We start from the raw sequence: 72,089 nt of genomic DNA, 5'->3' as shown, positions 1-72,089 counted from the left end.
AAGCCAGAAAAATACGGATTACACACGGACCAGCAGTGTGACTTGCGAGAAATACGCAGTTCTGTTAGAGAGAAAAGCCGGCAATTCAGTGCGGTGTACAGTAAAATCACACTGACAGCTTACAAGAGAATAGGTATAATAAATGTGTACACATAGAATAGGTACAGTGGGGCAAAAAAGTATTTAGTCAGTCAGCAATAGTGCAAGTTCCACCACTTAAAAAGATGAGAGGCGTCTGTAATTTACATCATAGGTAGACCTCAACTATGGGAGACAAACTGAGAAAAAAAAATCCAGAAAATCACATTGTCTGTTTTTTTAACATTTTATTTGCATATTATGGTGGAAAATAAGTATTTGGTCAGAAACAAAATTTCATCTCAATACTTTGTAATATATCCTTTGTTGGCAATGACAGAGGTCAAACGTTTTCTGTAAGTCTTCACAAGGTTGCCACACACTGTTGTTGGTATGTTGGCCCATTCCTCCATGCAGATCTCCTCTAGACCAGTAATGTTTTTGGCTTTTTGCTTGGCAACACGGACTTTCAACTCCCTCCAAAGGTTTTCTATAGGGTTGAGATCTGGAGACTGGCTAGGCCACTCCAGGACCTTGATATGCTTCTTACGAAGCCACTCCTTCGTTGCCCTGGCGGTGTGCTTTGGATCATTGTCATGTTGAAAGACCCAGTCACGTTTCATCTTCAATGCCCTTGCTGATGGAAGGAGGTTTGCACTCAAAATCTCACGATACATGGCCCCATTCATTCTTTCATGTACCCGGATCAGTCGTCCTGGCCCCTTTGCAGAGAAACAGCCCCAAAGCATGATGTTTCCACCACCATGCTTTACAGTAGGTATGGTGTTTGATGGATGCAACTCAGTATTCTTTTTCCTCCAAACACGACAAGTTGTGTTTCTACCAAACAGTTCCAGTTTGGTTTCATCAGACCATAGGACATTCTCCCAAAACTCCCCTGGATCATCCAAATGCTCTCTAGCAAACTTCAGATGGGCCCGGACATGTACTGGCTTAAGCAGTGGGACACGTCTGGCACTGCAGGATCTGAGTCCATGGTGGCGTAGTGTGTTACTTATGGTAGGCCTTGTTACATTGGTCCCAGCTCTCTGCAGTTCACTCACTAGGTCCCCCCGCGTGGTTCTGGGATTTTTGCTCACTGCTCTTGTGATCATTCTGACCCCACGAGGTGGGATTTTGCGTGGAGCCCCAGATCGAGGGAGATTATCAGTGGTCTTGTATGTCTTCCATTTTCTAATTATTGCTCCCACTGTTGATTTCTTCACTCCAAGCTGGTTGGCTATTGCAGATTCAGTCTTCCCAGCCTGGTGCAGGGCTACAATTTTGTTTCTGGTGTCCTTTGACAGCTCTTTGGTCTTCACCATAGTGGAGTTTGGAGTCAGACTGTTTGAGGGTGTGCACAGGTGTCTTTTTATACTGATAACAAGTTTAAACAGGTGCCATTACTACAGGTAATGAGTGGAGGAAAGAGGAGACTCTTAAAGAAGAAGTTACAGGTCTGTGAGAGCCAGAAATCTTGATTGTTTGTTTCTGACCAAATACTTATTTTCCACCATAATATGCAAATAAAATGTTAAAAAAACAGACAATGTGATTTTCTGGATTTTTTTTTCTCAGTTTGTCTCCCATAGTTGAGGTCTACCTATGATGTAAATTACAGACGCCTCTCATCTTTTTAAGTGGTGGAACTTGCACTATTTCTGACTGACTAAATACTTTTTTGCCCCACTGTATATATATATATATATATATATATATGTGTATATATATATATGTCAGTGAGACACATATATGTATATATATTATTACTTCATACAGCGCTAGATAGCTTTAAAGCCGGTAATTCAATTGCCGGCTTTTGCTATCTCCTTCCTAAACCCGACATGATATGAGACATGGTTTACATACAGTAAACCATCTCATATCCCCATTTTTTTTGCATATTCCACACTAATAATGTTAGTAGTGTGTATATGCAAAATTTGGCCATTCTAGCTATTAAATTAAAGGGTTAAATGGCGGAAAAAATTGGCATAGGCTCCCACGCAATTTTCTCCGCCAGAGTAATAAAGTCAGTGACTGAGAGCAGATATTAATAGCCCGGAGAGGGTCCATGGTTATTGGCCCCCCCCCTGGCTAAAAACATCTGCCCCCAGCCACCCCAGAAAAGGCACATCTGGAAGATGCGCCTATTTTGGCACTTGGCCACTCTCTTCCCATTCCCGTGTAGCGGTGGGATATGGGGTAATGAAGGGTTAATGCCACCTTGCTATTGTAAGGTGACATTAACCCCTTTCTGCCATTGGACGTAATATTCCGTCCATGTGGGGTGGGCCTTAATTCCCAAGGACGGAATATTATGTTCAGCGCGATCGGCCGCGCTCACGGGGGGAGCGCCGCCGATCGCGGCCGGGTGTCAGCTGCTTATCGCAGCTGACATCCGGCACTATGTGCCAGGAGCGGTCACGGACCGCCCCCGGCACATTAACCCCCGGCACACCGCGATCAAAGATGATCGCGATGTGCCGGCGGTGCAGGGAAGCATCGCGCAGGGAGGGGGCTCCCTGCGGGCTTCCCTGAGACCCCCGCAGCAACGCGATGTGATCGCGTTGCTCCGGGGGTCTCCTACCTCCCTCCCTGCAGTAAGTCCCGGATCCAAGATGGCCGCGGATCCGGGTCCTGCAGGGAGGGAGGTGGCTTACCAAGTGCCTGCTCAGAGCAGGCACTTGGTAACGCTGCACTGCTCTCAGACAGATCGGTGATCTGTCAGAGTGCTGTGCAAACTGGCAGATCACCGATCTGTATTGTCCCCCCCTGGGACAAAGTAAAAAAGTAAAAAAAAAAATTTCCAAGTGTGTAAAGAAAAAAAAAAAAAAATCCTAAATAATGAAAAAAAAAAAAAAAATATTATTCCCATAAATACATTTCTTTATCTAAATAAAAAAAAAAACACAATAAAAGTACACATATTTAGTATCGTCGCGTCCGTCACGACCCGACCTATAAAACTGGCCCACTAGTTAACCCCTTCAGTAAACACCGTAAGAAAAAAAAAAAAAAACGAGGCAAAAAACAACGCTTTATTATCATACCGCCGAACAAAAAGTGGAATAACACGCGATCAAAAAGACAGATATAAATAACCATGGTACCGCTGAAAGCGTCATCTTGTCCCGCAAAAAATGAGCCGCTATACAGCAATATCAGCAAAAAAATAAAAAAGTTATAGTCTTCAGAATAAAGCGATGCAAAAATAATTATTTTTTCTATAAAATAGTTTTTATCGTATAAAAGCGCCAAAACATAAAAAAATGATATAATTGAGGTGTCGCTGTAATCGTACTGAACCGACGAATAAAACTGCTATATCAATTTTACCAAACGCGGAACGGTATAAACGCCTCCCCCAAAAGAAATTCATGAATAGCTGGTTTTTGGTCATTCTGCCTCACAAAAATCGGAATAAAAAGCGATCAAAAAATGTCACGTGCCCGACAATGTTACCAATAAAAACGTCAACTCGTCCCGCAAAAAACAAGACCTCACATCACTCTGTGGACTCAAATATGGAAAAATTATAGCTCTCAAAATGTGGTAATGCAAAAAATATTTTTTGCAATAAAAAGCGTCTTTCAGTGTGTGACGGCTGCCAATCATAAAAATCCGCTAAAAAACCCGCTATAAAAGTAAATGAAAAAAATGTATTTATTTCCATTTTCCCATTAGGGCTAGGGTTAGGGCTAGGGCTAGGGTTAGGGCTAGGGTTAGGGCTAGGGTTAGGGTTAGGGCTAGGGTTAGGGCTAGGGTTAGGGCTAGGGTTAGGGCTAGGGTTAGGGCTAGGGCTAGGGTTAGGGCTAGGGTTAGGGCTAGGGCTAGGGTTAGGGCTAGGATTAGGGCTAGGGCTAGGGTTAGGACTAGGGCTAGGGTTGGGACTAGGGTTAGGGCTAGGGCTAGGGTTGGGGCTAGGGTTAGGGCTAGGGTTAGGGTTAGGGTTAAGGCTACAGTTAGGGTTGGGGCTAAAGTTAGGGTTAGGGTTTGGATTACATTTATGGTTGGGAATAGGGTTGGGATTAGGGTTAGGGGTGTGTCTGGGTTAGAGGTGTGGTTAGGGTTACCGTTGGGATTAGGGTTAGGGGTGTGTTTGGATTAGGGTTTCAGTTATAATTGGGGGGTTTCCACTGTTTAGGCACATCAGGGGGATCTCCAAACGCGACATGGCGACCGATCTCAATTCCATCCAATTCTGCATTGAAAAAGTAAAACAGTGCTCCTTCCCTTCCGAGCTCTCCCGTGTGCCCAAACAGGAGTTTACCCCAACATATGGGGTATCAGCGTACTCAGGACAAATTGGGCAACAACTTTTCGGGTCCAATTTTTCCTGTTACCCTTGGAAAAATACAAAACTGGGGGCTAAAAAATAATTTTTGTGGGAAAAAAAGAGATTTTTTATTTTCACGGCTCTGCGTTATAAACTGTAGTGAAACACTTGGGGGCTCAAAGTTCTCACAACACATCTAGATAAGTTCGTGGGGGGGTCTAGTTTCCAATACGGGGTCACTTGTGGGGGGTTTCTACTGTTTAGGTATATTAGGGGCTCTGCAAACGCAATGTGACGCCTGCAGACCATTCCATCCAAGTCTGCATTCCAAATGGCGCTCCTTCCCTTCCGAGGTCTCCCATGCGCCCAAACGCTGGTTCCCCCCCACATATGGGGTATCAGCGCACTCAGGACAAATTGGACAACAACTTTTGGGGTCCAATTTCTCCTTTTACCCTCGAGAAAATACAAAACTGGGGGCTAAAAAATAATTTTGAGGGGAAATTTTTTTTTTTATTTTCACGGCTCTGCGTTATAAACTGTAGTGAAATACTTGGGGGCGCAAAGTTCTCACAACACATCTAGATAAGTTCCTTTGGGGGGTCTAGTTTCCAATATGGGGTCACTTGTGGGGGGTTTCTACTGTTTAGGTACATTAGGGGCTCTGCAAACACAATGTGACGCCTGCAGACCATTCCATCTAAGTCTGTATTCCAAATGGCGCTCCTTCCCTTCCGAGCCCTCCCATGCGCCCAAACGCTGGTTCTCCCCCACATATAGGGTATCAGCGCACTCAGGACAAATTGCACAACAACTTTTGGGGTCCAATTTCTCCTGTTACCCTCAGGAAAATACAAAACTGGGGGCTAAAATATTATTTTTGTGGGAAAAAATTTTTGTTTTATATTTACGGCTCTGCATTATAAACTTCTGTGAAGCTCTTATTGGGTCAAAGTGCTCACCACACAACTAGATAAGTTCCTTAGGGGGTCTACTTTTCAAAATGGTGTCACTTGTGGGGGGTTTCAATGTTTAGGTACATCAGTGGCTCTCCAAACGCAACATGGCGTCCCATCTCAATTCCTGTCAATTTTGCATTGAGAGGTCAAACGGCGCTCCTTCCCTTCCGAGCTCTCCCATGCGCCCAAACAATGGTTTACCCCCACATATGGAGTATCAGAGTACTCAGGACAAATTGTGCCACAACTTTTGTGGTCCAATTTCTTCTCTTACCGTTGGGAAAATAAAAAAGTGGGGGCGAAAAGATAATTTTTGTGAAAAAAAAAAGATTTTTTATTTTTACGGTTCTGCATTATAAACTTCTGTGAAGCACTTGGTGGGTCAAAGTGCTCACCACACCTCTAGATAAGTTCCTTAGGGGGTCTACTTTCCAAAATGGTGTCACTTGTGGGGGGTTTCAATGTTTAGGCACATCAGTGGCTCTCCAAACGCAACATGGCGTCCCATCTCAATTCCAGTCAATTTTGCATTGAAAAGTCAAATGGCGCTCCTTCCCTTCCGAGCTCTGCCATGCGCCCAAACTGTGGTTAACCCCCAAATATGGGGTATCAGCGTACTCAGGACAAATTGTACAACAACGTTTGGGGTCCATTTTCTTCTGTAACCCTTGGTAAAATAAAACAAATTGGAGCTGAAGTAAATTTTTTGTGAAAAAAAGTTAAATGTTAATTTTTATTTAAACATTCCAAATATTCCTGTGAAGCACCTGAAGGGTTAATAAACTTCTTGAATGTGGTTTTGAGAACCTTGAGGGGTGCAGTTTTTAGAATGGTGTCACACTTGGGTATTTTCTATCATATAGACCCCTCAAAATGACTTCAAATGAGATGTGGTCCCTAAAATAAAATGGTGTTGTAAAAATGAGAAATTGCTGGTCAACTTTTAACCCTTATAACTCCCTAACAAAAAAAATTTTGGTTCCAAAATTGTGCTGATGTAAAGTAGACATGTGGGAAATGTTACTTATTAAGTATTTTGTGTGACATATCTCTGTGATTTAATTGCATAAAAATTCAAAGTTGGAAAATTGCGAAATTTTCAAAATTTTCGCCAAATTTCCGTTTTTTTCACAAATAAACGCAGGTAATTTCAAATAAATTTTACCACTATCATGAAGTACAATATGTCACGAGAAAACAATGTCAGAATCACCGGGATCCGTTGAAGCGTTCCAGAGTTATAACCTCATAAAGGGACAGTGGTCAGAATTGTAAAAATTGGCCCGGTCCATAACGTGCAAACCACCCTTGGGGGTAAAGGGGTTAAGCCAAATTAATAATGGAGAGGCGTCAATTATGACACTTATCCATTACTAATCCAATACTAGTAAAGGGTTAAAAAAAACACACATTATTAAAAATTATTTTAATGAAATAAAAACAAAGGTTGTTGTAATAATTTATTATATGCTCAATCCTTCTGAAGACCCTCGCTCTGTAACAAAGTAAAAATAATAAACCAACAATATACATACCTTCCGAAGATCTGTAAGGTCCCACGATGTAAATCCATCTGAAGGGGTTAAAATATTTTGCAGCCAGGAGCTCTGCTAATGCAGCGTTGTTCCTGGCAGCAAAACCCCGGGGAATGAAGGTAAAGTAGGTCAATGACCTATATTTACCTTCATTTGCGGTGAGGCGCCCTCTGCTGGCTGTTCCTGGAGCGTGGGAACTTTCCTAGAAAGCTCCCAGGCTCGAGTTCATATGAGGACAACCAGCAGAGGGCGCCCTCATATGAACTCGAGCCTGGAAGCTATCATATAGACCCCTCAAAATGACTTCAAATGAGATGTGGTCCCTAAAAAAATGGTGTTGTAAAAATGAGAAATTGCTGGTCAACTTTTAACCCTTATAACTCCCTAACAAGAAAAAAAAATTGGTTCCAATATTGTGCTGATGTGAAGTAGATATGTGGGAAATGTTACTTATTAAGTATTTTGTGTGACATATCTCTGTGATTTAATTGCATAAAAATTCAAATTTGGAAAATTGCGAAATTTTCAAAATTTTCGCCAAATTTCCATTTTTTTTTCACAAATAAGCGCAGGTAATATCAAAGAAATTTTACGACTATCATGAAGTACAATATGTCATGAGAAATCATTGTCAGAATCACTGGGATCCTTTGAAGCGTTCCAGAGTTATAACCTCATAAAGGGACAGTGGTCAGAATTGTAAAAATTGGCGCGGTCATTAACGTGCAAACCACTCTTGGGGGTATAGGGCTTAATGATCAGGTTAATCCTTTTTATATTGATGGATCAGATGCTTGTGAAGACAGTGATACCAAGTATGTGTATGTTTGATTTTTTTATTTTATTTTGAATGGGGTAAAAGAAGGGTGATTTGGACTTTAACATTTTTTTAAAACTTTGTTTTTCTTTTCTACTTTTGGCAATAGTCTCCATGGGAGACTAGAAGCTGCCATAACTCTATCGGTTCTGCCACAAACAGGCGATGCTCAGATCACCTGTATGTACTACCTATATGTAGTAGAATTACACACTTGCTATGTGCGCTGACCACCAGGTGATAACCATAGAGGTCTCCAGGTGACCTCTGCTTGTCATGCCGACCCATCCGCGACCTGCGGTCATGTGACATGGGCGCTGATGGGAGGAGGTAATGACGTTTTTCCTGCACATGTATGTTAAATACAGTTGTGACCTAAAGTATTGACACCCTGCAATTCTGTCAGATAATACTCAGTTTCTTCCTGAAAATGATTGCAAACACAAATTCTTTATTATTATCTTAATTTAATCTGTCTTAAATGAAAAAACACAAAAAGAATTGTCCTAAAGCCAAATTGGATATAATTCCATAACCAACATAAAAAGGGGGTGGACAAAAGTATTGGCACTGTTCGAAAAATCATGTGATGCTTCTCTAATTTATGTAATTAACAGCACCTGTAACTTACCTGTGGCACCTAACAGGTGTTGGCAATAACTAAATTACACTTGCAGCCAGTTGACATGCATTAAAGTTGACTCAACCTCTGTTCTTTGTCCATGTGTGTACCACATTGAGCATGGAGAAAAGAAAGAAGACCAAAGAACTGTCGAGGACTTGAGGAACCAAATTGTGAGGAAGCATGAGCAATCTCAAGGCTACAAGTCATCTCCAAAGACCTGAATGTTCCTGTGTCTACCGTGCGCAGTGTCATCAAGAAGTTTAAAGGGAACAATCTTCAGCCATGGAGGCGGGATTTTGGGGTTTTTGATTCACCCTTTCCTTACCCGCTGGCTGCAATATTGGGTTGAAGTTCATGCTGTGTCCTCCATAGTACACGCCTGTGCAAGGCAATATTGCCTTGTGCAGGCATGTACTACGGAGGACAGAGAATGAACTTCAATCCAATATTGCAGCCAGCATGCAGCCAGCGGGTAAGGAAACCTCAAAAACCCCAAAACCCCGCCTCCATGGCTGAAGATTGTTCCCTCCAAATTCAGGTGACAGTGTCCCTTTAAAGCCCATGGCACTGTGGCTAACCTCCCTATATGTGCACGGAAAAGAAAAATTGACAAGAGATTTCAACGCAAGATTGTGCGGATGTTGGATAAAGAACCTCGAATAACATCCAAACAAGTTCAAGCTGCCCTGCAGTCCGAGGGTACAACAGTGTGAACCCGTACTATCCGTCAGCATCTGAATGAAAAGGGACTGTATGGTAGGAGACCCAAGAAGACCCCACTTCTTACCCCGAGACATAAAAAAGCCAGGCTGGAGTTTGCCAAAACATACCTGAAAAAGCCTAAAACATTTTGGAAGAATGTTTTCTGGTCAGATGAGACAAAAGTAGAGCTTTTTGGGCAAAGGCATCAGCATAGAGTTTACAGGAGAAAAAAAGAGGCATTCAAAGAAAAGAACACGGTCCCTACAGTCAAACATGGCGGAGGTTCCCTGATGTTTTGGGGTTGCTTTGCTGCCTCTGCACTGGACTGCTTGACCGTGTGCATGGCATTATGAAGGCTGAAGACTACAAATTTTGCAGCATAATGTAGGGCCCAGTTTGAGAAAGCTGGGTCTCCCTCAGACGTCATGGGTCTTCCAGCAGGACAATGACCCAAAACACACTTCAAAAAGCACTAGAAAATGGTTTGAGAGAAAGCACTGGAGACTTCTATGGTGGCCAGCAATAAGTCCAGGCCTGAATCCTATAGAACACCTGTGGAGAGATCTAAAAATGGCAGTTTGGAGAAGGCACCCTTCAAATATCAGGGACCTGGAGCAGTTTACCAAAGTAGAATGGTCTAAAATTCCAGCAGAGTATTGTAAGAAACTCATTGATGGTTACCGGAAGCGGTTGGTCACAGTTATTTTGGCTAAAGGCTGTGCAACCAAGTATTAGGCTGAGGGTGCCAATACTTTTGTCTGGCCCATTTTTGGAGTTTTGTGTGAAATGATCAATGCTTTGCTTTTTGCTTCATTCTCTTTTGTGTTTTTTCATTTAAGACAAATTAAATGAAGATAATAATACTAAAGAATTTGTGATTACAATCATTTTCAGGAAGAAACTGAGTAGTATCTGACAGAATTGCAGGGGTGTCAATACTTTTGGCCACAACTGTACCTTTGTCAGAGTTTAACAGCAGCATTTAACATGTTAACATCCAGTAAAAGAAAAAAATCGGCACTGCTGAAACCCAGAGTCTAAACCTCCACCGCTTAATGTCGCTGCTATTGCAAACTGCCTAAACAAACAAGACCCTCGTGTGCAAAGATCCAGAAATAATGTAAAATCCAATACAAGAAAAAATAGGAATGCACTCACCGGTCTGTTGAAGCAAAAAAAATTTTTTTTTTAATTGGGACATGTGCAGGAAACAACAGGGAGAACGTGGAAAAAAAGGGACGACGATCGTTTTGCTCTGGTGCGCTCATTAGGACCCGTAGAAGCGCAGCAGCGCTAAACGATCGTCGTCCCTTTTTTTCCACCTTCTCCCTGTTGTTTCCCGCACATGTCTCAATAAAGAAAATTTTTTTTGCTTCAACAGACCGGTGAGTGCATTCCTATTTTTTCTTGTATTGCATTTAACATGTTAACAGTCACGGGTGGATCGCGATTCTACCCCCGGCAGTTAGGGGGAAATGTCAGCTGATCAGTTCTGCTGTCATGTGCCAGAAAAGTTGCTTGCTCACCGCCGGAGCCCGCTCCAAATGGGGGGGAGGCGTCCAATGACGGACTATGTCCGTCATTGGATGTTATGAGGTTAAGGATCAAAAAGGTTCCCACCACAGTTTACAATGACAAATTTGTTACTGAATGGATCACTATGTTGTCTTATTGTTCAGTTCAGCTGATGCATTTAATTATCAAGCATGAAAACTGAACTATCTAAAATTCAAGCTGACTTGAATGAATAAGAATTTGTCTCTGAAATCCACAATCCTTGACGTTTATGATAATTTCCATAAGGATCTTAAGTCTGAAATACTCTTTAAAGGATCCCCCCCAAAAAAAATTCAACAGAGATGTATTTGACTATTCTAATAATCAAGTCTATGAATGGGGAAGGTGGAAGAGATAATTTGCATCACCAAAATCTATCCTGAAAAAACGCGCTTGCACTTTAACGCTTTTCAAAAAAATCAGGTCACATTTTTATTATCAGGTTTGGAATTATCGGACGTCTCTGATTATTCTCAGGATAATATGAAGAATACTAATAATCAGACAAAATCTGCTACCAACAGGTAACAATCTAATTACTACAGGAAACCAACAACAACCTTTCAAAAAAACACACCAGCAGGGGCGGAAGAAAACACCAGAAACATGGCTACCTTTTTCAAGAGTCAATACAAATATCCACATGCACAACATTGTAGCCACATAGTAATCAGGAATACTCAATGCCACAACAAATGTTATATGGAAGTAACGGATTCCGTACAAAATTAGAATATCATAAAAATAAAAAATGTACAATAGAGAAGTACAAAAATAAATGTTTATTAACCCCCAAGGGTGGTTTGCACGTTAATGACTGGGCCAATTTTTACAATTTTGACCACTGTCCCTTTATGAGGTTATAACTCTGGAATGCTTCAACGGATCCTGATTAGTGTTGAGCGATACCTTCCGATATCGGAAAGTATCGGTATCGGTTTGGATCGGCCGATATTCAAAAAATATCGGATATCGCCGATACCGATACCCGATCCCAATGCAAGTCAATGGGACCAAAATATCGGAATTAAAATAAACCCTTTTCTTTCCTTGTAGGTTCATTCTACATGAAGGAAAACAACTAAGAATAATGTAGGATGTATGGGGGAGGTGGCGGAGACATTAAAGGCAATGAGGATTAGTCCAATCAAATAGAATAGCATGATTTTTTTTTTTTTTAAAGACGTTCGGATTGAAAAAGATATTGACTATGTAAATTTTTTTTATTTTGTCAGATATTGATGTTTCACTATTCCACGACCTTCCCCTTCTTTTTTTTCCTTTTCCCACACTTTCATCTTCATCATCATCAGCATCTTTGACATCAACTTCTTCACCTTATTCATCTTCTTCTTCATCTTCTACCTATATTTTTTTTTTATTACATTCTTCATATTCATTTTCTTCAACTATTATTATTCTTCCTATTCTACATATTCTTTTTATTCCACTGTTATTATTCTTCCTATTCTACTTCTTCATCATATTCTCATTTGTGACAGGCATTCCCGTAGTTGTTATCTATAAAAGTTGGAAGATTACACCTTCCATTCTGCCAGTCACAAAAGTTACATTTGTCCGCGTTCAGTTTGGCCTGCAGCATCAGGCTTTATCCAGGGGCACCACGAGGAGGAACGGACTCACCCCCATACACTGCTTAGTCTTCTTCTGCATATAATTTAGATAATATCTTTTGCTCTGATATTAAGTCTTATGCTTAATGTTCTTCTGCTCTTTGTTCTGCAGCCTCTTGTTCTTCTGCTTCTCGGTCTTCCATGTTGTCGTCTCCAGGGTCGTCGTCTCCAGTGTCGTCATCTCCGCCGTCGTCGTCTCAGCCGTCGTCGTCTCCGCCGTCGTCGTCTCCGCCGTCGACGTCGTCGTCATCGGGGTGGTCTTCCGGGTCGTCGTCATCGGGGTGGTCTTCCGGGTCGTCGACGTTAGGGTCTTCAACTTGGAAATGTAGCAGAAGGTACAAGAAGGCTGAGAAAATGCCAAGAACCAGCTGATGGAACTGGAACTCGGATGGCTACCCGAAGGTTCAAGAGCCTATGGAACTACCGAGGACCAGCTGACGTTACTGGAACCCGGTTACTAAGCAGGAGGTACCCGTGCTAAAAAGCACTACCAAGGACCGCCTGACGTTGGCGGAACTCGGATACCCAGAAGGAGGCACCTAAGCCAAAGGCTCTGCCCGGAACCAGCTGACGTTACTGGAACCAGGATGGGGAGCAGAAGGTACAAGAGCAAAAGACACTGCCGAGAACCAGCTGACGGTACTGGAACCCGGATGGGTAGCCGAAGGTCCAAGAGCCAATGGAACTACTGAGGACCAGCTGACGTTACTGGAACCCGGTTACTAAGCAGGAGGTACCCGTGCCTGAAAGCACTACCAAGGACCACCTGACGTTGGTGGAACTTGGATACCCAGAAGGAGGCACCTAAGCCAAAGGCTCTGCCCGGAACCAGCTGACGGTACTGGAACCAGGATGGGGAGCAGAAGGTACAAGAGCAAAAGACACTGCCGAGAACCAGCTGACGGTGCTGGAACCAGGTGGTGGACCCGAAGGCCCACAGGAGAGGAGAGAACAGCTAGGCCGCGAGGCAGCCGCAGTTACCGAACCCCAACAGTCCTACAGGGGGAGCTGGGCCTACTGGCACTACAGAACCAGCCTTGACTACCAGTTCACGCAGCCCACATAGGAAGCTCCTAAACTGGAGGCACCCTGGAGTTGGCTAACTCGACCGCACCACGACGGGGCAAGCATAGGCGTCTCAGTGAAGTTGACACAACCCGGAAACAGCTGACGGTGCTGAAACCAGGCTTGGCACGAGGGAGTACCTGTGACAAGAACACTGCCGAGAACCAGCTGGCGGTGCTGGAACCCGGATGCGTTGCCCCAGTGTGCAAGAGCCAATGGCACGACCGAGGACCAGCTGACGGTGCTGGAACCCGGTTACTAAGCTGTAGGTGCCCGCGCTTAAAAGCACTACCAAGGACCGCCTGGTGTTGGCGGAACTCGGATACCCAGGAGGAGGCACCTAAGCCAAAGGCTCGGCCCGGAACCAGCTGACGGTGCTGGAACCAGGTGGTGGACCCCAAGGCCCACAGGAGAGGAGAGAACAGCTAGGTCGCGAGGCAGCCGCAGTTACCGAACCCCAACAGTCCTACAGGGGGAGCTGGGCCTACTGGCACTACAGAACCAGCCTTGACTACCAGTTCACGCAGCCCACATAGGAAGCTCCTAAACTGGAGGCACCCTGGAGTTGGCTAACCCGACCGCACCACGACGAGGCAAGCATAGGTGTCTCAGTGAGCTTGACACAACCCGGAAACAGCTGACGGTGCTGAAACCAGGCTTGGCACGAGGGAGTACCTGTGACAAGAACACTGCCGAGAACCAGCTGGCGGTGCTGGAACCCGGATGCGTTGCAACAGTGTGCAAGAGCCAATGGCACGACCGAGGACTAGCTGACGGTGCTGGAACCCGGTTACTAAGCTGTAGGTGCCCGCGCTTAAAAGCACTACCAAGGACCGCCTGGCGTTGGCGGAACTCGGATACCCAGGAGGAGGCACCTAAGCCAAAGGCTCGGCCCGGAACCAGCTGACGGTGCTGGAACCAGGTGGTGGACCCCAAGGCCCACAGGAGAGGAGAGAACAGCTAGGCCGCGAGGCAGCCGCAGTTACCGAACCCCAACAGTCCTACAGGGGGAGCTGGGCCTACTGGCACTACAGAACCAGCCTTGACTACCAGTTCACGCAGCCCACATAGGAAGCTCCTAAACTGGAGGCACCCTGGAGTTGGCTAACCCGACCGCACCACGACGAGGCAAGCATAGGTGTCTCAGTGAGCTTGACACAACCCGGAAACAGCTGACGGTGCTGAAACCAGGTTTGGCACGAGGGAGTACCTGTGACAAAAACACTGCCGAGAACCAGCTGGCGGTGCTGGAACCCGGATGCGTTGCCCCAGTGTGCAAGAGCCAATGGCACGACCGAGGACTAGCTGACGGTGCTGGAACCCGGTTACTAAGCTGTAGGTGCCCGCGCTTAAAAGCACTACCAAGGACCGCCTGGCGTTGGCGGAACTCGGATACCCAGGAGGAGGCACCTAAGCCAAAGGCTCGGCCCGGAACCAGCTGACGGTGCTGGAACCAGGTGGTGGACCCCAAGGCCCACAGGAGAGGAGAGAACAGCTAGGCCGCGAGGCAGCCGCAGTTACCGAACCCCAACAGTCCTACAGGGGGAGCTGGGCCTACTGGCACTACAGAACCAGCCTTGACTACCAGTTCACGCAGCCCACATAGGAAGCTCCTAAACTGGAGGCACCCTGGAGTTGGCTAACCCGACCGCACCACGACGAGGCAAGCATAGGTGTCTCAGTGAGCTTGACACAACCCGGAAACAGCTGACGGTGCTGAAACCAGGTTTGGCACGAGGGAGTACCTGTGACAAGAACACTGCCGAGAACCAGCTGGCGGTGCTGGAACCCGGATGCGTTGCCCCAGTGTGCAAGAGCCAATGGCACGACCGAGGACTAGCTGACGGTGCTGGAACCCGGTTACTAAGCTGTAGGTGCCCGCGCTTAAAAGCACTACCAAGGACCGCCTGGCGTTGGCGGAACTCGGATACCCAGGAGGAGGCACCTAAGCCAAAGGCTCGGCCCGGAACCAGCTGACGGTGCTGGAACCAGGTGGTGGACCCCAAGGCCCACAGGAGAGGAGAGAACAGCTAGGCCGCGAGGCAGCCGCAGTTACCGAACCCCAACAGTCCTACAGGGGGAGCTGGGCCTACTGGCACTACAGAACCAGCCTTGACTACCAGTTCACGCAGCCCACATAGGAAGCTCCTAAACTGGAGGCACCCTGGAGTTGGCTAAGCCGACCGCACCACGACGAGGCAAGCATAGGTGTCTCAGTGAGCTTGACACAACCCGGAAACAGCTGACGGTGCTGAAACCAGGCTTGGCACGAGGGAGTACCTGTGACAAGAACACTGCCGAGAACCAGCTGGCGGTGCTGGAACCCGGATGCGTTGCCCCAGTGTGCAAGAGCCAATGGCACGACCGAGGACCAGCTGACGGTGCTGGAACCCGGTTACTAAGCTGTAGGTGCCCGCGCTTAAAAGCACTACCAAGGACCGCCTGGCGTTGGCGGAACTCGGATACCCAGGAGGAGGCACCTAAGCCAAAGGCTCGGCCCGGAACCAGCTGACGGTGCTGGAACCAGGTGGTGGACCCCAAGGCCCACAGGAGAGGAGAGAACAGCTAGGCCGCGAGGCAGCCGCAGTTACCGAACCCCAACAGTCCTACAGGGGGAGCTGGGCCTACTGGCACTACAGAACCAGCCTTGACTACCAGTTCACGCAGCCCACATAGGAAGCTCCTAAACTGGAGGCACCCTGGAGTTGGCTAACCCGACCGCACCACGACGAGGCAAGCATAGGTGTCTCAGTGAGCTTGACACAACCCGGAAACAGCTGACGGTGCTGAAACCAGGCTTGGCACGAGGGAGTACCTGTGACAAGAACACTGCCGAGAACCAGCTGGCGGTGCTGGAACCCGGATGCGTTGCCCCAGTGTGCAAGAGCCAATGGCACGACCGAGGATCAGCTGACGGTGCTGGAACCCGGTTACTAAGCTGTAGGTGCCCGCGCTTAAAAGCACTACCAAGGACCGCCTGGCGTTGGCGGAACTCGGATACCCAGGAGGAGGCACCTAAGCCAAAGGCTCGGCCCGGAACCAGCTGACGGTGCTGGAACCAGGTGGTGGACCCGAAGGTCCACAGGAGAGGAGAGAACAGCTAGGCCGCGAGGCAGCCGCAGTTACCGAACCCCAACAGTCCTACAGGGGGAGCTGGGCCTACTGGCACTACAGAACCAGCCTTGACTACCAGTTCACGCAGCCCACATAGGAAGCTCCTAAACTGGAGGCACCCTGGAGTTGGCTAACTCGACCGCACCACGACGGGGCAAGCATAGGCGTCTCAGTGAAGTTGACACAACCCGGAAACAGCTGACGGTGCTGAAACCAGGCTTGGCACGAGGGAGTACCTGTGACAAGAACACTGCCGAGAACCAGCTGGCGGTGCTGGAACCCAGATGCGTTGCCTTGCCTATTAAAGATTGTCTTCCTAGAGCCCCAACTAGCGGTGTTGGAGCAAAGGGTAAGCAGGGGGAGATGAGTGTAGGCCGAAGCCTGCACTGGAGGCAGCTTTGTGTCTGCGTTGCGTTTGCAGGACACTTTGCCGGCTACACACTGGGGGAACAGCTGGCGTTGCTGAACCCCACTAACACAATGGCGTGTGTTTTTCTCTGTGCAGCTAGCACTTGCGGGCAAAAACTAGCGATGTTAGAGCCCGTGTTGAAGCAGGAGGAGGAGGAGAGGAGCAGAGTGTAGGCCGAAGCCTAGTTGAACCAATTTCAAAGGAAACCTTTAACCCCCCCTCAGGTGTTACAAAGTACAAGAGACACACCTTGTGCAGTATTAATGCTGCACAAGTGAAAGTTGCTCTATTAATTTGTCTACTTGCACACGCTGAATGAAAGACATACACAATTTACCCCATTCTACAGTCAAACTGTAGTGGATGCGTGACTTGGTTTTTTGATGAGACGCAGCACAGGTGTCCAAAATAACGCCTTGGTGCTTGGCGCAGCTTCCTGAGCGTTGTTATTTGCTGTACAGGAGTCTGCGCTCTTGTGTTATCCCTTGGCAATGCCCTGTTAGCGCTGCCCATCTTATGACATCATTTCATGTTGGCCGGTGCGGTTAACGATGGCCATAAATCCCAGACCCACAGTGTCTTTTCATAAAGTCACACTGCGGTGCTGGGATTCGTGGCCTTGAGCAGTAAATATTTTGGCCGCTCACACACGTCCTTACACCTGCTTCAGACTGGGCGGCCTCTGCTGATCCCTTCTCGCATGCCGCGGCCATGAGGCTGCACAGTCTGAAGAAGGCGGAAGGAGATGAGTTAAGACAGGCGAAGATATGCACTGCTCGTGCCCATCAATCACACCCTCGCAGTCAAAATAATTAAGACAACGAGGAGCATTTTATTCAGGCAGGGCGGACGAACAGGCGCAAGTAGCCAACCAATGATGTCAGAAGACGGGAAGCGCTACCAAGGGGGGTGCTGCGTATCATTAGAAAGGAAAGTCACACCTCAGGGACAGTGGAATGGTCTCAAAGAGACACATTTTGTACGTGTTGAGTTCCACGTGGGCAAGGAGAAAACATCAGCCACCTTGTACAAATGCAGCAGTACTGCTGTACAAGGTGGCTGTTATACATAGAAACACCTGGGGGTGGGGGCCAGGCTCCCTTCAATTTCAGTTCATGTGCCTGCGTGGCGTTTGCAGGTCACGTTGCAAGCTGCACAGCAGGGGAACAGCTGGCGGTGCTGAACCCCACTAACACATTGGCTGGTGTTTTTCTCTGTGCAGCTAGCATTTCCGGGCAAAAACTAGCGGTGTTTGAGCCCAGGGTCAGCAGGAGGAGGAGGAGAGGAGCAAAGTGTAGGCCGAAGCCTGCACTGGTGGCAGCTTTTGGTCGGTTGTGCCAGCGTGGCTTGTGCTGGACACGATGCCGGCTACACAGCGGGGGAACAGCTGGCGGTGCTGAACCCCACTAACACATTGGCTGGTGTTTTTCTCTGTGCAGCTAGCATTTCCGGGCAAAAACTAGCGGTGTTTGAGCCCAGGGTCAGCAGGAGGAGGAGGAGAGGAGCAAAGTGTAGGCCGAAGCCTGCACTGGTGGCAGCTTTTGGTCGGTTGTGCCAGCGTGGCTTGTGCTGGACACGATGCCGGCTACACAGCGGGGGAACAGCTGGCGGTGCTGAACCCCACTAACACATTGGCTGGTGTTTTTCTCTGTGCAGCTAGCATTTCCGGGCAAAAACTAGCGTTGTTAGAGCCCAGGGTCAGCAGGAGGAGGAGAGGAGCAGAGTGTAGGCCGAAGCCTAGTTGAACCAATTTCAAAGGTTACCTTTAACCCCCCCTCAGGTGTTACAAAGTACAAGAGCCACTCCTTCTGCAGCATTAATGCTGCACAAGTAAAAGGTTGCTCTATTAATTTGTCTACTTGCACAAGCTGAATGCAACACGTAGACTATTTAGCCCATTATACTGTTAATCAGTAGTGGAGGCGTGACTTGTCTTTTTAAAGAAAAGCAGCACAGGTGTCGAAAACAACACCTTTTTGCATGGGCGCAGCTTCCTGAGCGTTGTTAGTTGCTGTACAGGAGTCTGCGCTCTTGTGATCCTTTGGCCATGCGCTGTGAGCGCTTCCTGTCTTATGACCTCATTTCATGTTGGCCGTTGCGGTTAGCGATGGACATGAATCCCAGACCCACAGTGTGTTTTTAAAAAATCACACTGCGGTGCTGGGATTCGTGCCCTGGTGCACTAAATATGTTTGCCGCTCACACATGTCCTTACACCTGCTTCAGACTGGGCGGCCTCATCTGATCCCTTATCGCCTGCCGCGGCCATGAGGACACCCAGTCTGAAGAAGGCGGAAGGAGATGAGTGAACACAGGCAAACATATGCACTGCACATGCCCATCAATCACACCCTCGCTGTCCAAAAAAATAAGACACCGAGGGGCGTTGTTTCCAGCAGGGGAGATGCACAGGCGCAGCCAGCTAACCAATGATATCAAAAGACGGGCAGCGCTAACAAGGGTGGTGCTGCGTGTCATTACAAAGGAAAGTCACACCTCAGGGACATTGTAATGGTCTCTAATGAGACACATTTTGTACGTGTTGAGTTCCACGTGGGCAAGGAGAAAAAGTCAGCCACCTTGTACAAATGCAGCAGTACTGCTGTACAAGGTGGCTGTTATACATAGAAACACCTGTGGGTGGGGGGCAGGCTCCCTTCAATTTCAGTTCATGTGCCTGCGTGGCGTTTGCAGGTCACGTTGCAAGCTACACAGCAGGGGAACTGCTGGCGTTGCTGAACCCCACTGACACATTGACTGGTGTTTTTCTCTGTGCAGATTGCATGTCCGGGCAAAAACTAGCGGTGTTAGAGCCCAGGGTCAGCAGGAGGAGGAGGAGAGGAGCAAAGTGTAGGCCGAAGCCTGCACTGGTGGCAGCTTTTGGTCGGTTGTGCCAGCGTGGCTTGTGCTGGACACGATGCCGGCTACACAGCGGGGGAACAGCTGGCGGTGCTGAACCCCACTAACACATTGGCTGGTGTTTTTCTCTGTGCAGCTAGCATTTCCGGGCAAAAACTAGCGTTGTTAGAGCCCAGGGTCAGCAGGAGGAGGAGAGAAGCAGAGTGTAGGCCGAAGCCTAGTTGAACCAATTTCAAAGGTTACCTTTAACCCCCCCTCAGGTGTTACAAAGTACAAGAGCCACTCCTTCTGCAGCATTAATGCTGCACAAGTAAAAGGTTGCTCTATTAATTTGTCTACTTGCACAAGCTGAATGCAACACGTACACTATTTAGCCCATTATACTGTTAAACAGTAGTGGAGGCGTGACTTGTCTTTTTAAAGAAAAGCAGCACAGGTGTCGAAAACAACACCTTTTTGCATGGGCGAAGCTTCCTGAGCGTTGTTAGTTGCTGTACAGGAGTCTGCGCTCTTGTGATCCTTTGGCCATGCGCTGTGAGCGCTTCCTGTCTTATGACCTCATTTCATGTTGGCCGTTGCGGTTAGCGATGGACATGAATCCCAGACCCACAGTGTGTTTTTAAAAAATCACACTGCGGTGCTGGGATTCGTGCCCTGGTGCACTAAATATGTTTGCCGCTCACACATGTCCTTACACCTGCTTCAGACTGGGCGGCCTCATCTGATCCCTTATCGCCTGCCGCGGCCATGAGGACACCCAGTCTGAAGAAGGCGGAAGGAGATGAGTGAACACAGGCAAACATATGCACTGCACATGCCCATCAATCACACCCTCGCTGTCCAAAAAAATAAGACACCGAGGGGCGTTGTTTCCAGCAGGGGAGATGCACAGGCGCAGCCAGCTAACCAATGATGTCAAAAGACGGGCAGCGCTAACAAGGGTGGTGCTGCGTGTCATTACAAAGGAAAGTCACACCTCAGGGACATTGTAATGGTCTCTAATGAGACACATTTTGTACGTGTTGAGTTCCACGTGGGCAAGGAGAAAAAGTCAGCCACCTTGTACAAATGCAGCAGTACTGCTGTACAAGGTGGCTGTTATACATAGAAACACCTGTGGGTGGGGGGCAGGCTCCCTTCAATTTCAGTTCATGTGCCTGCGTGGCGTTTGCAGGTCACGTTGCAAGCTACACAGCAGGGGAACAGCTGGCGTTGCTGAACCCCACTGACACATTGACTGGTGTTTTTCTCTGTGCAGATTGCATGTCCGGGCAAAAACTAGCGGTGTTAGAGCCCAGGGTCAGCAGGAGGAGGAGGAGAGGAGCAAAGTGTAGGCCGAAGCCTGCACTGGTGGCAGCTTTTGGTCGGTTGTGCCAGCGTGGCTTGTGCTGGACACGATGCCGGCTACACAGCGGGGGAACAGCTGGCGGTGCTGAACCCCACTAACACATTGGCTGGTGTTTTTCTCTGTGCAGCTAGCAGTTCCGGGCAAAAACTAGCGGTGTTTGAGCCCAGGGTCAGCAGGAGGAGGAGGAGAGGAGCAAAGTGTAGGCCGAAGCCTGCACTGGTGGCAGCTTTTGGTCGGTTGTGCCAGCGTGGCTTGTGCTGGACACGATGCCGGCTACACAGCGGGGGAACAGCTGGCGGTGCTGAACCCCACTAACACATTGGCTGGTGTTTTTCTCTGTGCAGCTAGCATTTCCGGGCAAAAACTAGCGGTGTTTGAGCCCAGGGTCAGCAGGAGGAGTAGAGGAGCAGAGTGTAGGCCGAAGCCTAGTTGAACCAATTTCAAATGTTACCTTTAACCCCCCCCTCAGGTGTTGCAAGGTACAAGAGCCACACCTTGAACAGCATTAATGATGCACAAGTCAAAGGTTGCTCTATTTAATTTTGCTCCTTGCACACGCTGAATTAAACACGTACACTATTTAGCCCATTATACTGTCAAACAGTAGTGGAGGCGTGACTACTAGTCTTTTTAAGGTGACGCAGCACAGGTGTACAAATTTACACCTAGGTGCTGTGCGCAGATTCCTTACCGTTGTTATTTGCAGTACAGGAAACTGCGCTCTTGTGTTATCCCTTGGCAATACCCTGTTAGTGCAGGCCGTCTCATGACCTCATTTCATGTTGGCCGGTGCGGTTAACGATGGCCATAAATCCCAGACCCACAGTGGCTTTTCCTAAAGTCACACTGCGGTGCTGGGATTCGTGGCCTTGTGCAGTAAATATGTTCGCCGCTCACACATGTCCTTACACCTGCTTCAGACTGGGCGGCCTCAGCTGATCCCTTATCGCATGCCGCGGCCATGAGGCCGCACAGTCAGAAGAAGGCGGAAGGAGGGGAGTGAAGACAGGGGAACATATGCACTGCTCGTGCCCATCAATCACACCCTCGCAGTCAAAATATATGAGACAACGGGGGGCGTTGTGTCGGGCAGGGGGGACGCACAGGCACAGCCAGCCAACCAATGATGTCAGGAGACGGGCAGTGCTAACAATGGGGGTGCTGCGTGTCATTAAAAAGGAAAGTCACACCTCAGGGACATTGTAATGGTCTGTAATGAGACACATTTTGTACTTGTTGAGTTCCACGTGTGCAAGGAGAAAAAGTCAGCCACCTTGTACAAATGCAGCAGTACTGCTGTACAAGGTGGCTGTTATACATAGAAACACCTGGGGGGGTAGGGGGCAGGCTCCCTTCAATTTCAGTTCATGTTCCTGCGTGGCGTTTGCAGGAAACGTTGCCAGCTACACAGCAGGGGAACAGCTGGCGGTGCTGAACCCCACTAACACATTGGCTGGTGTTTTTCTCTGTGCAGCTAGCATGTCCGGGCAGAAACTGGCGTTGTTTGAGCCCAGGGTCAGCAGGAGGAGGAGAGGAGCAAAGTGTAGGCCGAAGCCTGCACTGGTGGCAGCTTTTGGTCAGTTGTGCCAGCGTGGCTTGTGCTGGACACGATGCCGACTACACAGCAGAGGAACAGCTGGCGGTGCTGAACCCCACTAACACATTGGCTGGTGTTTTTCTCTGTGCAGCTAGCATGTCCGGGCAGAAACTGGCGTTGTTTGAGCCCAGGGTCAGCAGGAGGAGGAGAGGAGCAAAGTGTAGGCCGAAGCCTGCACTGGTGGCAGCTTTTGTTCTGTTGTGCCAGCGTGGCTTGTGCTGGACACGTTGCCGACTACACAGCAGGGGAACAGCTGGCGTTGCTGAACCCCACTAACACATTGGCTGGTGTTTTTCTCTGTGCAGCTAGCAGTTCCGGGCAAAAACTAGCGGTGTTTGAGCCCAGGGTCAGCAGGAGAGGAGCAGAGTGTAGGCCGAAGCCTAGTTGAACCAATTTCAAAGGTTACCTTTAACCCCCCTCAGGTGTTGCAAGGTACAAGAGCCACACCTTGTGCAGCATTAATGCTGCACAAGTAAAAGGTTGCTCTATTTGTTTTGCTCCTTGCACACGCTGACTAAAACACGTACACTATTTAGCCCATTATACTGTCAAACAGTTGTGGAGGCGTGACTTGTCTTTTTAACGAGACGCAGCACAGGTGTCAAAATTTGCACCTAGGTACTGGGCGCAGATTCCTGAGCATTGTTATTTGCTGTACAGGAGTCTGCGCTATTGTGATCCCTTGGCCATGCGCTGTGAGCGCTTCCTGTCTTCTGACCTCATTTCATGTCGGCCGTTGCGGTTAGCGATGGACATGAATCCCAGACCCACAGTGTGTTTTCAAAAAATCACACTGCGTGGCTGGGATTCGTGGCCTTGTGCAGTAAATAGGTTTGCCGCTTACACATGTCCTTACACCTGCTCCAGACTGGGCGGCCTCAGCTGATCCCTTATCGCCTACCACGGCCAGGAGGCCGCACAGTCTGAAGAAGGCGGAAGGAGATGAGTTAAGACAGGCGAACATATGCACTGCTCGTGCCCATAAACCACACCCTCGCTGACAAAATAAATATGACAACGAGGGGCGTTGTTTCTAGCAGGGCGGATGCACAGGCGCAGCCAGCTAACCATGATGACAAAAGACGGGAAACGCTACCAAGGGGGGTGCTGCGTATCATTACAAAGGAAAGTCACACCTCAGGGACAGTGGAATGGTCTCAATGAGACACATTTTGTACGTGTTGAGTTCCACGTGGGCAAGGAGAAAAAGTCAGCCACCTTGTACAAATGCAGCAGTACTGCTGTACTAGGTGGCTGTTATACATAGAAACACCTGGGGGGGTGGGGCCAGGTTCCCTTTAATTTCAGTTCCTGTGCCTGCATGGCGTTTGCAGGTCACGTTGCCGGCTACACAGCAGGGGAACAGCTGGCGTTGCTGAACCCCACTAACACATTGGCTGGTGTTTTTCTCTGTGCAGCTAGCACTTCCGGGCAAAAACTAGCGGTGTTTGAGCCCAGGGTCAGCAGGAGGAGGAGAGGAGCAGAGTGTAGGCCGAAGCCTGCACTGGTGGCAGCTTTTGTTCTGTTGTGCCAGCGTGGCTTGTGCTGGACACGTTGCCGACTACACAGTAGGGGAACAGCTGGCGGTGCTGAACCCCACTGACACATCACCTAGTGTTTTTTCTGTGTAGACAACACTTCCAGGTGGCAACTGACAGTGTTGAAACCCAGGGAATCAAAGAGGAGCAGAGTGTAGGCCGAAGCCTGCAGTGGAGCAAGTTGAAAGGGAACCTTTAACCCCCCCCCCCCAGGCATTTGTTGCTGAAAGAGCCATCTTGTACAGCAGTAATACTGCACATGGAAAATGGTGGCTCCGAAAATTATGCTCCTTGCAAACGCTGAAGTACACACTCATATAATGTGTCCCCTCACACCATCAAACCATCCCGGAAGTGGGACTTTCCTTTGTAATGTGACACAGCACAGCCGTCATTCCAACCCCCTTGGTGCCGGGCGCCACCTCCTCAACGTTGTTTGGTTCTGTCACGGAGCCCGCGCTGTAATGTTATCCCTTGGCCATGCACAGTTAGCGGTGCCCGTCTTCTGACATCATGTAGGTGTCAGGCTGGCAGTGCCTGTGCGTCCAAGCTGCCCGAGATCCAACCTTGCAGTGTCATCTAATGTAGTCCCACTGCGGGCCAGGGATCCATGGGCATGCGCAGTGCATATCATCGCCTCTCACTCACCTCCTTCCTGCTTCTTCAGACTGTGCGGCGTCACGGCCGTGGCATGCTATTAGGGATCAGCTGACGCCGCCTAGTCTGAAGAAGCGTGAAGAAGGGGAGTGAGAGGCTAGTATATGCACTGCGCATGGCCATGGATACCAGGCCCACTGTGGGATCACATTAGACGACACTGCGAGGTGTGATTTCGGGCAGCGTGGACGCACAGGCGCAGCCAGGACGACAACAAATGATGTCAGAGGACGGGCAGCGCAAACTGTGCATGGCCAAGGGATAACATAACAGCGCAGGGTCCATGACGGAATCAAACAACGCTAAGGAGGCAGCGCACGGTGCCAAGGGGGTAGCAATGACGGCTGTGCTGCGTCACATTACAAAGGAAAGTCCCACCTCCGGGACGGTTGGACGGTGTGAGGGGACACATTACATGAGTGTGTAGTTCAGCGTTTGCAAGGAGCATAATTTCAAGAGCGACCTTTCCCTTGTGCAGTATTAGTGCTGCACATGGTGGCTCTTTCAGTAACAAACGCCTAGGGGGGGGGGGGGGACAGGTCCCCTTACATTTTAGTTGTGCCAGCGTGGCGGTCGCATGACACGTTGCCGGATACACAGCTGGGGATCAGCTGACGTTACTGAACCCCAATAACAGAGGAGCGACTGTTGACTGTGCACACAGCACTTCCAGGCACCAACTGGCGGTGTTAGAGCCCAGGGACAGCAGGAGGAGCAGATTGGAGGTATTGCCGCACACACAGCTGGGGATCAGCTGACGTTACTGAACCCCAATAACAGAGGAGCGACTGTTGACTGTGCACACAGCACTTCCAGGCACCAACTGGCGGTGTTAGAGCCCAGGGACAGCAGGAGGAGCAGACTGGAGGTATTGCCGCACACACAGCTGAGGATCAGCTGACGTTACTGAACCCCAATAACAGAGGACCAACTGTTGACTGTGCACACAGCACTTCCAGGCACCAACTGGCGGTGTTAGAGTCCAGGGACAGCAGGAGGAGCAGAGGAACAGAGTGTAGGCCGAAGCCTGATTGGAGCAAGTTGAAAGGAAACCTTTAACCCCCCCCCCAAGACGTTTGTAGCTGAAAGAGCCATGTTGTGCAGCACTAAGGATGCAAAAGGAAAAGGTTGCTCTTTTAATTATGCTCCTTGCAAACACCGAAGTAAACACTAAAAATGTGTCCCTTTATACCGTTAAACCGTTTCGGAGGTGCGAATTTCCTTCGTAATGGGACACAGCACAGCTGTCATTCCTATCCCCTTGATACCGTGCGCTGCCTCCTCAGCGTTGTTTTAAGCTGTCACGGAGCCTGCGCTGTTCTGTTAGCCCTTGGCCATGCCCAATTAGCGCTGCCTGTCTTCTGACATAATTTGGTGTCAGGCTGTCAGTGCCTGTGCGTCCACGCTGCTCCAGATCCCACCTCGCAGTCTCATCTAACGTAATCCCACGGGCCTTGGAACCATGGGCATGCACAGTGCATAACCTCGACTCTCACTCCCCTCCTTCCCTCTTCTTCAGACTGTGCGGTGTCACGGCCGTGGCATGCTAGGGATCAGCTGACGGCGCACAGTCTAAAGAAGGCGGAGGGAAATGAGCGAGAGCCCGAGGGGAAGATATGCACTGCGCATGCCCATGGATCCCAGGCCCGCAGTGTGACTCAATCAGAAGACACTGCGAGGCGGGATCTCGGGCACCGCGGCCGCACAGGCGCAGCCAGCCTGACACCAAATTATGTCAGAAGACAGGCAGCGCAAATAGGGCATGCCCAAGGGATAACAGAACAGCGCAGGCTCCGTGACAGCTTAAAACAACGCTGAGGAGGCAGCGCATGGCACCAAGGGGGTAGGAATGACGGCTGTGCTGCGTCACATTACGAAGGAAAGTCCCAGCTCCGGGACGGTATAACGGTATCAGTGAACACATTTTATAAGTGTTAAGTTCTGCGTGTGCAAAGAGCTAAAAAAAAAAAGCTACCTTTTCCTTGTGCAGCATTACTGCTGCACAAGATGGCTCTTTCAGTAACAAACGACGGGGGGGGGGGACAGGTTCCCTTACATTTAGGTTGTTGTGCCAGCGTGGCGGTCGCAGGACACATTGCCGGCTACACAGCTGGGGATCAGCTGACGTTACTGAAACCCAATAACACTGGGTCGTATGTTTTTACTGTGCAGCCTGCACTTCTGAGCCGCAACTGGCGGTGTTGGAGCCCAGGAATAGCAGTTCAGGTGGTAGAAAGATGAACACAGCAGGAGACCTGGATGACACCCAATTACTTAATCAGGCAGAGGAGTGGCAAATTCCTGCAAGATCCAGGCCTGGTTCATTTTCAGGAAAGTAAGCCGGTCAACGTTATCGGAGGATAGTCGCATGCGACGGTCTGTTAGTACACCACCTGCGGCACTAAAGACACGTTCCGATAAGACACTAGCCGCAGGGCAAGCCAGCACCTCCAATGCATACTGGCTTAGCTCTGGCCATGTATCCAGCTTAGAGACCCAAAACTTGAACGGGGAAGAGCCGTCTGGGAGTACAGTAAGAGGGCAAGCCATGTAGTCTGTCACCATCTGACGGAACCGTTGCCTCCTGCTGACTGGAGCCGCCGGTGATGGTGTAGACATTTGGGGCGGGCACACAAAAGTGTGCCAGAGTTGTGCCATACTGGGCTTGCCTTGGGCAGAGGCACTGCTTCTGCTCCCTCTTTGGGCAGAGCCTCCCCCACTGCCTCGACGCACTGAGCTGCTTTGTAAAGCACTAGCAGCACTCCTCTCAGTTGGACAGGAGAAGATGATGGAATTCACCAGTGTGTCGTGGTACTCCCGCAATTTACGCTCCCGGGTCAACGCAGGGATGAGGTTTTGGACGTTGTCCCGGTAGCGAGGATCGAGGAGGGTGAACACCCAATAATCAGGCATGTTGAGAATGTGGTCGATGCGGCGGTCGTTTCTCAGGCACTGCAGCATGAAATCTACCATGTGCTGCAGAGTGCCAACTGGCCCAGAAACGCTGTCCCCTGCTTGAGACATGATCTCTGCCCGCTCGTCATCACCCCACCCTCGCTGTACACACTGACCACTGGACAATTGTGTCGCTCCCTCCTCTGGACGGAGCTCTTCCTCCTCCATTGACTCCTCCTCATCCTCCTCACAAATTGGCCCCTGCGTACCCCTTTGTGAGGAACCACGTGGCGCTGACTCTCCAGAAGCTGATGGAAAAGGTGACTCCTCATCCTCCACCTCTTCCACCACATCATCCCTTAACCCTTGCAAAGTTTGCTGAAGCAGGCAGATAAGGGGGACAGTCATGCTGACTAGTGCATCATCTGCACTTGCCATCCGCGTGGAATAATCAAAAGGACGCAAAACCTGGCAGACGTCCTTCATAGTGGCCCACTCTGTGGTTGTGAAGTCTGATCGGCGCTGACTGCGACTTCTTTGCGCCTGATGCAGCTGGTACTCCATAACTGCTTGCTGCTGCTCACACAACCGCTCCAACATATGTAACGTGGAATTCCACCGGGTAGGTAGGTCACATATGATGCGGTGTTCCGGAAGGCGGAATCGGCGCTGCAGAGCAGCAATGCGGGATCTGGCCAAGCTGGAACGCCGCAAGTGAGCACACTCTAGGCGGACCTTGTGCAGCAGGGCATCAAGATCCGGATAGTCCCTCAGAAAACTCTGCACAACCAAATTGAGCACATGTGCCAGACATGGGATGTGAGTGAGGTTGCCAAGGGCCAAAGCTGCCACCAGATTTCGGCCATTGTCACACACTACCATGCCTGGCTGGAGATTCGCTGGCAGTAACCACACATCGCTCTCCTGCTTGATGGCATTCCAGAGCTCCTGCGCTGTGTGGCTTCGATGCCCCAATGAAACTAGTTTCAAGACGGCCTGCTGACGTTTGGCCACGGCTGTGCTCATGTCGGTCATAGGTAAACGTTCACGGGTCCATGTGGGGGTGGACTGTGACGGATCCTGCAGAGAGGAATCAGAGGAACTGGTGTAAGAGGAGGAGTCGATGCGTACAGACTGGATTCCTGCAATCCTTGGAGTGGGCAGGACACGTCCTGCGCCACTCGCACGATCTGTACCTGGCTCAACAACATTAACCCAATGGGCAGTGAGGGAAACATATCGCCCCTGTCCATGCTGACTGGTCCACGCATCGGTGGTGAGGTGGACCTTGCTACTGACGGCGTTCAGTAGCGCATGTTTTATGTTTGCCTCAACATGCCTGTGCAGGGCAGGGACAGCCTGCCTGCTGAAGTAAAAGCGGCTGGGCACCTTGTACTGTGGGACTGCCAATGCCATCAAGTCACGGAAGCTGTCAGTCTCCACCAGCCTGAACGAGAGCATTTCCAGGGACAACAGTTTGGCAATGCCTGCATTCAGAGCCTGTGCTCGGGGGTGGTTGGCCGAGAATGCCCGCCTTTTCTCCCATGCCTGGACTACCGATGGCTGTAGAGTAGACTGGGAGTGTGAGGATGACTGGGAAGGTGGTGCTGTGGGTGGAATTACACAAGGTCTCTGGGAGGAAGCCAAACCAGCTGTGCGTGAGCTGGAGGAAGAGGCAACACGAGCTGAAGAGGTGGTAGCTGCCGCTGTTGGTTGGCCTACATCTTCAGTGTGTTTCTGTAACTCCACCGCGTGCCTGGTCCGCACATGTTTCCACATATTTGTGGTATTGAGGTTGCTGACATTTTTCCCTCTTTTTACTTTATGATGACACAGCTTGCATTTGACAAAACAAATGTCATCTGCAACTGTGTCAAAAAAGGACCAGGCACTGCAAGTCTTGGGAGCGCCCTTTTTGGCTTTGGAAAGAGACAGGCTCCTAACGGGTGCCAAAGTGGAGGCTACAGGCTCCGCAGTCTTCCCCCTCCCTCTCCCTCTTTGGCCCGTAAGAGGAAGCTCTTCCTCTGAGCTGCTCCCACCACCTTCCTGTTCCTCACGCCACGATGGGTCAAGGACCTCATCATCTCCACTACCCTCTGCCACCAACTGCTCCTCCTGGGTAGTCTCAGCAGCACAGTACGCACGAGAAAGCGGCACCTGAGTTTCATCATCAGATGCGTACTGCGCTGTGGTCACCGGAGGCACTGGCCCACCTGCCTCTTCAGAGTCAGAGAGAAAAAGGTGTTGGGCATCACTGCACACTGCCTCTTCTTCCATTTCTCCAATGCTGCTTGGCTGGCCCCCTGTTTCCAAGCCAAGAGATTCAGAGAACAGAAGTAGAGACGGCTCCTGTCCTGGGCTCTCTGACTGCCTGGCCAATTTGGCAGGTGGTGAAGAGACAGATGGCTGCTCTCCAGTGCTCTGTGCCTGAGAGGATGTGGCACTAACTGAAGTCGATGCCGAGGCGTTAGCTGCCATCCACCCGACAACGGCTTCAATTTGGTCTTCACGCAGCAGCGGTGCACGGCGCTCTCCGACAAAGCTGCGCATGAAGGACTGTTCCCTGCTGAAACTGAGTGACGACGAGTCACCGGCGCCCGCAGCAGGCACAGAATCACCACGTCCTCTCCCTGCTCCTCTCCCTGCTCCGCGCCCACGCCCATGTGCCTTACTCCCTGCCCTCTTCATCTTGGTTGACAGATAAAGATAAGCAGAAAAGTACTAAGGCCTTAGTGTGCTTATTCCTGTAATGCTCCTCCTAACAGGTGTAAGAAACACTAATGTTGTAAATTGTGGACTAAACTTTATTATTTTTCAAATGTGGCCTACACAAGTGTTAAGTTGTGTTTGGTGAACTTAACTTTTTTTTTGGTGCAGATCGGGCTACAGAGCTAGTTTAAATCACACGGAGACCGTGCAGACAGCCGTAAACGGCGCTGCAAGGCCAAAAAACCCTCCTCTAGGTTATCCTATATAGTGTTTTTCCACTATTTAGCTGGATACGAGTGGAAAGACACTTATAGGATTTTTTTTTGTCAAATTTTAAACAGGCTGCACTATTTGAAAAAAAAGGAAAATTTTTCGCAAGGTATGAGCCAGTAACGAACCCTGAGCTGAATCCAACCGGCTATGGCTGCACACAGACTACAGGGCGAGCTGGGCTCACACGGAGACCGTGCAGACAGCCGTAAACGGCGCTGCAAGGCCAAAAAACCCTCCTCTAGGTTATCCTATATAGTGTTTTTCCACTATTTAGCTGGATACGAGTGGAAAGACACTAATAGGAATTTTTTTTTTCAAATTTTAAACAGGCTGCACTATTTGAAAAAAAGGAAAATTTTTCTCAAGGTATGAGCCAGTAACGAACCCTGAGCTGAATCCAACCGGCTATGGCTGCACACAGACTACAGGGCGAGCTGGGCTCACACGGAGACCGTGCAGACAGCCGTAAACGGCGCTGCAAGGCCCAAATACCCCCCTCTAGGTTATCCTATGTAGTGTTTTTCCACAATAGAGCTGGAGACTGGTGGAAAAACACTAATAGGAAATTTGAGAAAAAATGTGCAGCAGGCTGCACTAAGAGCAAAAAAGAACAACTGTGTGAGGCAGTGTGAACCCCCCCTGAGCTGAATACAACCGGGTATATGGCTGCACACAGACTACAGAGTGAGCTGCACACACACACACACACAGAGACCTTGCAGAACGCTGTTAAAACAGCGCTGCAAGGCAAGAGCAAGGTGAACAGTGAAGAACACACAGCGTTTTGCTAAATTAGCCTTTGGAAAGGAAAATAAAGCAATTAGCAAGCTCAACTGGCCCTCAGTTAGAACACAGCGTCCTGTCCCTAACTGAAATCACAGCAGAGTGAGCGCAAAATGGCGGCAGCGCTTTTTTATAGTGCAGAGTGACATCATTTCAGCAGCCAATCCCAGCCTTGCCAGTACTTACATGCCCACCATGCTAAACAGGATGTGCCCACACTTTCATTCATTCCTCATTGGCTGCTGCGTTCAATTTGAATTCTGGGAACTTCCGATTCCGGTATCCGATACGCGGGAAGTATCGGAATTCAGTATCGGAATTCCGATACCGCAAATATCGGCCGATACCCGATACTTGCGGTATCGGAATGCTCAACACTAATCCTGATGATTCTGACAATGTTTTCTCATGAAATATTGTACCTCATGATAGTGGTAAAATGTCTTTGATATTACCTGCGTTTATTTGTGAATAATAAATCACAGAGATATGTCACACAAAATACTTAATAAGTAACATTTCCCACATGTCTACTTTACATCAGCACAATTTTGGAACCAAGATTTTTTTTTTAGGGAGTTATAAGGGTTAAAAATTGACCAACAATTTCTCATTTTTACAACATCATTTTTTTAGGGACCACATCACATTTGAAGTCACTTTGAGGGGTCTACGTGATAGAAAATACCCAAGTGTGACACCTTTCTAAAAACTGCAGCCCTCAAGGTGCTCAAAACCATATTCAAGAAGTTTATTAACCCTTCACATGTTTCAAAGGAATTTTATAATGTTTAAAGAAAATTAACATTTAACTTTTTTTCACAAAAAATTTAATTCAGGTCCAATTTGTTTTATTTTACCAAGGGTAACAGGATAAATTAGACCCCAAAAGTTGTTGTACAATTTGTCCTGAGTACGCTGATACCCCAAATGTGGGGGTAAACCACTGTTTGGGTGCATGGCAGAGCTCGGACGGGAAGGAGCGCCGTTTGACTTTTCAATGCAAAATTGACTGGAATTGAGATAGGATGCCATGTCGCGTTTGGAGAGCCCCTGATGTGCCTAATCATTGAAACCCCCCACAAATGACACCATTTTGGAAAGAAGACCCCCTAAGGAATTTATTTAGATGTGTTGTGAGAACTTTGAACCTCCAAGTGTTTCACTACATTTTATAACGCAGAGCCGTGAAAATAAAAAAATCATTTTTTTCCACAAAAATTATTTTTTAGCCCCCAGTTTTGTATTTTCCCAAGGGTAACAGGAGAAATTGGACCCAAAAAGTTGTTGTCCAATTTGTCCTGAGTACTCTGATACCCAATATGTGGGGGAGAACCACCGTTTGGGCGCATGGCAGAGCTCGGAAGAGAAGGAGCCCCTTTTGGAATGCAGACTTAGATGGAATGTGTTATGATCCGGTGACCTTGGAGCCGCATGAGACCTTCTCTGGAGTAGGTGGTAACTGTACTGACCGCAAATCCTGAACTAACACCGCAACTAGAAGTAGCCGTGGGGTGTGCCTAATAAACCCTAGACACCTCGACACAGCCGGAGGACTAAATACCCCTATAGATGGAAATAGGAATTCTACCTTGCCTCAGAGCAGAACCCCAAAAGATAGGCAGCCCCCCACGAATATTGACTGTGAGTAGGAGAGGAAAGACACATGTAGGCAGAAAACAGGATTTAGCAAAAGAGGCCACTCTAGCTAATTAGGAAAGGATAGGACAGAATACTAAGCGGTCAGTATTAAAACCCTTCCAAAAATATCCACAGCAGATAATACAAAAAATTCCACCATCTAACTAAAGACGTGGAACGTATATCTGCAACTCCAGAGAATCCAACTAGACTGAGAAAATACTGACACAATCTAAGCTGGACAAGAAAAAAAAAATGAATAGCACTAAATTATCAAGCACACAGCATGTGTGCCACAGAAACAAAACCAGACACTTATCTTTGCTGATTTGGCAGCAAGGCAGGAGGAACCAGACACCGGTCCAACACCTCCCAGAAACCATGGACAACTGGCAAGGACTAATGAATCCTGCACACCTAAATACCCCAGTCAGAACTGCAATCAGCAGATACGCCTGACCAGGACTGCAACCCAGGGACAACTGCATTACCACCTACAACCACCTGGAGAGAGCCCAAAAGCAGAATTCACAACAGGAAGGTTTGCAGGCGTCACATTGCATTTGCAGAGCCCCTGATGTACCTAGACAGTAGAAACTCCCCACAAGTGACCCCATATTGGAAACTAGACCTTCAAGGAACTTATCTAGAAGTGTTGTGAGAACAAAAAATCTTTTTTTTCCTCAAAAATTATTTTTTAGCCCCCGGTTTTGCATTTTCCCAAGGGTAACAGGAGAAATTTGACCCCAAAAGTTGTTGTCCAATTTATCCTGAGTACGCTGAAACCCCATATGTTGTGGTGAACCCCTGTTTGGATGCACGGGAGAGCTCGGAAGGGAAGGAGCACTGTTTTACTTTTTCAACGCAGAATTGGCTGGAATTGAGATCGGACGCCATGTCGCGTTTGGAGAGCCCCTGATGTGCCTAAACAGTGGAAACCCCCCAATTGTAACTGAAACCCTAACCCAAACACACCCCTAACCATAATCCCAACCATAACCCTAACCACGCCCCTAACCCAAACATGCCCCTAATCCCAACCACACCCCTAACCCCAACACACCCCTAACTCTAATCCCAGCCATAACCCTAACCACGCCCCTAATCCCAACCCTATTCCCAACCATAAATGTAAATCAAACCCTAACTTTATCCCCAACCCTAACCCTAACTTTAGCTCCAACCCTAACCCTAAAAGGAAAATGGAAATAAATACATTTTATTTGATTTACTTTTATAGTGGTTTTTTAGTGGATTTTTGTGATTGGCAGCTGTCACACACGAAAAGACGCTTTTTATTGCAACAAATATTTTTTGTTCTCCACATTTTGAGAGCTGTAATTTTTCCATATTTTGGTCCACAGAGTTATGTGAGGTCTTGTGTTTTGCAGGATGAATTGTCATTTTTATTGGTACAATTTTCGGGCACGTGACTTTTTTTATCACTTTTTATTCCGATTTTTGTGAGGCAGAATGACTAAAAATCAGCTATTCATGAATTTCTTTTGGGGAGGGGCATTTATACCGTTCCACGTTTGGTAAAATTGAAACCAGTTCTATTCTTTGGGTCAGTATGATTACAGCGATACCTCATTTATATCTTTTTTTATGTTTTGGCTCTTTTATACGATAAAAACTATTTTATATAAAAAATAATTATTTTTGCATCACTTTATTCTGAGGACTATAACTTTTATTTTTTCGCTGATGATGCTGTGTGGTGGCTCGTTTTTTGCGGGACAAGATGACGTTTTCAGCGGTCCCATGGATATTTATATCCGTCTTTTTTTTTATTGCGTGTTACTCCACTTTTTGTTCGGTGTTATTGTAATAAAGCTTTGTTTTTTGCCCCGTTTTTTTTTTACTGTTCACTGAAGGGGTTAACTAGTGGGACAGTTTTATAGGTCGGGTCGTTACGGACGCTGTAATACTAAATATGTGTACTTTTCTTTTTTTTTTTTTGTTTGCTTGTTTTTATTTAGATAAAATAAATGTTTTTATTGGAACAATATATATTTTTTTCTTTATTTAGGATTTTTTTTTACACATGTGAATATTTATATTTTTTTACTTTATAACATTGCCCCAGGGGAACATCACTATTTATTATCAGATCGCTGATCTGACACTTTGCAGTGCACTGTGTCAGATCAGCGATCTGACAGGCAGTGCAGGAGGCTTGCCGGTGCCTGCTCTCAGCAGGCGCTTGCAAGCCACCTCCCTGCAGGACCCGGAAGGAGCCCCGTGGCCATTTTGGATCTGGGGCCCGCAGAGAGGAGGACGTAGGAGACCCTCTGAACAACGCGATCACATTGCATTGTTCTGAGGGTCTCAGGGAAGCACGCAGGGAGCACTCTCCCTTCACGGTGCTTCCCTATGCCGCTGGAACACTGCAATCATGTTTCATCGCAGTGTTCCGGGGGTTAATGTGTCAGGAGTGGTTAACAATTAACATAACAAGTGCAAAAACAACATAAAATAAAGTATAGATTAAATGTATTCTGGCAAAGTAATAAGACATCAAATAAAGTGGCTTTTCTTGCTTGGAGAAAAAATTATGTTCCAAGAAGACCATTTGGAATTATATTTAGGTAGAGCGTTATTTCTTAAAGCTAAGGACATTTCAAAAGAATTATCAGAGAACATAATATCAATTATGTCAGAAATAAAGGGAGTATCCATCGATTTCTACTTTGATGCAATTCAAGTTTTTATGACAGAAAAATTATGTAAAGAAACTTTGTTTAATTTTTTTGAGGGAGTCATCAGCTTCCAGAAAAAGGAGAGCCAATTGGGAAGAAGTTTTGACAGGAGACTTTTATTTTATTCAATAGTAAAGACACATCTTTCCTAAGTATCGAAAGTTTGGGACATTCCCAGAATATGTGAAGATGATTACCTCTTTGACCACAATTCCCCCAGCATAAATTGGATTGATCGGGATATGCGTTTTTAAGTCTTGCAGGAGCATAGAACCACCTAGATAAAATTTTAAAATAATTTTCATGTAAGTTTGCGCTAATAGAAGGTTTGTACGCTAGTTCCACCGCTTTTTCCCATTTATCTAGGAGGAAATTATCATTGAGATTTTTTTCCCAACTTCACACATAATTCAGTTTTTTAAAAGAGACAAAATCAAATAGATATTCCTCATATTCCAAATTGAGTGATTCATAGGATTCTCTAAGGCTATGTTCACACACAGCGTCCTGTCCCTGCGGGTTCTCCCGCAGCGGATTTGATAAATCTGCAGGGCAAAACAACTGCGGTTCTCCCTGCAGATTTATCGCGGTTTGTTCCGCGGTTTCCGCTGCGGGTTTCCGCCTATACTATTGATGCTGCATATGCAGCAATATGCAGCATCAATAGTAATGTTAAAAATAATAAAAATTGGTTATACTCACCCTCTGACGTCCCGATTCCTCGGCGCTGCACCCGGCGGTCCGGTTCCAGAGATGCTGTGCGAGAAGGACCCTTCGTAACGTCACGGTCATGTGACCGCGACGTCACCGAAGGTCCTGGTCGCACAGCAACTCTGACCGGACGGCCGCGTGCAGCGCTGACTTCAGAGGGTGAGTATAACATGATTTTTTATTTTTATTCTTTTTTTTAACCCCAAATATGGTTCCCGGGGCCTGGAGGAGAGTCTCCTCTCCTCCACCCCGGGTACCATCCGCACATTATCCGTTTACTTCCCGCAACGTGGGCACAGCCCCATGTGGGAAGTAAGCGGTTCAATGTATTCCTATGGGTGCAGAATCGCAGCGATTCTGCACAAAGAAGTGACATGCTGCGGGTTTTAAACCGCTGCGTTCCCGTGCGGTTTTTCCCGCAGCATGTGCACAGCGGTTTGCGGTTTCCATAGGGTTTACATGTAAATGGAAACGCTATGGAAACTGCAGCGGACCCGCAGCGGTTCCGCGGTAAAAACCGCAACGTGTGAATATAGCCTAAAAGAGTAACAATTTCTCTTGAAAGGGTCAAAGGTAATGTGAAATTATTTCTAGTATACTTCATTAACTCTAGAAAATTATAGAATTCTTCATCAGGAAGATTGTATAGGGTTTTCAATAACTGAAAGTTTATAATTGAATCTAATTTAGGCCCCGTTATAAGTGGAGAACAGTCTATAATTCCAATCTTTTCCCAATTTTTACATGAAACATTTAGTAGAGCTGTATGAAAAATTGAGATAAGAAGTTTGTTGAGATTAATGTTACATTATTATTTTTGATTATTATTATTATTCATTTTTATAGAGCCATTTATTCCATGGCGCTTTACATGTGTGGTGCATGCATAGACAAGTACAATAAACATGAGCAATAAAAGGCACACACAAGTACAGAAGGAGAGAGGAGGATACACTAGGAGAGGGTAGAGCTGGACATGCGGCGGTTCAGTAGACTGAGGATCACTGCAGTTTGTAGGCTTGTCGGAAGAGGTAGGTCTTCAGGTTCCTATTGGTTGTGGGAAGAAGAGATAAGAGGGGAGTAGAGAAGGAGATCTTGAGAGGATCAAAGGTTGCATGTAGGTTAGTACCGAGAGACTATGTCAGGAGACAGATTGTGGATGGCTTTGTATGTCATATTTAGGGTTTTGAACTGGAGTCTCTGGACAATAGGAAGCCAGTGAAGGGCTTGGCAGAGAGGAGAGGCTGGGAAATAATGGGGAGAAAGGTGGATTAGTCAGGCAGCAGAGTTTAGGATAGATTGGAGTGGTTCTAGAGGGGAGTCCAGAGAGTAGGAGGTTGCAATAGTCGAGGCGGGAGATGATGAGGGCATGCACGAGCGTTTTTGCAGTTTCTTGGCCAAGGAATGTACGGATCCTGGAAATGTTTTTGAGTTGGAGTCTGCAGGAGGAGGCAAGAGCTTGGATATGTGGCTTGAAAGAGAGAGCATAGTCAAGTATCACCCCGAGGCACCGAGAATGCGCGACTGGAGAAAGTTAGCAGCCATTGACATTGATGGATAGGTCTGGTAGAGGGGTATAGTGAGATGGGGAAAGATGATGAATTTATTAGTTTTTGAGATACTGTAATGTATAAGAATTAGATCTGTCTCTTTAAGAAAGCGAGGGCGGGAGTTGAGTGTGGTTTCAGTTCTAGCCTGAGGAGGAAATCTTATGCTGCTGTTATGCTGTGTGCTGGAGGAAAAGAGAAGAATAAAATACAGTTAAAGCTTACTCTCTCTTAAATTCCTTACACCGTGTGGACATTACAGATACTATATAACTTTTTGCAAAGTGAGATAGAAGATTTCATCAAAGAGTGATTAGGTAAAGGAAAAGATGGATCCAATAAATGGGATATTATCAATGATGATAAAGAAGAATTATTATTAGAAGCTTTTACAAGTTCTGTCCAGCCAGGTTTGCCAGAATCAAGGAACCAGTATCGGCTTTGAAGAATGATATTAGAAGCATGGTAGGCACAGATATTAGGTGGGCCGATTCCACCATTTTTCTTATGTTTTAAAAGTAAACGTTTTGACATTCTCACTGGATTAAATTGCCATATAAAATTGGATAATTGTTTCTGCAGTTTATTAATCCAATGTTCAGGGATTTGGATAGGGATAGTATGAAATATATATTGGAGCTTAGGAAGAATCATCATCTTAACTCTTTTACTCCCAAGGGTGGTTTGCACGTCAATGATCAGGCCAATTTTTACAATTCTGACCACTGTCCTTTTATGAGGTTATAACTCTGGAACGCTTCAACGGATCCCAGTGATTCTGACACTGTTTTCTCGTGACATATTGTACTTCATGTTAGTAGTAAAATTTCTTTGATATTACCTGCGTTTATTTGTGAAAAAACTGAAATTTGGCAAAAATTTGGAAAATTTTGCAATTTTCCAACTTTGAATTTTTATGCAATTAAATCACAGAGATATGTCACACAAAATACTTAATAAGTAACATTTCCCACATGTCTTCTTTACATAAGCACAATTTTGGAATCAAAATTTTTTTTTTTAGGGAGTTATAACGGTTAAAATTTGACCAGCAATTTCTCATTTTTACAACACCATTTTTTTTTAGGGACCACATCTCATTTGAAGTCATTTTGAGGGGTCTATATGATAAGAAATACCCAAGTGTGACACCATTCTAGAAACTGCACCCCTCAAGGTGCTCAAAACCACATTCAAGAAGTTTATTAACCCTTCAGGTGTTTCACAGGAATTTTTGGAATGTTTAAATAAAAATGAACATTTAACTTTTTTTCACAAAAAATTTAATTCAGCTCCAATTTGTTTTATTTTACCAAGGGTAACAGGAGAAAATGGACCCCAAAAGATGTTGTACAATTTGTCCTGAGTACGCCGATACCCCATATGTGGGGGTAAACCACTGTTTGGGCGCATGACAGAGCTCGGAAGCTAAAGAGGGCAATTTGACTTTTCAATTCAAAATTGACAGGATTTGAGATGGGACGCCATGTTGCGTTTGGAGAGCCACTGATGTGCCTAAACATTGAAACCATTTTCAAGTGACACCATTTTGGAAAGTAGACCTCCTAAGGAACTTATCTAGAGGTGTGGTGAGCACTTTGACCCAACAAGTGCTTTACAGAGCTCGGAAGGGAAGGAGCATCATTTGACCCAACAAGTGCTTCACAGAAGTTTATAATGCAGAACCGTAAAAATTATCTTTTTGCCCCCAATTTTTTATTTTCCCAAGAGTAAGAGAAGAAATTGGACCCCAAAAGTTGTTGTACAATTTGTCCTGAGTACGCTGATACCCCATATGTAGCGGTAAACCACTGTTTGGGCGCATGGGAGAGCTCAGAAGGGAAGGAGCGCCGTTTGACTTTTCAATGCAAAATTGACAGGAACTGAGATGGGACGCCATGTTGCGTTTGGAGAGCCACTGATGTGCCTAAACATTGAAACCCCCCTTAAGTGACACCATTTTGGAAAGTAGACCCCCTAAGGAACTTATCTAGATGTGTGGTGAGCACTTTGACCCATTAATTGTTTCACAGAAGTTTATAATGCAGAGCCGTAAAAATAAAAAAAATCATATTTTTTCACAAAAATGATCTTTTCACCCCCAATTTTTTATTTTCCCAAGGGTAAGAGAAGAAATTGGACCCCAAGAGTTGTTGTACAATTTGTCCTGAGTACGCTGATATCCCATATGTGGGTGTAAACCACTGATTGGCCGCATGGCAGAGCTCGGAAGGGAAGGAGCGCCATTTGACTTTTCAATGCAAAATTTACTGGAATTGAGATGGGACGCCATGTTGCGTTTAGAGTGCCACTGATGTGCCTAAACATTGGAACCCTCCACAAGTGACACCATTTTGGAAAGTAGACCCCCTAAGGAACTTATCTAGAGGTGTGGTGAGCACTTTTAACCACCAAGTGCTTTACAGAGCTCGGAAGGGAAGGAGCATCATTTGGAATGCAGACTTAGATGGATTGGTCTGCAGGCGTCACATTGCGTTTGCAGAGCCCCTAATGTACCTAAACAGTAGAAACCCCCCACAAGTGACCCCATATTGGAAACTAGACCCTCCAAAGAACTTATCTAGATGTGTTGTGAGAGCTTTGAACCACAAGTGTTTCACTACAGTTTATAACGCAGAGTCGTGAAAATAATTAAAAAAACATTTTCCCCCCAAAATTATTTTTTAGCCCGCAGTTTTGTATTTTTCCAAGGGTATCAGGAAAAATTGGACCCTAAATGTTGTTGTCCAATTTGTCCTGAGTACGCTGATACCTGATATGTGGGGGGAACCACCGATTGAGCGCATGGCAGAGCTCGGAAGAGAAGGAGCATAATTTGGAATGCAGACTTAGATGGATTGGTCTGCAGGTGTCACATTGCGTTTGCAGAGCCCCTAATGTACCTAAACAGTCGAACCCCCCCACAAGTGACCCCATATTGGAAACAAGACCCCTCAAGGAACTTATCTAGATGTGTTGTGAGAACTTTGAACCCCCAAGTGTTTCACTACAGTTTATAACGCAGAAAAATTTTTATTTTTTAGCCCCCAGTTTTGTATTTTCCCAAGGGTAGCAGGAGAAATTGGACCCCAAACTTTGTTCTCCAATTTGTCCTGAGTACGCTCATACCCCATATGTTGGGGTAAACCCCTGTTTGGGCACATGGGAGAACTCGGAAGAGAAGGAGCACTGTTTTACTTTTTCAATGCAGAATTGGCTGGAATTGAGTTCGGACACCATGTCGCGTTTGGAGAGCCCCTGATGTGCCTAAACAGTGGAAACCCCCCTATTATAACTGAAGCCCTAATGCAAACACACCCCTAACCCTAATCCCAACGGTAACCCTAACCACACCTCTAACCCAGACACACCCCTAACCCTAATCCCAACCCTATTCCCAACCGTAAATGTAATCCAAACCCTAACCCTAACTTTAGCCCCAACCCTAACCCTAACTTTAGCCCCAACCCTAACTGTAGCCTTAACTATAGCCCTAACCCTAGCCCTAACCCTAACCCTAACCCTAGCCCTAACCCTAGCCCTAAAGGGAAAATGGAAATAAATACATTTTTTACATTTTTTTTATTTTAATTAAGGGGGTTGATGACGGGGGTTTGATTTACTTTTATAGCGGGTTATTTCGTGGATTTTTATGATTGGCAGCCGTCACACACTGAAAGACGCTTTTTATTGCAAAAAAAAATTTTTGCGTTACCACATGTTGAGAGCTATAATTTTTCCATATTTGAGTCCACAGAGTCATGTGAGGTCTTGTTTTTTGCGGGACGAGTTTACGTTTTTATTGGTAACATTTTCGGGCACGTGACATTTTTTGATAGCTTTTTATTCTGATTTTTGTGAGGCAGAATGACCAAAAACCAGCTATTCATGAATTTCTTTTGGGGGAGGTGTTTATAACGTTCCGTGTTTGGTAAAATTGTTAAAGCAGTTTTATTCTTCGGGTCAGTACAATTACAGCGATACCTCATTTATATCATTTTTTTATGTTTTGGTGCTTTTATACGATAAAAACTATTTTATAGAAAAAATAATTATTTTTGCATTGCTTTATTCTGAGGACTATAACTTTTTTATTTTTTCGCTGATGATGCTGTATGGTGGCTCATTTTTTGTGGGACAAGATGTCGTTTTCAGCGGTACCATGGTTATTTATATCCGTCTTTTTGATCGCGTGTTATTCCTCTTTTTGTTTGGTGGTATGAGAATAAAGCGTTTTTTGCCTCGTTTTTTTTTTTACGGTGTTCACTGAAGGGGTTAACTAGTGATATAGTTTTATAGGTGGGGTCGTTATGGACGCGACGATACTAAATATGTGTACTCTTATTGTTTTGTTTTTTTTTATTTAGATAAAGAAATGTATTTATAGGAACAATATATATATTTTTTTGTAATTTTTTTTTTTGTAATTTTTTTTACACATTGGAATATTTTCTTTTTACACTATAACATTGCCCCGGGGGGGGGGGAACATGTTATAGTGTAAGATCGCTGATCTGACACTTTGCTGTCTGCTGTGTGATCCCTTAGAAGTGTGTCCTTAAAAGTGTGGATTACAGTAGAATTAAAACCTGAAAGATGTATACAGACTGTGCCCTGCTACCTGCCACCATGGCACTCTAACAAGCATCTCTATTCTTCCAACAGGTATGTTTATTCACCCAGCTCTCCAGCCTGCTCTCCTGCCTTGTCTGTCTATGAAGTGCACTGTTGTGAATTCCGCTCTTGGGGTCCCTCCAGTGGTTGTAAGTGGCACTTTTGTGAGTTCTGCTCTTGGGATCCCTCTTGTGGTTTCTAGTGGTATGGCTGCTTCTTGGATTTAGCTGTCTTCAGCTGCTTCCACTGATCGTCTTTTCTGCTCGGCTATTTATGCCTGGTCTTTCCTTCAGCCAGTGCCACTTGTAAATGGTTCCTGGTTGGATTCACATCTCTTTGGATTTCCCTGTTATCCTGACCAGTTCAGCAAAGGTAAGTTTTTGCTTGCTCTTTTCTGTCCATAGATTGTGGACTTATCCGTTCTGTGCTTTCTATGTTTGTCCAGCTTATCAGTATGAATTAATTCTGTCTTGCTGGAAGCTCTGGGAAGCAGATTTACCCTCCACACCTTTAGTCAGGTGTGGAGATTTTTTGTAAACTCTGCGTGGATTTCTTGTAGTGTTTTATACTGACCGCACAGTATTGCATCCTGTCCTATCTATTTAGCTAGACTGGCCTCCTGTGCTCATCCTGGTTTCATTCTGTGTATGTCTTTTCCCTCTCCACTCACAGTCATTATTTGTGGGGGCTAATCTATCCTTTGGGGATTTTCTCTGAGGCAAGATAGTTTTCCTGCTTCTATCTTTAGGGGTAGTTAGCTCTTAGGCTGTGACGAGGTGCCTAGGGAGAGTTAGGAGCATCCCACAGCTACTTCTAGTGTTGTGTTGAGCTTAGGGACTGCGGTCAGTACAGTTACCACTTCCTTCAGAGCTCGTTCCATGTTGCTCCTAGACCACCGTATCATAACAATACAAGTGGCCAAAAATGAATTAAATGCATCTCAAAAGAAGGAAAAGAAAGTTCTGAACCATTTTTTTTTTCTGTGCTCTGGTTTGTCTGTTTTTTCCTCTTGATAACTGGGTGGATCAGGATATATGCTTTGGCATGGATGTTCAGGGTTTGTTTTCTTGTGTGGATCAACTTGCTGCAAGAGTACAGAGTATCCAGGACTATGTTGTCCAGACTCCGGCTTTAGAGCCTAGAATTCCTACTCCTGATTTGTTTTTTGGGGACAGATCCAAGTTTTTGAACTTTAAAAATAACTGCAAATTGTTTTTTTGCTTTGAAACCCCGTTCTTCTGGTGATCCCATTCAGCAAGTAAAAATCATCATATCCTTGCTGCGTGGTGACCCTCAAGACTGGGCTTTTTCTCTTGAAACAGGGGATCCGGCATTATTGAATGTAGACGCATTTTTTCAAGCGCTCGGATTATTGTATGACGAACCTAATTCTGTGGATCATGCAGAAAAACCCTGTTGGCCTTGTGTCAAGGTCAGGAAGCGGCAGAATTATACTGCCAGAAATTTAGAAAATTGTCTGTGCTCACTAAATGGAATGAGGAGGCTCTGGCTGCTATTTTCAGAAAAGGTCTTCCTGAAGCCATTAAAGATGTTATGGTGGGCTTTCCTACGCCTGCCGGTTTGAGCGAATCTATGTCTCTAGCCATTCAGATTGATCGGCGTCTGCGCGAGCGCAAAGCTGTGCACCATATGGCAGTGTCCTCTGAGCAGAGTCCTGAAGCTATGCAATGTGATAGGACTTTGACTAGAACAGAACGGCAGAATAGGCTGTGTTTTTACTGTGGTGATTCTGCTCATGTTATCTCTGATTGCCCTAAGCGTACTAAGATAGTCACTAGGTCTGTTACCATTAGTACTATACAGCCTAAATTTCTCTTATCTGTGACCCTGATTTGCTCATTGTCGTCCTTTTCTGTCATGGCACTTGTGGATTCAGGCGCTGCCCTGAACTTAATGGACTTAGAATTCGCCAGGCGCTGTGGTTTTTCCTTGCAGCCTTTGCAGAGCCCTATTCCTTTGAGGGGTATTGATGCTACACCCTTGGCCAAGGATAAACCTCAGTACTGGACGCAGATGACTATGTACATGGCTCCAGCACATCAGGAAGATTGCCGTTTTCTGGTGTTGCATAACCTGCATGATGTTGTTGTACTGGGTTTTCCATGGTTACAGGAACATAATCCGGTGCTGGATTGGAAAACTATGTCGGTGACTAGTTGGGGTTGTCAAGGGGTACATAGTGACGTTCCTTTGATGTCAATTTCCTCTTCCCCCTCTTCTGAGGTCCCTGAGTTTTTGTCGGATTTCCAGGATGTATTTGATGAGGCCAAGTCCAGTTCCCTTCCACCGCACAGGGACTGTGATTGTGCTATTAACTTGATTCCTGGTTGCAAGTCCCCTAAGGGCCGACTTTTCAATCTGTCTGTGCCTGAGCATGCCGCCATGCGGAGTTATGTTAAGGAGTCTTTGGAGAAGGGGCATATTCGGCCCTCTTCGTCACCATTGGGAGCGGGTTTCTTTTTTGTTGCTAAGAAGGATGGCTCCTTGAGACCCTGTATTGATTATCGTCTTCTTAATAAGATCACGGTCAAATTCCAATACCCCTTGCCTTTGCTTACTGATTTGTTTGCTCAGATTAAGGGGGCTAGTTGGTTTACTAAGATTGACCTCCGAGGGGCATATAATCTTATTCGTATTAAACAGGGTGACAAATGGAAAACTGCATTTAATACGCCCGAAGGCCATTTTGAATACCTTGTGATGCCATTTGGGCTCTCTAATGCTCCATCTGTGTTCCAGTCTTTCATGCATGATATTTTCCGCAATTATCTTGATAAATTCATGGTCGTATATTTGGATGATATTTTGATTTTTTCCGATGATTGGGAGTCTCATGTGAAGCAGGTCAGGATGGTGTTCCAGATCCTTCGTGATAATGCTTTGTTTGTGAAGGGGTTTAAGTGCCTATTCGGAGTTCAGAAGGTCTCTTTTTTGGGTTTTATTTTTTCTCCCTCGTCTATAGAAATGGATCCTGTTAAGGTCCAAGCTATTCATGACTGGATCCAACCCACATCTGTGAAGGGCCTTCAAAAAATTTTGGGCTTTGCTAATTTCTATCGCCGTTTCATTGCCAACTTTTCCAGTGTGGTTAAGCCCCTTACTGATTTGACGAAGAAAGGCGCTGATGTGACGAATTGGTCCTCTGAGGCTGTTGAGGCCTTTCAGGAGCTTAAACACCGATTTACTTCTGCCCCTGTGTTGTGTCAGCCAGATGTTTCTCGCAAAAAATAGAAGAAAGAGCGCACTACCAATACAATAAAATAATAAATAAACTTGGGGTGCAAAGAAAGCGACCAAAACAATGAAGCTAAACTAAGAAAAAAGAGGCCACTTTATACAAATGCACACCACATACAAATAAAATAACAATAATCAAACAAATAGAAAAACAGGAATTTTATTACCAGACAATAACTTCAAAAAAAGACATAAAACATAATTAAAAAACAATAATACATAAGAAGCCTGGTCCGTATACATACAGAATACACAATGTATACATACATATAGCTTAAACCTGCACACTCCTACTTATAGAAATGATGCCAACCCTCTGGCTCATGGGACTGAAGATACCCCTGAAAAATTTGGAACCCTATCAGACACACCAACCATATATTGGCCAAAAATATGCGCCAAGACAAAAGAAGAGGTATCTATAGCCTAGTTAAAGCAAGTACCAGACATAAGGCCCATAATACGGCCGGGACATCTTAGAATTACCCACATGAGAAGGGAGAGGAGGAGGAACCGTCCCCGTGTGCAGCACTACGGACCAAACGACACGGCCCCACGCGTATCGCCCTCCACAGAGGGCTTCGTCAGGGGAAGATAAAGTCTGGGCATGTAACCCTGTAAATATATCACAGGTATAACTAACCTGATGCAGAGAAGGTGGACAAGGATCAAGTGAAAACGGAAGTGCAGCACCAGACCAAGTGCACAGGCGCTCATAACAATGAGGAACGAGCTCGTCCCTTGGGAACAGGTGAGACGCTGAATGCAAGTGCGCAAGCGCAGTCAAGCAGACCAAATAGCCAGGGCAATAAGACAGCGCTTGCCGAGTGCGCATGCGTCTGCACATAAACAAAAGCAATGTATTTCCCAACAGCAGGACCAATGACAATGCGGGAACAGGGAGCAAATACATCATGGGCCCAATACCTATGAGCACTCAGCAACTGCGGAGTTCCCAAGGCGAGCTCCCACCGCATTATGCAGACATGTAACTAATGAAGCATGGCCAGGTAGATAGCCAAAGCGATTTAAACAGCACTAGACCAGTACGCATGCGCCATTATATGCATATAAACGAAAAACGTTTCCAAGCAGCAAAAACAGGGGAAATGCGGGGGGGTGTTAACAGACCCATAGACGGCCGAATAGCTATAAGCACTCAGCAGGCTGCAGAGTGCATGAAGCGAATCCCCCACCACTTTGGCAGGCATATAGCTGGAAAATGTTTGAAGCACAAATGATGCCAATGTGCCCCGATCATAAAAAGGGGAAGGCCGTAACACAGTAAACCCCAGACACTGAGTACAGTGTTGACTATGGAGATCCCGATGTAAAGGAGCAAAAGTACATATCCATGCTAGCATCTAATGCGGGGGGTAAAACCCTCTCCCAGATACTGTAAAGCGAACTCCCAAAAAAACTGGAAAACGCAACAGTTCTGTGATACATAATAGGTCACGGCTGTGCTGTAAGACCCCCAACAAGGGTGGTAAAAACGGACCAAGCACCACACATCTACATGGATACACACCACATTCAACCTCCGGGAGCGAAGGCCATACATCCACATCATACAAAATGAGCCACAATAATCATGCTCAGACAAAAAAAAAAATATATATATATATATATTTATATATAATAAAAAATAATCAATAAATAATAGAGAATAGGACAAACGGTTACATAACAATAATTTTATTAGATATCATATATATAAATAACCGTAATAACCCATACGTTGGGCCCCATCCCTATCTTAATAATTGCACAATACCCATTATATGGCCTTAATCAATCAATCAAAAAAAGAGCTCATAACCTATAGGCTTGAAGAGGGAAAAGCCAAATAGTATATAATCCCCGGGGGATCGGGTGCAGGAAGCCATATTAGTCCAAAAGTCAAACTATATGCCTAAATGGAAAAAAGCCCCATGAGCTAGACCCTAATGACAAAACCTAATTAATGGACCAACCTAGTTATTGCATGGCAAGAGGCCATACAAGGCCCAGATATAGGCTATCTAGATATGCTCAAACATCCAATATGCTCCATAGTTCCAAAAGACTGTAACGCAGTGTCCAGAAGTCCATAACGCATTGTGAGACGAAGTGATAAATCGGAGTAGCTATCATCCTCCACATTCGGGACCACAACATAGAGAGTGGCAGACTGGCATCCCATATGCTCCATAGTACAGAAAATTATAACCCAATGTCCAAAGTCCATAACGCGATGTAAGACGAAGTAATGAATCGAAGTAGCTCCCATCCTCCACATTCGGGACCACATCAAAGCGGCTAGCAAACTGGTAGAGAGAGTCCGAAAAGGTATCCATACCACAAACCGGACATATAGGCTAATAGGGCCGGCCGGCCCTAAAGTATGTAACGGGACCATAAAGGACATCACCTAAAGAAAAAAAGAAAAAGGTGAGGAGAAAGAAGGGGGTAACAAATTAACCCAAGAAACCAGTAAATAATAACTCCTCATTAAGCCCTGCTGGGGCTACCGATCCCAATTGAAAGATCCATCGGGCCTCAGTCCTAAGCAACTGGGGCTTAATAGAGCCACCCCTGTTGGACAAGTGAATCCTCTCCAAGCCAACCACTTGTGTGTTAGATATCCGGCTTGCATGATGAGCCAAAAAATGGGCCGCCACTGGGGTAAGTGTTCTACCCTTGGCCTGCTCATTAGGGGCTAGATGGATCGTCGAAAAGTGCTTCTGCACCCGGCGACGCAGCTCCTGCGTGGTCTGTCCCACATATACCATATGGCAAGGGCAGACAAGCGCATAGATAACACCAGCCTTCTTACAGTTAATGTAAGACCGCAAGTTATGCCGTCTGCCCTCAAGGGGATTAACAAAGAAATCCCTTGTTGTAACCATGTGGGCACAGATGTTACAATTACCGCATGCGAAGGATCCCTGAAGTCTGGTACCCCGACCCGTCCGGATAGTTTGTCTCACATAATGACTCCGTGTAAGGAGGTCCTTGAAATTTGGGGCCCTCCTAGCAGTGAGCAAAGGACGATCTCCCACCACTTTCGAGGTACTGAGGTCGGTAGTCAAAATCCCTCAGTGCTTACGCAAAATATTACCCAAGGTGTCCCAACTATTGTTATAAGCCGTGATGAACCTGGGCCTATTATCACCTACCTTGGACCTTGGCTCTAATAAAGAATCCTGTGTTTGAGCCCTGGCCCGCTGGTATGCCCTGGAAATGCTCCTGTTAGGATAGTGCCGATTTTTAAACCGATTAGTGAGTTCCCTTGCCTCCGCTTGGAAATCCAGATCATTAGAGCAATTCCTTCTCACTCGCAGGAATTGGCCTGTTGGAACCCCCATCCTGGTATGCAAAGGATGAAAGCTCCTGTAATCGAGCAGGCTGTTGGTAGCTGTGGGTTTCCGGAACAGCCTGGTCACAATCCCTCCATTGTCCAACGAGACTTGCAGGTCCAGAAAAGTGACTGTAGAGAATGACATAGAGTGCGTCAAAAAAATGTGATGGACATTATCATTTAAGAATTCAATAAATTGACAGCACTCCTCCATAGTGTCGGTCCAGATAAAAAATAGATCATCAATATATCAGGACCAATGACACACCTTGTCCCTAAAGGCCATGGATGGAAATACCTGAGTAGCCTCCCACCACCCTAGAAACAAGTTTGCTAGGGCCGGGGCACATCTCGCACCCATGGCCACCCCGGATACCTGCAAATAATAGGTCCTGTCGAATAGGAAATAATTATGACCAAGTATGAACTCCAGCAGATCGACTATCAAGGAGTCGTGCATCCGATCAGAGTGGTTCAGCTGGTCAAGAAAAAACAAGACCGCCTGGATGCCGTCTTGATGACAAATATTGGAGTAGAGCGACTCCACGTCGCAGGCGACAAGAAGCGCCCCCGGAGGTATTGAGAGACCCCGATAGATGCTGATAAAATGTGCCGAGTCTCTAACGAAAGAAGGCAACGTTTTGACCACCGGCTGGAGAAAATAGTCGACATAGACACAGGCCTTTTCACACAAGCTACCAATGCAGGCCACAATAGGCCTGCCCGGAGGTTTAGACAGGCACTTGTGTACTTTGGGCAACATGTAAAAAGTGGCCGTAACGGGACACTCAACCCAAAGGAACCTGTACTCATGATGGTCAATGATACCTAGGTCCTTGGCCCTATTTAGAAGTCTCCTGAACCTGGTCGCAAAAACCTCCGTGGGGTCAGAAGGAAGCTTCCTGTAGAATCTACAATTACCCAGTTGGCGCTGTGCCTCCTCCAGATAGAGGGAATGTGGCCACAGGACCACATTACCCCCTTTGTCTGCTTCCTTAATCAGAAACATATTGTTCTGATGCAAACCTGCGAGAGCCCTTTGTTCCTCCCTGTTCAAGTTGTTAGGAACCAAAGCTCGAGGCGATAGACCCAAAATGTCCTTTTTCACAAGTTCAAAGAACACCCGGATGGCAGGTACCAGAGAAAAAGGGGGTGTAACAGTAGACCGGTTTCTATGAGGGAAACGCCTCCTACCTGTGTCGGACTCATTCTCCTGGAGCAATTGGACCAGATCCTGCAAAATTTGTTGGTCTGTTTCATCCTGAGCGTTAACCACATGAGGCCGACTGTGCAGCACACGGAGAACAAGATTCCTACAAAATAGGTATAAATCTGTTGTGAATTCTGTGGCTGAATTCACTCCTGTGGTCACAAGTGGTACTGCAGCTTCTGAGCTTCCTCCCTCAGGTGTTCTGGTGAGCTCGTTGGCTGCTTTGTTATTTAACTCCACCTGATTCTGTCTTCCTTGCTCCTTGTCAATGTTCCAGTGTTGGATCTGAGCTTCTGGATCTTTCCTGTGGCCTGCTGATCTGCTTAGATAAGTGCTTCTTTGCTTTTGTTGCTACTTTTTCTGTCCAGCTTGTTAATTCGTTTTGCTGGAAGCTCTGAGACGCAAAGGGTGTACCGCCGTGCCGTTAGTTCGGCACGGTGGGTCTTTTTGCCCCCTTTGCGTGGTTTTTTGCTTTAGGGTTTTTTGTAGACTGCAAAGTTCTCTTTGCTATCCTCGCTCTATCTAGAATATCGGGCCTCACTTTGCTGAATCTATTTCATCCCTACGTTTGTCTTTTCATCTTGCTAACAGTCATTATATGTGGGGGGCTGCCTTTTCCTTTGGGGTATTTCTCTGAGGCAAGTCAGGCTTGTTTTTCTATCTTCAGGCTAGTCAGCTCCTCAGGCTGTGCCGAGTTGCATAGGTAGTGACAGGCGCAATCCACAGCTGCCTTTAGTTGTGTTTAGGATAGGTTCAGGTATTGCGGTCTACAGAGATTCCACGTCTCAGAGCTCGTTCTATTATTTTTGGGTTATTGTCAGATCACTGTATGTGCTCTGATTGCTGGCACACTGTGTCACTGGATTGCCTACATAACAGTACAAGGAGCCCTACTAATGATTCTCAATAGAGGGAAAAAAGAAGTTCTGACATCATTTTTTTTTCTCAGCTCTGTGTTCAGTCTTTTTTTTCCCCTAGACATTTGGGTGTTTCAGGACACAGGTGTGGACATGGATATTCAGAGTCTGTGCTCTTCAATGGATAATCTCGTTACAAATGTACAAAGGATTCAAGATACTATTGATCAGAAATCTATGTTAGAACCAAGAATTCCTATTCCTGATTTGTTTTTTGGTGATAGAACTAAGTTTCTTAATTTCAAAAATAATTGTAAGCTATTTCTGGCCTTGAAACCTCATTCTTCTGGTAATCCTATTCAACAGGTTTTGATTATTATTTCTTTTTTGCGCGGCGACCCTCAGGACTGGGCATTTTCTCTTGCGCCAGGAGACCCTGCATTGAGTAATGTCAATGCGTTTTTCCTGGCGCTCGGATTACTTTACGATGAGCCTAATTCAGTGGATCAGGCTGAGAAAAATTTGCTGGCTTTGTGCCAGGGCCAGGATGATATAGAAGTATATTGTCAGAAATTTAGGAAGTGGTCAGTACTCACTCTGTGGAATGAATCTGCGCTGGCAGCTTTGTTCAGAAAGGGTCTCTCTGAGGCTCTTAAGGATGTCATGGTGGGTTTTCCTATGCCTACTGGTTTGAATGAGTCTATGTCTTTGGCCATTCAGATCGGTCGACGCTTGCGCGAGCGTAAATCTGTGCACCATTTGGCGGTATTGTCTAAGATTAAACCTGAGCCTATGCAGTGCGATAGGACTATGACCAGAGTTGAACGGCAAGAACACAGACGTCTGAATGGTCTGTGTTTCTACTGTGGTGATTCCACTCATGCTATTTCTGATTGTCCTAAGCGCACTAAGCGGTTCGATAGGTCTGCCGTCATTGGTACTGTACAATCCAAATTCCTTCTGTCCATTACCTTGATATGCTCTTTGTCATCGTATTCTGTCATGGCGTTTGTGGATTCAGGCGCTGCCCTGAATCTGATGGATTTGGATTATGCTAAACGTTGTGGGTTTTTCTTGGAGCCTTTGCGGTGTCCTATTCCGTTGAGAGGAATTGATGCTACACCTTTGGCCAAGAATAAACCTCAGTACTGGACCCAGCTGACCATGTGCATGGCTCCTGCACATCAGGAAGTTATTCGCTTTCTGGTGCTACATAATCTGCATGATGTGGTCGTGTTGGGGTTGCCATGGCTGCAAACCCATAATCCAGTATTGGATTGGAACTCTATGTCGGTGTCCAGCTGGAGTTGTCAGGGGGTACATGGTGATGTTCCATTTTTGTCTATTTCGTCATCCACTCCTTCTGAGGTCCCAGAGTTCTTGTCTGATTATCAGGATGTATTTGAAGAGCCCAAGTCCGATGCCCTACCTCCGCATAGGGATTGTGATTGTGCTATCAATTTGATTCCTGGTAGTAAAATCCCAAAAGGTCGATTATTTAATTTATCCGTGCCTGAACATGCCGCTATGCGCAGTTATGTGAAGGAATCCCTGGAGAAGAGACATATTCGCCCATCGTCATCACCACTGGGAGCAGGGTTCTTTTTTGTAGCCAAGAAGGATGGTTCGCTGAGACCGTGTATTGATTACCGCCTTCTTAATAAAATCACTGTTAAATTTCAGTATCCCTTGCCATTGTTATCTGACTTGTTTGCTCGGATTAAGGGGGCTAGTTGGTTCACTAAGATAGATCTTCGTGGTGCGTATAATCTGGTGAGAATCAGGCAAGGAGATGAATGGAAAACTGCATTTAATACGCCCGAGGGTCATTTTGAGTATCTAGTGATGCCGTTCGGACTTGCCAATGCTCCATCTGTGTTTCAGTCTTTTATGCATGACATCTTCCGTGAGTATCTGGATAAATTCCTGATTGTTTACTTGGATGACATTTTGATCTTCTCAGATGATTGGGACTCTCATGTGAAGCAGGTCAGAATGGTTTTCCAGGTCCTGCGTGCTAATTCTTTGTTTGTGAAGGGATCAAAGTGTCTCTTCGGTGTGCAGAAAGTTTCATTTTTGGGGTTCATCTTTTCCCCTTCTACTATCGAGATGGATCTGGTTAAGGTCCAAGCCATCCAGGATTGGACTCAGCCGACATCTCTGAAAAGTCTGCAAAAGTTCCTGGGCTTTGCTAATTTTTATCGTCGCTTCATCTGTAATTTTTCTAGCATTGCCAAACCATTGACCGATTTGACCAAGAAGGGTGCTGATTTGGTTAATTGGTCTTCTGCTGCTGTGGAAGCTTTTCAGGAGTTGAAGCGTCGTTTTTGTTCTGCCCCTGTGTTGTGTCAACCAGATGTTTCTCTTTCGTTCCAGGTCGAGGTTGATGCTTCTGAGATTGGAGCAGGGGCGGTTTTGTCACAGAGAGGTTCTGGTTGCTCAGTGTTGAAACCATGTGCTTTCTTTTCCAGGAAGTTTTCGGCTGCTGAGCGTAATTATGATGTGGGCAACCGAGAGTTGCTGGCCATGAAGTGGGCATTCGAGGAATGGCGTCATTGGCTTGAAGGAGCTAAGCATCGCGTGGTGGTATTGACTGATCATAAGAACCTTACTTATCTCGAGTCTGCCAAGCGCTTGAATCCTAGACAGGCCCGTTGGTCGTTATTTTTTGCCCGCTTCGATTTTGTGATTTCGTACCTTCCGGGCTCTAAAAATGTGAAGGTGGATGCTCTGTCTAGGAGTTTTGTGCCCAACTCTCCGGGTTCATCTGAGCCGGCGAGTATCCTCAAGGAAGGAGTCATTGTGTCTGCCATCTCCCCTGATTTGCGGCGAGTGTTGCAAAAATTTCAGGCGAATAAACCTGATCGTTGTCCGGCGGAGAAACTGTTCGTCCCTGATAGGTGGACTAGTAAAGTTATCTCTGAACTTCATTGTTCGGTGTTGGCTGGTCATCCTGGAATCTTTGGTACCAGAGAGTTAGTGGCTAGATCCTTCTGGTGGCCATCTCTGTCACGGGATGTACGTACTTTTGTGCAGTCCTGTGGGATTTGTGCTAGGGCTAAGCCCTGCTGTTCACGTGCCAGTGGGTTGCTTTTGCCCTTGCCGGTCCCAAAGAGGCCTTGGACACATATTTCGATGGATTTCATTTCTGACCTTCCCGTTTCTCAAAAGATGTCAGTCATTTGGGTGGTCTGTGATCGCTTTTCTAAAATGGTCCATCTGGTGCCCTTGGTTAAATTGCCTTCCTCCTCTGATTTGGTGCCTTTGTTCTTCCAGCATGTGGTTCGTTTGCATGGCATTCCTGAGAATATTGTTTCTGACAGAGGTTCCCAGTTTGTTTCAAGGTTTTGGCGAGCCTTTTGTGGTAGGATGGGCATTGACCTATCTTTTTCCTCGGCTTTCCATCCTCAGACTAATGGCCAGACCATCGTACTGGTGAGAAAGTTAAACCCATTTGTAATACCGAGAGTTCAGTTGATGACAAGACATAGTCAGAAAGAGTAATGACTTGTAAGGGATTACCTGAAGCCATATCTCCCATCAGGCCAGCCACTGACGGCGTTGGAGCTAGTACTTGCGGTAATTCCGATGTTGTTTCTGCGTCGACGGCCGACGCCCCCCGAATCGGGTGGTCCGCATTGAGACCACAGCGGCGCCTGCGCCCTCTTTGGATCCGGCGTCTGGCTCGCTCTCTGCCAAAGATAAAAAATCGCTACCAGAGGTGTAGTTCGTCCCTTTCAAGCCATCCTGTGTCATATCCCTGTTTTTTTGTTTGTTTCTTTGTAAGGGCATAGCCGACCTCTGGTTGCCCTGATGTTTCCACTTAAAGGCATTGGAAGACTCAAAATCGGTACGGTCCCGAAAGAATTTGGACTTTTTCTTGTTCATAATATCCCGATCGTATTTATCAAGATTTTCTTTTAGCCTATTCCTAAAGGGCTGTACCTCCTTGTTCTCATCGAACTTTGACAACTTGGCATCTAAGTCCTTAATTTTAGCCTTGGTTGCCAACAACAATTCTCTATCGTGCTCCAGCAACATATTAATAATAATACTGGAGCATTTGAGTATCCCCTGTTCCCAAGTGGTCTTGAAGGTCGGGGAGGGCTCCCAAGCCGGATAGATGGAGACCCTAAGCCCACGAGGCACAATCTTCGCTTTGATATACTCCTCGAGGCTGCGGATATTCCACCATAGTCGTATACCAGTCCTATGGGCCGCTGTAAGCTCAGTTGACAGTTTTACAAAGTCCGAGTCCACAGTCAGATCCGTCTCAAGGGAGAAGATCCCGGCCGACTGTGCCTGCCATGCCGCCTCACGGGCCTCCCAATCCATACTCCGTGGAATACCCTTGGGAAGTACTAAAAGAAAAGACCAAACCCAACAGGTAAATATACCAGGGTAAAGACAAAATCGCCACAATAACCCAAGGTACTAGTGCAAAAAATGCTCACTGCTCAGCTTAAAAAGTAGACAAGCTAGCTATACCTGATAAAATGAAAAAAACAAATATTAATCAGACCTATAATAAGAAAACTAATAATAGAGAACAATCCACAATAGGCCGAATGTTTCTCTTCCTTTTCAGGTTGAGGTCGACGCTTCTGAGATTTGGGCAGGGGCCGTTTTGTTTCAGAGGGAGTCTGATGGTTCTTTGATGAAACCGTGTGCTTTTTTTTCCAGAAAGTTTTCGCCTGAGGAATGCAATTATGATGTCGGCAATCGGGAGTTGTTGGCTATGAAGTGGGCGTTTGAGGAGTGGTGACATTGGCTTGAGGGAGCTAAGCACCGCGTTGTGGTCCTGACCGATCATAAGAATCTGATTTACCTCCAGTCGGCCAAGCGGCTGAATCCTAGACAGGCTCGATGGTCCCTGTTTTTCTCCCATTTTGATTTTGTGGTCTCGTATCTTCCGGGATCTAAGAATGTTAAGGCTGATGCCCTCTCTAGGAGTTTTTCGCCTGATTCTCCTGGAGTCCTTGAGCCGGTTGGCATTCTTAAGGAGGGGGTGATTCTTTCTGCCATCTCCCCTGATTTGCGGCGGGTGCTTCAGGAATTTCAGGCTGATAGGCCTGACCGCTGTCCTGTGGGGAAGCTGTTTGTTCCTGATGGATGGACAAGTAGGGTGATTTCTGAGGTTCATTGTTCAGTGTTGGCTAATCATCCTGGGGTTTTTGGTACCAGAGATTTGGTTGCTAGGTCCTTTTGGTGGCCTTCCTTGTCGCGCGATGTCCGTGCTTTTGTGCAGTCCTGTGGGACTTGCGCCTTAGCCAAGCCTTGCTGTTCCCGCGCTAGTGGGTTGCTTTTGCCTTTGCCGGTCCCTGAGAGGCCCTGGACGCATATTTCCATGGATTTTATTTCGGATATTCCTGTTTCCCAGAAGATGTCTGTTATCTGGGTTGTTTGTGACCGGTTCTCTAAAATGGTCCATCTGGTACCTTTGCCTAAGTTGCCTTTCTCCTCAGATCTGGTTCCATTGTTTTTTCAGCATGTGGTTCGTTTGCATGGCATTCCGGAGAATATTGTGTCTGACAGAGGTTCTCAGTTTGTCTCTAGATTTTGGCGGGCCTTTTGTGCTAGGATGGGCATTGATTTGTCTTATTCTTCGGCGTTTCATCCTCAGACTAATGGCCAAACTGAGCGAACTAATCAGACCTTGGAGACCTATTTGAGATGCTTTGTGTCTGCTGATCAGGATGATTGGGTGTCTTTCTTGCCGTTGGCTGAGTTTGCCCTTAATAATCGGGCTAGTTCGGCTACTTTGGTTTCACCTTTCTTTTGTAATTTTGGTTTTCATCCTCGTTTTTCTTCTGGGCAGGTTGAGCCTTCTGATTGTCCTGGTGTTGATTCTGTGGTGGACAGGCTGCAGCAGATTTGGACTCATGTGGTGGACAATTTGACGTTGTCTCAGGAAAGGGCTCAACGTTTTGCTAACCGCCATCGGTGTGTTGGTCCCCGGCTTCGTGTGGGGGATTTGGTTTGGTTGTCTTCTCGTCATGTTCCTATGAAGGTTTCTTCCCCTAAGTTTAAGCCTCGGTTTATTGGTCCTTATAAAATTTCTGAAATTATTAATCCGGTGTCTTTTCGTTTGGCTCTTCCAGCCTCTTTTGCCATTCGTAATGTTTTCCATAGATCTTTGTTGCGGAGATATGTGGTGCCCGTTGTTCCCTCGGTTGACCCTCCTGCCCCGGTGTTGGTTGAGGGAGAGTTGGAATATGAGGTTGAGAAGATTTTGGATTCTCGTTTTTCTAGGCGGAGGCTTCAGTATCTTGTCAAGTGGAAGGGTTATGGCCAGGAGGATAATTCTTGGGCTGTTGCCTCCGATGTCCATGCCACCGATTTGGTACGTGCTTTTCACTTGGCTCATCCTGATCGGCCTGGGGGCTCTGGTGAGGGTTCGGTGACCCCTCCTCAAGGGGGTGGTACTGTTGTGAATTCCACTCTTGGGCTCCCTCCGGTGGTTGTAAGTGGCACTTTTGTGAGTTCTGCTCTTGGGCTCCCTCTTGTGGTTTCTAGTGGTATGGCTGCTCCTTGGATTTAGCTGTCTTCAGCTGCTTCCACTGATCGTCTTTTCTGCTCGGCTATTTATGCCTGGCTCTTTACTTCAGCCAGTGCCACTTGTAAATGGTTCCTGGTTGGATTCACATCTCTTTGGATGTCCCTGTTATCCTGACCAGTTCAGCAAAGCTAAGTTTTTGCTTGCTCTTTTCTGTCCATAGATTGTGGACTTATCCGTTCTGTGCTTTCTATGTTTGTCCAGCTTATCAGTATGAAGCAGATTTACCCTCCACACTTTTAGTCAGGTGTGGAGATTTTTTGTAAATTCTGCGTGGAATTTTTGTAGTGTTTTATACTGACCGCACAGTATTGCATCCTGTCCTATCTATTTAGCTAGACTGGCCTCCTGTGCTCATCCTGGTTTCATTCTGTGTATGTCTTTTCCCTCTCCACTCACAGTCATTATTTGTGGGGGCTAATCTATCCTTTGGGGATTTTATCTGAGGCAAGATAGTTTTCCTGCTTCTATCTTTAGGGGTAGTTAGCTCTTAGGCTGTGACGAGGTGCCTAGGGAGAGTTAGGAGCATCCCACGGCTACTTCTAGTGTTGTGTTGAGCTTAGGGACTGCGGTCAGTACAGTTACCACTTCCTTCAGAGCTCGTTCCATGTTGCTCCTAGACCACCGTATCATAACAGGTGTCACTTGTGGGGGGTTTCCACTCTTTAGGCATATCAGGAGCTCTCAAAACGCGACATGGCGTCCTATCTCAATTCCAGCCAATTTTGCATTGAAAAGTCAAACGGCGCTCCTTCCCTTCCGAGCTCTGCCATGCACCCAAAGACCGGCGTCACGCTAGCGAGTTATACGGACGTATGAGAGGTGCAGAAAATACGGATTGCATACGGTACAATGCTTCTCTATGCCCCTGCTCCTATCAGCCGTGTTTTACTGATTCGTATTATACGGTCTTCTACGGCCGTAGAAAATCGCAGAATGCTGCGTTTGTCACCGTATTGCGCAAAAAATACGCCAATGAAAGTCTATGGGGGCGAGAAAAATACGGATTACACACGGACCAACAGTGTGACTTGCGAGAAATACGCAGCGGTGTTCTCTAGAAAAGCCGGCAATTCAGTGCGGTGTACAGTAAAATCACACTGACAGGTTAGAAGAGTATAGCTAAGATAAATGTCTACACATAGTATAGGGGTATATATATATATATGTCAGTGAGCACAACCATTTCCTACTTTTGGATTAATAATGGATAGGTGTCATAATTGACGCCTCTCCATTATTAATCTGGCTTAATGTTACCTTACAATAGCAAGGTGACATTAACCCTTCATTACCCCATATCCCACCGCTACACGGGAATGGGAAGAGAGTGGCCAAGTGCCAGAATAGGCGCATCTTCAAGATATGCCTTTTCTGGGGTGGCTGGGGGCAGATGTTTTTAGCCAGGGGGGGCCAATAACCATGGACCCTCTCCAGGCTATTAATATCTGCCCTCAGTCACTGGCTTTACCATTCTGGCGGAGAAAATTGCGCTGGAGCCCACGCCAATTTTTTCCGCAATTTAACCCTTTAATTCAATAGCTACAGAGCCCACATTATGCACATACACACTACTAACATTATTAGTGTGGAATATGCAAAAAAAAAAAGGGATACGAGATGGTTTACTGTATGTAAACCATGTCTCATATCATGTCGGGTTTAGGAAGGAGATAGCAAAAGCCAGCAATTGAATTACCGGCTTTTAAGCTATCTAGCGCTGTATGAAATATTAATATGTATATATATATATATATGTATATGTGTCTTACTGACATATATATATATATATATATATATATATATAGATAGATAGATAGTATATATGTTTTTATGATTTTTTGAGCACATGGATCCATTGTATGTCCGTATGTCGGTTTTGCAAGCCTGCGAGAAAATCTCGCAGTACGGCTGCCATACGGATTACATACGGAGGATGCCATGCGCAAAATACACTGACACACCCTGCCTACGGATGAGATAGGGACCACTATTTTGGGGACCTTTCTGCGTATTACACCAGTAAAATATGAACCGTATTGTCTTACGCCGAGTGTGACGCCGGCCAAACATTGATTTACCCCCACATATTGTGTATCAGCATACTCAGAACCAAATTGCACAACAACTTTTGGGGTCCAATTTCTCCTGTTTACCTTGATAAAATAAAGCAAATTCCAAAATTTCCCGTGAAGCACCTGAAGGGTTAATAAACTTCTTGAATGTGGTTTTGAGCACCGTGATGGGTGCAGTTTTTAGAATTGTGTCACTTTTGGGTATTTTCTATGATATAGACCCCTCAAAGTGACTTCAAATGTGATGTGGTCCTTCAAAAAAAAAATGGTGTTGTGAAAATGAGAAATCGTTGGTAAACTTTTAACCCTTATAACTCCCTAACAAAAAAAAAATGTTTGGATCCAATATTGTGCTGATGTAAAGTAGACATGTGGGAAATGTTATTTATTAAGTACTTTGTGTGACATATCTGTGTGATGTAAGGGCATGAAAATTCAAAGTTGGAAAATTGCGAAATTCTCAACATTTTTGCCAAATGTCTGTTTTTTACACAAATTAACCCATGTTATATCAAAGAAATTTCATTAAGTACAAGATGTCACAAGAAAACACTGTCAGAATCACCGGGATCTGATGAGCCATTCCAGAGTTATAACCTCATAAAGGGACAGTGGTCAGAATTGTAAAAATTGGCCTGTTCATTAACATGCAAACTACCCTTGGTGGTAAAGAGGTTACATAGTTTTTATTATTATTATTATTATTATTATTATTATTACAGCTAAAACATTCCTAAGATTGTATAATTTCATTTTCCAAAAGTGGCTGTCTATGTATTATCCAAACTGCCTCTGACACTTTCTGTCCCACACTCTATTAATCGCTAGAAAAATAACTACAAAGCAGAAAATAGTTCTGTGCAATTTTATGCAAACTGTCAAAACTTTCTTTTGAATAGTGATTAGTAGCCCAACCCTGCTTGCAGATCAGGTGGTTGACGATGCAAATAAGATAAATTTTAGCACCAAGGTCAGCTTCCTTCAGACTGCTGGCAGCCAGAAAATTACTGAGCTGGAGTGTCCAACCTCACAACACAGTTCACTGCACTAGATTTATCAAAGAAACTGAGCTGAGAAAGGCTGTTGTTGCTGTGTCTAAGGAATCACATCTTAAGACCTGTCCCACACGTCCAGATAATTCCGGTGCCGGAAAAATCGGTACCGGAGGTATCCGTGTCCGTGTGTCCGTGTGCTCACGTGGCACATCAGTGTGGCACACGTGCGGCAGCCGTGTGCCGACTGGGTACCACACGCACCGTGCAGGAGACAGCGCTAGAGTTAAAGCTGAGGAAGAACCAGCGATGTCACCACGCCCTCCCGACCTGACCAGCCTGATTGACAGGCGAAAACGGCGACTTTGGTAAGTTATTTCTCAGCATAGGTGGGGAATCGGGGTACACTACATACACTATAGGAACACACAGCGCAGGCCCTATTTAACAGTATTTATAGCTCAATCTCAAAAAACGGGGTGACAGGTTCCCTTTAAGCGCTGTCCCCTGCTTTGGGTGCTGAATCCAGAATTCATTCCTTCTTCCCAGCAGCGTTCGCTGGAGCGAAGAAATGAAAAATCATTTTTTTAAATTTTTTTGTTGTGAAAATAAAGTTCCCTGTAATCTCCCCCCTCCCTCCCCCTGTGCGCCTGCCCGCTGGCATTAAAATACTTACCCGGCTCCCTCTAAGCTTCCTCTCAGCATCGCAGCTCTTCCTATATGAGCGGTCACGTGGTGCCGCACATTACAGTGATAAATATAGAAAATAGTCCCGAAGTCATTATAGTCTAATAATAATACCATGCATACAGTGGCATGTATATGCTAAATAGCATATTTGACAACAGGCAAGAGACGACTCAAAACATAACTAATATAAACAGGAGGACAGTGAGTCAAAGAAATATGCCAATAGTAACAAATGTGAAAAAGCTTTATTAATAGTGAGATAAACAAAAAAAAAAAAAAACAGAACTGTTTAAAAAGTATCTATAGTTCAAATGAGCAATCAACACAGAATATGGCAATATTAACAACAGGTGTCAAGCGAGATTCCAATTAAAATAATGAACGGTACACCAAACCTAGATAACTGCATAGGATGTAACATGCTCTGTCAAAAAATGTCCATGACTACGGTACTGAAGGTTATATGCACAAGGAATATATCAAAGTGCATCCATAGACCAGACAGAAACGTATGTCCATGAATATGGGCAAAGAGTAAAGCAGTGAAGCAGGGGTGTATATGTGGAAGGAGTTAAACTAGTCCTTAAGGCAGCATAAATAATGTGTCCTCCATTAGTCCATATCTTATCCACCCACAAACAACTCCCAGAGCATAAAGAGTCGGTCTAGACCAACAGTGTATGTCCTCCAGCTAAACCGCAGAGACAAAGAAGTAAAAAATAGCAGCTAGTAGTTACCCATGTGTTAGAAGGCAGGTGAAACCGATCCTATGTCCCCAACGCACGTTTCGGTGCGGGTACACCTTCCTCAGGGGGCGTGGTTTTGAAGGTAACACAAGACCCTCCCTATATATCCGGCCCTAGGTGTCACATGGTGCGGTTTCCACCAATCACAGTGAGATACCAACACTATTACACAGAAATGCACAGCCGCTCATATTAACCCCATATTACCCTGGCTAAATCACATAAAGCAGCGAGTGATGACATCCAGTCCATGCCATCACTGACAAAAGGGAAACCGCCCAGCTTAGAGCAACTGAGCGGCACATGTGGTGTCACACTATAGCGGCTCACATACACCGCCATCACAATCCCGCAATCTAGATAAAAAGTTCACAAACCGATGATGGTGCACAGACACTCCCCCCTGACAGACGCATCACCGCACGGACCCATAGGACGGACGGCGCCAAGAACCGCCCATAGACCTAGCAGGTGGGGCGGCCGTACTAGGGGAATAGTCGCACACTGGCATACAAAGTGAAATGCAGGGTAATATACAGACAGCAGCACATAAAAAAAAAAAAAAAAATGATGAAATATTTATGTATATGCACATGAACACAAATCACCATAACTACAAAGTATATCAATATAACAGATATATGTACACATGCATATACATATAAATACTACAATATGAAGGGCTCAGCCCAAACTAGGGCAATTATCCATAAGCCACCCTAGAGACGGCCAGTTACAACAGGGAGGCCGGCGCCAGACCTCACCCGTGCAACAAGCCAAAACAGGGGGCTTAAAGGAATCTAAATAGAGCCAAAAGTATAACCATATGTCAACAGAATAATATGTGCCCATGAGTGTTACAATTGTCCACATAGTATTAAATAAAACAACATAAAAATTATAACAACATAAACAATAACTAATTAATCACATAGCGCATAGTACAAAAATGTGTATGGATAGCTGTGAGGTACTCAGTCCATGCCGGAATTCCACATTCCTAAGTGCAATAGTAGTTAGAGTATTCTTCAGGAACTCCGCTCCCTCAGATGTAAAAAACGTGACATCAACAGGCCGGATAAGGGGATACATCTTCAACGGATCGATCATAGATATTGAAATCAACATGTTGCAATATAGCAACTGGCTAAAGAGATAATGATAAAAGAATATCCATTAAAATCAATAAAAAACAAAACCAAAAAAGTAAAAAAGCAAAACAACGACGGACAGGACAATAGAGACACATGAGGCAACCGAAGATACATAATACACTGTACAGTATCACTATACCACAAAAGGTCAGAGGAACGAAGCAAATCCATGTGACTCATTTAGACCGTGGGGGGACATTGTACCCAGGACGGTAATCCACCGACATTCCTTCTGGGCAAGTATCCGTTTAATGTCCCCACCACGAATCCCAAGTTGAATGTGCTGAATGCCTCTGACCATGAAGGATTTGGGATCACTCTGATGGAATATGCGAAAATGCTTGGGTATAGTTTTAAGCTGGGTCACATCTATAGCTGAAGCAGATGCTACTATATCACGCACATGCTCACGTGTGCGTATTCTCAATTGTCGAGATGTCAAACCTATATATATTTTTTGACATCCACACGTGGCATAGTATATCACCTGTGTTGTCGCACAGGTGATATGATGTCTGATGTCAAATTTCTGTTTCCCATCTGATGAGGTGAAGGTGGCAGTTCTCAACGTGTTTTTACATGCCATACATTTCCCGCAAGGGAAACAATCCAAGGGTGGCCCACGTGAGTTAAAGGGATTTTTGGCTTCCGGGACATAATGACTACTAACCAGCATGTCTCCCAGATTCTGACTTCGTCTGGCTGTCATTAGAGGAACCACAGGTAAGTATCTAGACAAAACGGGATCTGTCTGAAGTACATTCCAGTGGCGTTTCAAACTTTCCCTCATCTGCATCCACTGGCCATTATATGTAGAAATAAATCTGATATGGTTTTCATCTTTCTTATTGGTTTTAAACTGGCCGTGTAATAGAGTAGAGCGGTTACTATGTTTTGCCCTAAGATAACCTCGCTTTATGCAACGTTCACTGTACCCGCGCATCCGAAATCTATCACGAAGGTCAGCCGACTGGGCCTCAAATTTCTCCTCTGATGAGCACACTCGTCTCATCCTGAGGAATTGGCCTACTGGGATGGCCCTAATGGTGGCTGTGAGGTGGCTCGAACTCGCATGCAACAGTGCATTGACCGAGGTGGGCTTCCGATACACGTCAGTGTGTATTTGCAAATGTTCATCAGTTGAAATTTTGATATCAAGGAAGTCCACCTCAATCTTACTGTACTTATAAGTCAGTTTGATGTTAAATGCATTAGAGTTCAAGCCCTCCATGAAATCCTGCAGTTGCCTCTCATCACCCTGCCACACGATAAAAACGTCGTCAATATAACGTAGCCAGCACTGCACATGGTCCGCGGCCTGAGCACCCTCTCCGCTGAAGACCTCCCTCTCCCAAAGCCCAAGGAAGAGGTTAGCAAAAGAGGGCGCACAGGCCGCCCCCATGGCAGTACCGCATCGCTGCAGATAGAAAATATCGCGGAAAACAAAAAAGTTGTGGGTGAGGATGTAATGAAGCAGCTGCAGGATAAACTCACACAGAGGGCCATCCCAGTTACTGTTAGTCAGAAAAAATCGGCAAGCTCGAAGACCATCATCGTGTCGGATGCACGTGTACAGTGACTCGATATCTGCAGTGACGAGTAACATTTCCCTATCCAGGGACATACCGTCAATTCTAGACAGAACATCCATGGTATCACGTGCATATGAAGGAAGTGACTCCACAAGGGGCTTGAGGTAATAATCGATGAACTTGCACACTGGTTCACAGAGCCCGCCCAGGCCCGACACAATCGGCCGGCCTGGCGGAATCTGCGAATTCTTATGTATTTTAGGTGTAAAGTAAATGGTCGGGACTTTAGGGGTTCTAGTGAGCAGACCTTCCATTACTCTTTTTGAAATAATACCTTTTTCAAATGCCTGCTGAAGGATCAGTTCCAGTTCTGCCAAAAATGCCAATGTAGGATTACGGTCAAGACGACAATATGTGTTCTTATCTCTCAATTGTCTATAGGCCTCCTTCTCATACATCCACTGTGGCCATATCACTATGTTTCCCCCCTTGTCGGCTGGTTTTATCACTATGTCCTTATAGCTTAGAAGGTCCTTTAGGGCCAACCGCTGCTGTGCTGTAAGGTTATCAGATTTACGAAAGAAAGCCATGTGTTGAAAATCTTTCATTACTAACCTCGTAAATATATCTACAGCAGGACAAACCGACAAGGGGGGAAAACGAGTGGAACGTGGATATATGAAACGCGGGAACGTACCTGTAACCGTCGATTCTTGCTCAGCTAGAAGTTCCTCCAAGGCCCTAAGGGCTTTTTTTTTTGACAGAGCATGTTACATCCTATGCAGTTATCTAGGTTTGGTGTACCGTTCATTATTTTAATTGGAATCTCGCTTGACACCTGTTGTTAATATTGCCATATTCTGTGTTGATTGCTCATTTGAACTATAGATACTTTTTAAACAGTTCTGTTTTTTTTTTTTTTTTTTGTTTATCTCACTATTAATAAAGCTTTTTCACATTTGTTACTATTGGCATATTTCTTTGACTCACTGTCCTCCTGTTTATATTAGTTATGTTTTGAGTCGTCTCTTGCCTGTTGTCAAATATGCTATTTAGCATATACATGCCACTGTATGCATGGTATTATTATTAGACTATAATGACTTCGGGACTATTTTCTATATTGATATTTTCTGTGTTTTTCACAGCTTCAAGTTCCAAAGCAGCTATGGATTATAAAGCACGTGAGCAATCATGGCTTACACGTATAAATGAGGTGTTCAGCGATAATCCCAAGCCATCAGCGGCGGATGGCGGTAGGGATATACATGAGGCAACTAAGAAATTGAAGGATTTATTACATCGGCGGACCCGCATCTGGTGGAATCGTGCTTTTTTGATTAAATATATTGAAATGGGTCTCACGCCGAGGGGTCTGAGGGTCCAAGTTTTTCCGTCCTTTGAGGTGGAGGATTCAGTGTTCAGGCAGAAGTGGGAGGCATTGGCTACAACATGTTCAAAAGGCTTCATGGAGTTATTGGCCCAATCCAATAAGGATACTATAGACTTGTTGGATGGGGAAATTGAAACTATACAGGGAGTGCTCAAACGGGATCTGTCTGAAGTAGAATGGCAAACGCTAAATGGTGAAATGGATAAGGAATTCCAGAAGTGGGAAAAAGATATCTGTACCACTAAGACCACAAAATTTCAACGGGATGTCGGAGATAGACAATCCAATACAGTTTATAGATGGAACAAGAAATCACGGAGACATGTAAAGGGGGTTTAGGAGGAGATCTACATCTGCCTCTATGACCTCTCAGGCATCCAGTGAAGAATCAATAAGAGTGCAGCCTAAAATATCTGAAGCCTTTAAGATGGTTCCCAATAAGGATACTCAAGTGGTGAAACGCAAAGTTGGATATTCCAACAAGCAAGATAAGAAATATAGATCCAACCAACTAGAGGTAATTAATCTATCAGAACATACCCTCACTCGGGCTCAGCTGGAAGTTCTTTCTAAGGGGTTAACTTTTTCACCAACTAATAATTTTGATTCTTTTACAGCCATAAAGGATTTATTTTTATTTTCAAGAAAATTGATACTCAAAAAATTACATAACAAAGGAACAAATGAGCAACCATCAGATGACCATACAGAATTGGAAGCCCTTAGGGCCTTGGAGGAACATCTAGCTGAGCAATAATCGACGGTTACAGGTACGTTCCCGCGTTTCATATATCCACGTTCCACTCGTTTTCCCCCCTTGTCGGTTTGTCCTGCTGTAGGTATATTTACGAGGTTAGTAATGAAAGATTTTCAACACATGGCTTCCTTTCGTAAATCTGATAACCTTACAGCACAGCAGCGGTTGGCCCTAAAGGACCTTCTAAGCTATAAGGACATAGTGATAAAACCAGCCGACAAGGGGGGAAACATAGTGATATGGCCACAGTGGATGTATGAGAAGGAGGCCTATAGACAATTGAGAGATAAGAACACATATTGTCGTCTTGACCGTAATCCTACATTGGCATTTTTGGCAGAACTGGAACTGATCCTTCAGCAGGCATTTGAAAAAGGTATTATTTCAAAAAGAGTAATGGAAGGTCTGCTCACTAGAACCCCTAAAGTCCCGACCATTTACTTTACACCTAAAATACATAAGAATTCGCAGATTCCGCCAGGCCGGCCGATTGTGTCGGGCCTGGGCGGGCTCTGTGAACCAGTGTGCAAGTTCATCGATTATTACCTCAAGCCCCTTGTGGAGTCACTTCCTTCATATGCACGTGATACCATGGATGTTCTGTCTAGAATTGACGGTATGTCCCTGGATAGGGAAATGTTACTCGTCACTGCAGATATCGAGTCACTGTACACGTGCATCCGACACGATGATGGTCTTCGAGCTTGCCGATTTTTTCTGACTAACAGTAACTGGGATGGCCCTCTGTGTGAGTTTATCCTGCAGCTGCTTCATTACATCCTCACCCACAACTTTTTTGTTTTCCGCGATATTTTCTATCTGCAGCGGTGCGGCACTGCCATGGGGGCGGCCTGTGCGCCCTCTTTTGCTAACCTCTTCCTTGGGTTTTGGGAGAGGGAGGTCTTCAGTGGAGAGGGTGCTCAGGCCGCGGACCATGTGCAGTGCTGGCTACGTTATATTGACGATGTTTTTATCGTGTGGCAGGGTGATGAGAGGCAACTGCAGGATTTCATGGAGGGCTTGAACTCTAATGCATTTAACATCAAACTGACTTATAAGTACAGTAAGATTGAGGTGGACTTCCTTGATATCAAAATTTCAACTGATGAACATTTGCAAATACACACTGACGTGTATCGGAAGCCCACCTCGGTCAATGCACTGTTGCATGCGAGTTCGAGCCACCCCACAGCCACCATTAGGGCCATCCCAGTAGGCCAATTCCTCAGGATGAGACGAGTGTGCTCATCAGAGGAGAAATTTGAGGCCCAGTCGGCTGACCTTCGTGATAGATTTCGGATGCGCGGGTACAGTGAACGTTGCATAAAGTGAGGTTATCTTAGGGCAAAACATAGTAACCGCTCTACTCTATTACACGGCCAGTTTAAAACCAATAAGAAAGATGAAAACCATATCAGATTTATTTCTACATATAATGGCCAGTGGATGCAGATGAGGGAAAGTTTCAAACGCCACTGGAATGTACTTCAGACAGATCCCGTTTTGTCTAGATACTTACCTGTGGTTCCTCTAATGACAGCCAGACGAAGTCAGAATCTGGGAGACATGCTGGTTAGTAGTCATTATGTCCCGGAAGCCAAAAATCCCTTTAACTCACGTGGGCCACCATTGGGTTGTTTCCCTTGCGGGAAATGTATGGCATGTAAAAACACGTTGAGAACTGCCACCTTCACCTCATCCGATGGGAAACAGAAATTTGACATCAGACATCATATCACCTGTGCGACAACACAGGTGATATACTATGCCACGTGTGGATGTCAAAAAATATATATAGGTTTGACATCTCGACAATTGAGAATACGCACACGTGAGCATGTGCGTGATATAGTAGCATCTGCTTCAGCTATAGATGTGACCCAGCTTAAAACTATACCCAAGCATTTTCGCATATTCCATCAGAGTGATCCCAAATCCTTCATGGTCAGAGGCATTCAGCACATTCAACTTGGGATTCGTGGTGGGGACATTAAACGGATACTTGCCCAGAAGGAATGTCGGTGGATTACCGTCCTGGGTACAATGTCCCCCCACGGTCTAAATGAGTCACATGGATTTGCTTCGTTCCTCTGACCTTTTGTGGTATAGTGATACTGTACAGCGTATTATGTATCTTCGGTTGCCTCATGTGTCTCTATTGTCCTGTCCGTCGTTGTTTTGCTTTTTTACTTTTTTGGTTTTGTTTTTTATTGATTTTAATGGATATTCTTTTATCATTATCTCTTTAGCCAGTTGCTATATTGCAACATGTTGATTTCAATATCTATGATCGATGCGTTGAAGATGTATCCCCTTATCCGGCCTGTTGATGTCACGTTTTTTACATCTGAGGGAGCGGAGTTCCTGAAGAATACTCTAACTACTATTGCACTGAGGAATGTGGAATTCCGGCATGGACTGAGTACCTCACAGCTATCCATACACATTTTTGTACTATGCGCTATGTGATTAATTAGTTATTGTTTATGTTGTTATAATTTTTATGTTGTTTTATTTAATACTATGCGGACAATTGTAACACTCATGGGCACATATTATTCTGTTGACATATGGTTATACTTTTGGCTCTATTTAGATTCCTTTAAGCCCCCTGTTTTGGCTTGTTGCACGGGTGAGGTCTGGCGCCGGCCTCCCTGTTGTAACTGGCCGTCTCTAGGGTGGCTTATGGATAATTGCCCTAGTTTGGGCTGAGCCCTTCATATTGTAGTATTTATATGTATATGCATGTGTACATATATCTGTTATATTGATATACTTTGTAGTTATGGTGATTTGTGTTCATGTGCATATACATAAATATTTCATCATTTTTTTTTTTTTTTTTTTATGTGCTGTTGTCTGTATATTACCCTGCATTTCACTTTGTATGCCAGTGTGCGACTATTCCCCTAGTACGGCCGCCCCACCTGCTAGGTCTATGGGCGGTTCTTGGCGCCGTCCGTCCTATGGGTCCGTGCGGTGATGCGTCTGTCAGGGGGGAGTGTCTGTGCACCATCATCGGTTTGTGAACTTTTTATCTAGATTGCGGGATTGTGATGGCGGTGTATGTGAGCCGCTATAGTGTGACACCACATGTGCCGCTCAGTTGCTCTAAGCTGGGCGGTTTCCCTTTTGTCAGTGATGGCATGGACTGGATGTCATCACTCGCTGCTTTATGTGATTTAGCCAGGGTAATATGGGGTTAATATGAGCGGCTGTGCATTTCTGTGTAATAGTGTTGGTATCTCACTGTGATTGGTGGAAACCGCACCATGTGACACCTAGGGCCGGATATATAGGGAGGGTCTTGTGTTACCTTCAAAACCACGCCCCCTGAGGAAGGTGTACCCGCACCGAAACGTGCGTTGGGGACATAGGATCGGTTTCACCTGCCTTCTAACACATGGGTAACTACTAGCTGCTATTTTTTACTTCTTTGTCTCTGCGGTTTAGCTGGAGGACATACACTGTTGGTCTAGACCGACTCTTTATGCTCTGGGAGTTGTTTGTGGGTGGATAAGATATGGACTAATGGAGGACACATTATTTATGCTGCCTTAAGGACTAGTTTAACTCCTTCCACATATACACCCCTGCTTCACTGCTTTACTCTTTGCCCATATTCATGGACATACGTTTCTATCTGGTCTATGGATGCACTTTGATATATTCCTTGTGCATATAACCTTCAGTACCGTAGTCATGGACATTTTTTGACAGAGCATGTTACATCCTATGCAGTTATCTAGGTTTGGTGTACCGTCCATTATTTTAATTGGAATCTCGCTTGACACCTGTTGTTAATATTGCCATATTCTGTGTTGATTGCTCATTTGAACTATAGATACTTTTTAAACAGTTCTGTTTTTTTTTTTTTGTTTATCTCACTATTAATAAAGCTTTTTCACATTTGTTACTATTGGCATATTTCTTTGACTCACTGTCCTCCTGTTTATAACAGTGATAAATATGCGGCTCCACCCCTATGGGTCAAACGCTGCTGGAGAGAAGAAATGAATGGGGCTTCAGCCCCACAAGCTGGGGGGACAGCGCTTACTATAGCGCTGTCTCCTGCACGGCACACGGACTGCACACGGACAGAATCCATGTGCGGTACGTGTTTTACACGGACCCATTGACTTTAATGGATCCGTGCGCTCCCACGAACACTGACATGTCTCCGTGTTTTTCAAACGGACACACGGTCCGTGAAAACACGCTGACATGTGCAGAGACACATTGATTTTACGTGTGTCAGTGTCTCCGGTACGTGAGGAAACTGTCACCTCACGTACCGGAGCCACTGACGTGTGAAACCGGCCTCAAGGGAATCTGTCACCCCAATTTTCACCAATAAGCTAAGGCCACCACCATCAGGGACTTATCTACAGCATTCTGTAATGCTGTAGATAAGCCCTCGATGTAACTGAAAGATAAGAAAAACAAGTTAAATTATACTCACCCAGGGGTAGACCTGGTGCAGTGCAGGTCCGATGGGCGTCGCGGTCCGGGTCCGGCGCCTCCCATCTTCATACGATGACGTCCTTCTTTGCTTCCTGCCGCGGCTCCTGCATAGGCGTAATTCTCTGCCCTGTTGTTGGCAGCGTAAAGTACTGCAGTGAGCAGGCCCCAGGAAAGGTCAGAGAGGCCCGATGCCTGCGCACTGCAGTACTTTACGCTGCCCTCAACAGGGCAGATAAAGTACGCCTGTGCAGGAGCCACGGCAGGAAGCAAAGAAGGACGCCATCGTATGAAGATGGGAGGCGCCGGACCAGGACCGCGACATCCATCGGACCGGACCGCATCGGACCGCCCCCAGGTGAGTATAATCCAACTTGTTTTTCTTATCTTTCAGGTTACATCGGGGCTTATCTACAG

Source organism: Ranitomeya imitator, chromosome 3 (genome assembly GCF_032444005.1).
Source record: "Ranitomeya imitator isolate aRanImi1 chromosome 3, aRanImi1.pri, whole genome shotgun sequence".
NCBI lineage: Eukaryota > Metazoa > Chordata > Amphibia > Anura > Dendrobatidae > Ranitomeya > Ranitomeya imitator.
This window is presented reverse-complemented; position numbering follows the sequence as displayed.